The 72,089-nt window shown below is 46.3% G+C and overlaps 3 protein-coding genes and 1 non-coding gene across 4 annotated transcripts; 2 read left to right on the top strand and 2 right to left on the bottom strand.

Moving 5' to 3' along the window:
* Positions 1 to 8,385: 8,385 nt before the first annotated feature.
* LOC125538040 (beta-fructofuranosidase, insoluble isoenzyme 2) lies at positions 8,386 to 12,209 on the top strand. The gene is made up of 7 exons (XM_048701349.2): positions 8,386 to 8,666; positions 9,223 to 9,231; positions 9,563 to 10,425; positions 10,530 to 10,691; positions 11,207 to 11,463; positions 11,577 to 11,667; positions 11,773 to 12,209. Exons 1-7 carry the CDS (start codon positions 8,471 to 8,473, stop codon positions 11,959 to 11,961), a joined length of 1,767 nt encoding a protein of 588 aa, XP_048557306.1. The 5' UTR covers positions 8,386 to 8,470; the 3' UTR covers positions 11,962 to 12,209.
* A 7,184-nt stretch (positions 12,210 to 19,393) lies between these two features.
* On the bottom strand, positions 19,394 to 22,397 carry LOC125538041 (small ribosomal subunit protein uS11y). The gene is made up of 6 exons (XM_048701350.2): positions 22,242 to 22,397; positions 22,018 to 22,140; positions 21,880 to 21,925; positions 20,299 to 20,384; positions 20,071 to 20,200; positions 19,394 to 19,654 (listed from the first exon to the last, which is right to left on the bottom strand). Exons 1-6 carry the CDS (start codon positions 22,242 to 22,244, stop codon positions 19,587 to 19,589), a joined length of 456 nt encoding a protein of 151 aa, XP_048557307.1. The 5' UTR covers positions 22,245 to 22,397; the 3' UTR covers positions 19,394 to 19,586.
* A 7,949-nt stretch (positions 22,398 to 30,346) lies between these two features.
* Positions 30,347 to 30,426, top strand: TRNAL-UAG (transfer RNA leucine (anticodon UAG)). Its single transcript has one exon. It is a non-coding gene; the product is annotated as a tRNA-Leu (tRNA).
* A 28,641-nt stretch (positions 30,427 to 59,067) lies between these two features.
* On the bottom strand, positions 59,068 to 59,623 carry LOC147985599 (uncharacterized). Its single transcript, XM_087539906.1, has one exon. The coding sequence runs from the start codon at positions 59,615 to 59,617 to the stop codon at positions 59,072 to 59,074; it is 546 nt and encodes a 181-aa protein (XP_087396032.1). The 5' UTR covers positions 59,618 to 59,623; the 3' UTR covers positions 59,068 to 59,071.
* Between the last annotated feature and the right edge of the window lie 12,466 nt (positions 59,624 to 72,089).

Raw genomic sequence — 72,089 nt, forward strand, 5'->3', positions numbered from 1 at the left:
TTCGCAACATTTTACTTTCACACATGACGTACAAAGAAAAGACAAATATGTATTATTAAATGGCCCTCTTTTTTGTTTGGTACGCAATTTTTTTCTGTACAACTTACAAATTTCTTTTTTTTTTCAAAACAAACTTTTATGGATCCATAGTGAACACATACAAGTTTCCACATATGTTTTTTCCAAGTTTTCTAGAACTTCTAAATATTTTTATTTTATTTTTTCAAAATAAAGGGCAGCATTTCACGTTTAGAACCGAACAGATTTTTATCCCTCGCCCTACTCAAAGCGGTTTGACCGGCATGCGGAAAAACGTAAGGGGGGGGGGGTGCATGTACAATTGAAGAGTAACATTTTTCTAATATGAAGACTAAATAATACATATTTTGTACACCGTAAGGGGGCATGTACCAAAAAGAAAAATGGAATGCCGAGTAACATTTTTCTAATATGAAGACTTACAAAATAAGTGAGAAAAGAAGTAAATATTCTTTTTGCCTGAGTCCATTGAATTCAATCCGTAAAAGGATTGGATTTTGGGAAAGATTTTAAGAAAAGACAATATATGTACGGATCAAGGGGGGTATGTATAATTGAAGAAACTAAATCCTAGATAAGTTACTGCAACCATTGAATTGCAAGAAAGAACACATAGAATTATGAAACATCTTTAAAATTTGACATATTGTTGGGTTGCATGAGTGATCCTAGACTTCTAACGTAAATAGATTTCATTTTCTTATTTCATACAGTTTTCAGTCTAATTTCTGTCTTCACTCAATTTGGCGTGATTTTTAGAATAGTAATTTTGAATACTTCATTTTTCAGTTGATTTTTTATTTAATAAATGAGCCTCCATGTTATCCATGAAACCATTTTGAGTCAGGTGAGCGATCATATAGGTAAAGTTCAGAAGATGATCTCAACTTTGTCTGCTTTGAGTAGAGCCTAGAGGGGCCTAAATTAGATTAAGCCGCATTTTGCCATCAAGCTTGTAACTATTAATATCATTTTCTTGTTGGAGAACACAACTTGGCTTCATTACATGCAGTAACTTCTTCGAGGAAATAATGAAGCTGTATAGCAATAACTGTCCCTTTCGGCCAAAAATTTGTCCATGAGAATGAAACCGACACGGTTTTGTGTTCACTGTCAAAGGGTGCCGTAAAGAGCTCTCCGTATCTATCCCCCACTCATACAAGTCAAAGATTAACACTTGGCTCACTAAACCGAAACGACCCGAAGTCTCAGAAGGCATATTTTATACAGATCCTGTCATCTCCACACGAGGCAATATCTACTGTATATGCGAGCGATATGTGTGAATCCGCCACTGTCATTCGGTCAAAAATGAAATGATGGCTCGCTGTCGACTAGTAGCAGATTATAGCGGAGCGTCGACCACGATGCTTGTCGACCGATATTTGGAAGCTTGACACCGGGCGGGAACAGCGCTACCGACGTCTTGTGACCCCTCCACCCCCGGGGGTTTTACTGGCTTCGCCTCTGCCTTGTGTTGCCAGGATCTTCTTCATTAATTAACTTATTAATTAGTGGCATGGCACCCTTCCACGGTCGACTACACCCTCCATTGCTCATTGTACGGCCAGCTCCCTGACAAGTAGCCATCCGGCTCATCTTAGTCGCAGCTGACAGAGACACGCAACCGCCTGACATAAGAATGCCACATGAGAAAATCGGACTATAACAGACGCCGGCCCTACATCAACAGTGATTGACGTGCACACTGTTTTATTTGGGATAACGAAATGCATCAGGCCGACGCTAGCAGCGGCAGATCGCTTCTCCCACCATGCGCATTTGTCTATTTCCATTCTACTCCCTCCGTTATTAAATATTTTTCTTTCTCGACATTTCAATAAGTAACTATATATGAAGCAAAATGAGTGAATCTACACTTCAAAATATGTATGTATACATTCATATGTAGTAATCCATTTGAAACCTCTAAGAAGACAAATATTTAGAAACAAAGAAAGTACTCCCCTTGGGCGTCGCTAGATACATCTGTTTGAGCGTCAACCGATTCCGGACGCGAAATTCGTTCACGCGATCGAGTTTTTGAGCGAAACGATCTGAACATGCATGTAGCTAGAATATCGCTGTCTCGCTGTAATAGCTCACAGCCACAGGGTAGCCATAGACGATAGACCAAGCGTTACCTCCTTGAGTAGCCCGGGGAGTTGCATGCTACGGCTTTCGGTCGACCGGTGAGGAGAGGACGCGTCCAAGAAAGAAGCGCCGTCGCCGTCGTCGAACAAGAAGGCGCGGAGGGGGTCGATCGGCTTGCCGACCACGGGTAACGGCGAATGCCCAATCAATCAATCAATCAAGGGCGCGGCGGTAGCTGTTCACAGCATACGCAGTACTGCCAACCATCGTGAGGAGACCTCGCCGGCCGTACGTACAAGATGGCGATGCGAAAGTGACAAGAAAAACACACTCCGTACATACAAAGAGTGCATTCGTTTTCAGTGTCTACAAAGGAAGACCCATGCGTGTGCGTGCGTGCGTGCGTACGTACGCGGCGCGCGCACGCACACCGAAGGCATACACTGCCCTGCGTGTGTGTGCATACAAGTGCCAGCGATAAAAACCGATTTTCTTAAAAGCTTTCCCTATAAACCATTTTTACTTGCTCGCAACATTTACCGATCAATTGCAGACAAAGCTACAAATCCAAGGCTATGGATCCATTAGGATTAGGGTATGTCGGCACGCAGAGAGATTGCAGCTAGCCCCACAGCAACAGTGAATACGTACGCCGACAAATAAAACAGCAACTACATGCGCATAGCATATTTACCGTTTAACTCTGCGGAACACAACACGTTTGTTTATTTTAATTTTTGATTTTGAAGCGAAGGCCACGACCCCGTTTACGAACTTGGAGCATTCCTACATTTCCACTTCAAGAGATCTGTGTGCATGTAGCAGATCGCTGTACCTAATAGCTGGACTGAATCATCACAGAGGGAAGAGCCAAATTAAGAAAGGCAAAATATTCAGCTGCGACACGTGGAACAGTCCTCTGCTACAGAAAGTTATCTTGTGGCGAGCAAGCAAATATTCCAGCAATAATAGGCCTACAGCATGTTTGGTGTCCAATCAACGCGCCCTGGATAAGCATCGAACGCCGCAAGCACTGACACTGTGGTAGTTTACCATACTAGTACTAAAAATACTGCTGAGCGCGTTGTGAGAAGAAGCAATCACGTACTGACGCGGGAGTACTGAGCGCGTGCTACACGCGGCTGCCGTTGATCTTTTTGCTGCTTCGAAACCAACTCCTTTCAAACGCCCATCAATCGCCGGTCAGCAAAAAATCATATGGCTTCTCAAACCGGTCTCATACGTCAAAATTGAATGGCACCCTTTGTATCTGGTTTAAATATAGGGCGGATATAAAATGTCTTGGACGTGACCGGATGTTTCGGTCACATCGGATCCGGTCCACGCTGGCTCTCTCTACCCACATATATTCCTCCTCATTCGCTCCATGGATCAAAACCTAGCCACTCTATTCCACCCCACTCCGCCACCATGCTCCCGTCCGGTGCTCTCCGGTCTTCTCCGGTATGGCGGACAGCGGATCCGAATCGTACACCTCCAGATCCGTTGACCCCGAACTCATCCTACACGGCCCCGAAGACGAGATGACAGTTCGGTTTGCGCTCCGCTGCTCTTGGGAGGAGGCTGCTCGACGGCAGCGCCTGGACTCCTTCTGTCGGGAATCCATTAATGGCGCATGGCCCCGCCACAGGTGTGCCGCCATTGCCTCACCGAAGGCGGTGCGGTCCGTCTGGCGTCCGAACGTCAAGCCGGACATGCAACCCCTTCATTGGCGCGCCGAGGCGGAGATGAACGCATGGGTGTCGTCCAACGTAAATAGGGTACGGTGTGACTGCCGTGCTAGGCAGCAGGTGCGGGAGACGGTGGCAGCCCTCGCGGCGATGGACGTTGGCGAGGCGGAATCGCATTCTCCGGCGCCCCGTATGGTGCACAAATCCTGACGCCGCACCCGCATCATGGTGGACGTCGCTGGCTCCTCCCAGGACGAATCAATCATCGATCTCACGTCCACCGACACCGTGAAGATTCCGGGCTCGGTCGAGGAAGAGTATGGCATGAGAGATGGGGGTGCCTCGAATCCCGTCAGCCGGTGTGTGTGTCCCATGTCCTACTCTACCTCGTTGGCGCCCGAAGCAATACTTCGAGGGGTGTAGCGGGCTGCTGGACATGGACACAACGGAGTAGGACGAGCTTCTCTTATATTAGGTTTTACGTTGCATGCAATAATATGGCTTCGAGGTTTCTAACTGAGGTATCCGATCGTGGAAGAGATTATTGAGGACTGACCGGTCACTATCCGCGGACGCGTCCGTTGGCGTTTGAGGAGTCGGATTTTGTGTATCTGGCGCCTGGAACCAGGCCGCTCGGCGCTGCACCGCCGGATCGAAGATGAGGTGAAGACGGTCGAAGCTGTCCCACGTCTGTGTGCCGGCGCTGTGAAATCATGCGCGGCGGCGGCGCGCCTGCTCCTTGCGCCATTCCAGCATTGAAGGGTGAAAGGAGGAGCTCCGGCCTCCTCATCGTGGCCATGTTTGCATGGCGGTCCACCGCCACGGCCGGCCTCCCCCACCCCCTCCCCCCTAGGCCACTCGGACCGGCGCCCACCGACGACATCTTCGGCAGCTTCCAGCGGGAAACCGCATCGCAAATCGCAGCTGGAGTTCGTTCGATTTCTTGCCGGAGGAGAAGAATTGCGGTGGAGGCGGACGAGGGAAAAGGCGGACGGGAACCTTAGAACATCCCAAAGCCGGCATATATACTGGAATCACAGGCGGTTTACGGGCCTCCCGTAAAGGTTTTACAGGCTGGGTCGTTCTTACCGGACTTGATTGGGCCGTTTTTTTTACCGTTCCAAAAAGCCATCGGAAAAATGCCTCAATAAGATATTTGAGATGTGCTAGAGATGCTCTTATGTGGAAATGGAGCCGCTTCTTGCTAGCTAGCAGCACGGAGAATTACTTGCAGAGACTGTTTCTTCTCAGAACGTGGAAAATCTTAACTTTTCTTTTTCTGCATAGCACAACACGTTTATTTATTTTTATTTCTGATTTTGAAGCGAGGCCACAACCGCATTTACGAGCTAGGTGCAATGAGACAATTCCAATCCATGAGATCTATGTGCATGTAGCAGATTGTTGTAACCTTAAGACTACCCATAATGGGAATAATATAGATGGTAACATGACACTTATCTAGTTAAAATAGATGATGTGACATGTAACATAGCTAGTACTGTAACATCACACATATTAAAAAAAGATGAGTATACAACCTAATAAATAAAGTGATGCATAACACAATACATAATGTTACTATCCACTGTGGAGGTAGTAACATAGACTCGTAACATGTGCATGTTACTACTCTAAGTTACTCTCCATTATGACTAGTCTAATGGCTGGATTGAATCATCACAGGGAAGAGCTAAATTAAGAAATACAAATATTCAACTGAAACACGTGGAACATTCTCTGCTACAGAAAGTTATCTTGTCGCGAGCAAGCAGATATTCCTCCAATACTCCCGGCCGGGCACGGCCTACAGCAGGTTTGGTGCCCAATCACGCGTCCTAGTTAAGCATCGCCGCAAGCACCTCGCAGCTCGCACCGTGGCAGTTTATACCCTACTAAAGAAAATACCGTGGTAATCACGTTGTGAGAAGAACACATGCCGTTTCACCATGAGGCTTTGAAACATAGTCATCGCAAAATATAGGCTCATGCACATGGATACCACCATTTGGCGTCTTCATGAGTTGCTTTTTGATTGGTGAGATAAGAGAATTAACATGACAAATCCTAACAGAAGAGCTATTGCCTCCCTCATCATGTTAGTGTCTTCGACAATATGGAACGAGTGGAATGCTAAAATCTTCAGGCATAAGAGCACGCCGCCCTGGATCCTCCTCAAAATAGTTACCGATGAGGCTAGACTTTGGGTTACTGCCGGTGCTAAGAAACTAGAAAAAAATTATATGAAGCAAGTAATTGCCATATCGCGTGGAGTGGGATCCTGTAACTGACTGTTCATTTAATAAATGATGCAAATCTTTTCATGAAGAAGCAATCATGTAATGACGGGAAGGCCTGCTGTGAGAAGAAGCAATCACATAATGACGCGGGAGTAGTGAGCGCGTGTTACACGCGGCTCCCGTTGATCTTTTTTGCTGCTTCAAAACTTAGAGCACAGCCGGGAAAAATTTGATTTAAACGCATACCTCAAATCGGTCTCAAACGCTTGAGCTAACCGATAACCCTCATATTCAGCTCAAATACAGAACGGATAAAGGATGACCCCGATGTGACCGGATGCGTCTGTCACGTCGGATCCGGCCCACGCTGGCCCACCCAACTCATATATATCCGTTCTCATCTGCCTCCCGGGCCAAACTCTAGCCACTCCACTCTGCCACTCAAGCTCCCATCCGGCGATCTCCAGCATGGCGGACAATGGATCCCAGGGGCGGCGCCAGGGGTCTTCTTAGGTATTCGGTTGAATACCCAAGATTTTGACAAACCATTGAAATTTTATATAAACAAGCGATTTTTTTTGCAAAACAGTGATGATTTGGGCAAAATGAATACCCTCCTCCAAAATGAATACTCACCCTCTAGAACCTGGCGCCGCCACTGATGGATCCGAGTCCAACACCTTCAGATCCATTGACCCCAAACTAATCACACGCGGCCTCGAGGAGGAGATGACAGTCCGGCTTGCGCTCCGCCGCTCCCGGGAGGAGGCCGCCTGACGGCAGCGCTCAGACTCCTTCCGTTAGGGATCCACTGCGTCCGTCCAAATGGCTCATGGATCCGCTGCAATGTGTGTCGCCACTGCCACACTGGAGGTGATGTGTCCGTCTGGCATCCGAACACGATGGCGGGCGTGCAACCCATTCAGTGGTGCGTCGAGGCGGAGCTGAACGCATGGGCATCGTCTGACGGAAATATGACGCGGCATGCCCGTCGTGCGCGGCGGCAGACGCGGGAGACGGAGGCAGCCCTCATGGCGGTGGACGTTGGCATGGCGGAATCGCATTCTCCGGCGCACCGCCGTATTGCACCCCTATCTGGACGTTGCACCCGCGTCGTGGTGGACGTCGGCGGTTCCTCTCAGGACGGATCCATCATCGATCTCACGTTCACCGGCACTGTGAAGGTGCTTCGACAAGGAAGAGTAGAGCATTGGAGAAGGTGGTGCGTGTCCTATGTTCTACTCTACCTCGCAGGCGATCGAAGCAACACTTTGAGGAGCGTAGTTTTGGCCGTCGGACGTGGGCACGACGGAGTCAGACGAGCTCAGCTTAGATTAGGTTTTACTTGCTTTTAATAGTATGAATTCAAGATTTTAAATTGAGATATCCCATGGTGAAAGAGATTATTTGAGGGTCAGATTTGGTGTATCCGGCTGATGCTCTCGTGGATCTGGACCGACCTCCGACCGGCTGGCTACATGCCCGCCCCGTCCGCCCGTGCCTCGCGGTGACCCACCGGCGCGTGCCGCCGACACCACGACAGCGAGCGAGTTGCCACTTGGTACGGGTGCTGTGTACTCACCTGCAAGTGCATGTATGTATGCAAGTCGCGCGCGGGGGCAATCGATGGGGGTGAAACCTGTAGAGAGCAGCTGGAGCGCGCGAGCAGTGCCTCTGTACTACTTACCTCAGTAGCCAGTACTCCTAGCTGCAAGTGGCGCGTGAAGTAGATCAATCGCGGTGTATCCCACGGACTGTAGTAGTGATGGTGGAAAAACGTATCAGCGTCGCGTGTTCTCCACTCCCGGAATTCATCGATCGCTTGCTCCGGCCAGGAGCCTGCGGTTGAAATGTGCCTCGGATGACAAGCGGGCGATCGACCTCGTATGGTGGAGGTGAAAACTAGTGTAACTACTAATGACAAGTTTAGGCCATTGTTTTCTCAAAAGCAGCCAATAAAAACAACCAACTTGCACTTCTCCACTCGAGCAACCAGACCCAGCCGGCCATGTGGCAGCACCAACGTTTCCACAGATTTCTCACGCCCAAAGCGAGATTTCCCTCCATCACAGAAGCTACCTGAGAAAGTCCTAAATAAACATTTAAAAATAAACAAGGAAAATATAGGAGGAGTACTGGCACTTCCCTATCAGATGATGTCCAATTGTCTGGTTATATCATCCAATAATGCCCCAGGAAAAATCTCTCTTCATATCTGAATTCGTGGCCTTTTGTCTCACCCTGCAAACTTTAAACTTTCAGGCTTTTCAGCGCTCGAATAGCCCCAGCGCTACGGCCTCGCACTATAAATATGACCCCCCCTGGCCTCTGCTTCTGCACAGACATCGATCCTTCTCTACTTGTTCTTCTTCCCATCGCCGGCCTCTGTGCCCCAGTGTGAGAGCAATGGTAGTTCTCGGGGGAAGAGTTGCATGGGCATGCTCGGTGCTGCTGCTGTTGCAGCTCGCCGGGGCGTCGCATGTCGTCTACGAGACCCACCTCCTGGAGGCGGAGGCGGCGGCGGCCGACGTGCCGCCTTCGATTCTTGACCCCGAGCTGAGCACGGGGTACCACTTCCGGCCGATAAAGAACTGGATCAACGGTACATGCCCACTGACCCATCTCTCCTGCTCGAGCTAGAGCGAAGCTTAGAGCTAGCTAGGCAGACCTCCTTCTTTTGCATGGCTAAAGAAACCAACGGTGTGTAGTAGCACTAGCACGTCCTTGCTCTTCGGACAACTGAACTTCAAAACCATGCATGGCCGGCGGAGGGTGGGTGGTCAGTTTCTTGGGCCATACAAGAAACTTTCGTAATCGTGTCCATTTATGTTTTGTTACTAAATTTAGCTAGGTCATACGGTGCTCAGTTTGTGTAGTACCACTATACTGCTTTACAAGAAGCAAGAACATCCATGCTTTAGGACTAGCTCTCAGTGAACTGACTACGGTCACGGGGCTCCTCCGGTGTCCAGTGAGCTAGAGCTGCTTTAGCTAGCTTGCACTTGTGTGGCCTGAGCAGTATCCTACTCCTAATACCGTGGATTAGTTTAATAACGATGCATATATTTTATTTTATTTGCAAAGGTTTATAACTGGCTCTAACTTGAGGGTTTTTTTTTTATCATCATCATGTTGGTGGTTGCCGGATGCCACGCCAGATCCCAACGGTACGTCGTCCTTCTCCCGCGCTTGTTTTAATATCCTGTCACGCGTCTCTGTCGCGTCTTCAATTTGATGCTATCTGCTACAAGAATCCGTGTTCTGCAACTTGCAACCCCGTTGAACAGCAACGCCTTTTCGTCCTGATTATACGATACTAGCTAAACAACACATATACAGGCATGCATGCATGCATGCTGCATGGCTCGTGAACTCGCAGCCCCATACACAAACCATTAACGAATGAAAATAATTGGCTCGCCATTAACCTTCACTGAGATAATCTCTTCATGGGAATGTGAACTGGACTTGTGATTTGGTGAAATTTGGTGCATGCAGCGCCCATGTTCTACAAGGGGTGGTACCATTTCTTCTACCAGTACAACCCCAAGGGGGCGGTGTGGGGCAACATCGTGTGGGCGCACTCGGTGTCGCGCGACCTCATCAACTGGGTGGCGCTGGAGACGGCCATCCAGCCCAGCATCAAGTCCGACAAGTACGGCTGCTGGTCGGGCTCGGCCACCATCCTGCGCGACGGCACGCCGGCGATCATGTACACGGGCATCGACCGCGGCGACATCAACTACGAGGTACAGAACATCGCCTTCCCCAAGAACAAGTCGGACCCGCTGCTCCGCGAGTGGGTCAAGCCCAAGAGCAACCCGATCATCGTGCCGGAGGGCGGCATCAACGCCACCCAATTCCGGGACCCGACCACCGCGTGGTACGCCGACGGCCACTGGCGGCTGCTCATCGGCGCCCTCTCTGGCGCGTCCCGCGGCGTGGCGTACGTGTACCGGAGCCGCGACTTCATGCGGTGGACGCGGGTGAGGAAGCCGCTGCACTCGGCTCCCACGGGGATGTGGGAGTGCCCGGACCTGTACCCGGTCACGGTGGACGGCCGGCAGAACGGGCTCGACACCTCCGTCACGTCCAGCCCCAAGGTGAAGCACGTGCTGAAGAACAGCCTCGACCTGCGCCGCTACGACTACTACACCGTCGGCACCTACGACCGGAAGACGGAGCGGTACGTGCCGGACAACCCCGCCGGCGACGAGCACCACCTGCGGTACGACTACGGCAACTTCTACGCCTCCAAGACGTTCTACGACCCCGTCAAGCGCCGCCGCATCCTCTGGGGCTGGGCCAACGAGTCCGACACCGCCGTCGACGACGTCGCCAAGGGATGGGCCGGAATCCAGGTAGCTGCCTAATCATATCATATGCTGGTGTACGTAGTAACCAAAAAACTTTCATGTGCACCATGCATGCATGGTCTCAGTTATTATCCGTGTGATATTTTCAGGCGATTCCGAGGAAGGTTTGGCTGGACCCGAGTGGGAGGCAGCTGATGCAGTGGCCCGTGGAGGAGCTTGAGGCGCTGAGGGCGAAAAAGCCGGTGAGTCTCAAGGACCGGGTGGTGAAGCGGGGAGAGCACGTCGAGGTCACCGGGCTACGAAGCTCACAGGTGAGCGTGCGTGCCTTTCTGAGTTAGTTCGTGTGCAATCAAGGTGACATTTTCTAGTCTAGGACCAAAAGGCGATCGAGATCACTATGTACGTACTGCCTTGCCTTGAGTGGCGCCGGCCCTGCAGAATATATTGCCCAGCCAGTAGTATGTGTTATCCTGGACCGCGCTATCTTATCCGGCGCGCTTCTCATCCGAGTTGTGTCCAGTGTGCAGTGCCCACTCTCTTGTGCCTTTTCTACTCCGTAGATTTCACTACACCTGTCCTGCACTTTAACCTCAGCTCGGCGTCATGCGTTCTGTTCCGGTCCATTACAGCTTAGAAAACTAGACTCGTCGTCACGCGCACATTGGCATTGGCCTTGCACGCACACCTCCAATCTAGCTAGGCTCCAACTGAACTGGTGCAACCTAACAATAGATCGTTTTAATTTGACCAACATAATGTCTGTTCCCTTTTGTAAGCGTGTGGTGATGAGTTCATGGTTAATTACCGGACTAACTTGTTTCATCAGGCTGACGTCGAGGTGAGCTTTGAGGTGCCGAGCCTGGAGGGAGCGGAGGCGCTGGACCCGGCGCTAGCCAACGACGCCCAGAAGCTGTGCAGCGTGAGGGGTGCCGACGTGGAAGGCGGCGTGGGCCCCTTCGGTCTGTGGGTGCTCGCCTCGTCCAAGCTGGAGGAGAAGACGGCGGTCTTCTTCCGGGTGTTCAAGGCCGCGCGCAACATCAACAGCACCAAGCCGGTGGTCCTCATGTGCTCCGACCCCACCACGTAATGACATCTCCTGATCCTCATTTCTCCCTTAAATTCATTATTTCTCACGCATGTGACATGCACACATTAGCTAGCGTTGATTTAATGTTGGGCTTCTTTGCTCGGTGCAGGTCATCTTTGAACCCGAACCTCTACAAGCCGACGTTCGCAGGCTTTGTTGATACTGACATAGCGAAGGGCAAGATATCTCTGAGGAGCCTGGTACGATATTGGCTACCATATGTTCCTCATCTCGTACATACAATATATAAGTTAACAAATGGATCATTCGTACTGATTTTGTTTGCCCATACTTTCTCTGTCTAGATCGATCGGTCCGTCATCGAGAGCTTCGGGGCAGGAGGCAGGACCTGCATCCTCTCCCGGGTTTATCCAACGCTCGCCCTAGGCAAGAACGCTCACCTTCATGTTTTCAATAACGGCAAGGCGGACATCAAGGTGTCACAGCTCACGGCGTGGGAGATGAAGAAGCCAGCGCTCATGAACGGTGCTTAGAATTTAGGGTGGATATCTACACGCAGGCTTCCTATACATGTGCCTGAATTTGGCTCACGTTCTGTTAAATTGGTCTCTGGTGAAACATGATTGGTCTGTGAGGGTACGTATGTAGCTAGGTTTGTACGTAGTATAAGTGCACTACGAAGGGATCATTTTGCCCGTAGGAACAATAAAAGTTCTATGCATATTCTGTCGTGCGCATGGGTGGAAAGTATATATATTGTCGGGCGAGTTTTAGCTTCCAAGGTTGCACTCTCTCTATCTAGCCATTATATCACTAAAGGAAAGGTTCATTTTTGTGAATATGACCATCGCCGGGTTTACATCTGGTCTCTAAACCCTACAACCTGACAAGCTTCACCCATGACGTTTACATTATTTAATTCATTTTTTTCAAAAATCAGCCACTTAGAAGTGTAGATCACTCCTGTAAAAATTACATTACCTAAAATTAAAATCTTAATAACAATAAGCAAAATGAAACTACAATTTATTAAGTGAGATTAAGATTAGGATGTTCGACCTTGTTTTCTAAGGCTTTCAGACTCCCGAAGTGGGGGTATCATAGCAAGTAGTAGCATCAATGTATCATGCATGCTAAGTTGCTAACTTGGCAATTTGGTTGAGGTGCAATGCCATTAAATGAAGAGCATATTAAGCGATGTGTCACTGTGCGCCATGCAAAACAATAAATGTGTTCATCTAAATACTAACATAGATACTATGCACTGCAAAAGTAGTACTAGTGTGTGATATACTCCACCAGAAGTAGCCTTAGAAAAAGGACCCAAATGCAAAGACTTGACAGCAAAATAAGTAGACAATTAATAGCGATTAATTTTAGACATATTTTGTCCATGAGCCACTTTAAAGATACAACCAATGCCACTGCTATATGTCAGTTGGGCCAATTGGATTGGGGGTCGGGGCGGGGGCGGGGAGCCTCTCACGCCGATTAGACCTAAGTAATGACTTGGACCGCCTCATCATCGCAACCAAGGGGCTGCCAAAACCTTTCTTTCTGAGATTTGATAATACGTGCTATTGGATTGATACCAACCTACTACAAAAAGTGGTGTGCGTGCATTGAAGGACTATGGATGTCAACGAGGGAGTGATGGATGAATACAAGACTGCATGGTTTAGCAAATTCATTGGTTTTGGAGAATTGTGGTATTGTATTTCACTAAAATGTACTAGGCGAACGTATATGAAGAGACCAATTAGCAAGCAATATGGATATAGTGAAATGCTACTAGCTTCATGTAAACAAAGATATGCTACACCATCACTAAAATCATTTTCATACCCCCTTAAATATCGCAAAGAAAGATGAATGGGCGTAGCTCAGTTTGTTAGGTTACTTGTGCTCAAACAAACCCATCCGAGTTCGAGTTTTAGACTTGACATGGGTGCTCGTAGTTTCCTCCTGAATTTATTCCAAACTTTCCGACGGTGTTTGTTCAGTGAAATACGAACATCCCGTTGATTACATGGGGCCTCTGGTGACTTTGCCAATTTGAAGATTTGTCTGCTTAGTCTCTCATAAATGATCATATGGGTATGGTATGTGTGTAAGCACTCATAGGGATGAGTCTGTGTGCGTGTCTGTATGTTTCGCAAAAAATAATATCAAAAGAATACAACATGAACATGATAAACATTGTGCTGACAAAAAAGTCATCCTCCATATGTCAATCATTTGCCCTTCCAATTGCTAAGCGTTTGTCTCGAACTGGTCTTCTATCCCTTCCACTAACGCAAGCGCCTACTCCTCGTCCTCATCCGCGTCCTTCATGGTAATATTTGCCATGGCCATGGGGTCGCCATCGTCCTCATCTGCCTCCTCCATGGTGATCTCTATCATGGCCATAGGCTCGCCCTCCTCCTCCTCCGGAGAGCTCGTGGATTGGCCCTAATGCATGCCTGGCATCGGGCCTCCATGCCGCAGACCTTTGTGCGATTTAGTTGCAACGCCATGGCAAACAGTGAACGATGGACGAGGATCGAAGGGGTGAGAAGGGATGGTTGAACAGCGGCTCGGACGGTAGGAGAAGAGTTTGGAGGGGTAGGGTTTTGGGGTGTGGCGGGCCGGTTTAAATAGCTGGGGTAGGCGGAGCGGCAGATTGAATGTGAGTACCAGCCGGAGTAGGCTTCTCAGTTGTTATGCCAGTGTGAATGTCGGGTGGGTGGACGGCCGACTCTCAGCCGTCATGTCCGCTCTGACTGGCATGAATGCCGCGTGGAGAGAGGGTTCTAGAACGAGCGGGCGCGACGAGAAAGGATCTTTTGGGTGGGGCTGCCTTGTCGGAGTCCGACATGGTGGACATTCAAACTCTCCAAACCTTTTAGTTTGGTGTTGGTTTTGCGGGATTTTGGACGTCCGGACCGGTCCGAACAAGTTTGATGACCACTGTTGGATAACTAAAGTGTCTACACGATCCGATCAGGACATTTGCATAAGGTTTGGTGATCCGCGCTAAAGCAAAAGACTATATGTTCTACTCCCTCCAATGTGTACTGTTGCAAGATAAATGTAAACTTGTCGCAACTGATTGTAGGTGCTTTTGTTTCGGTACACTTTAAACTAAAACCATGATAAGAATTATGAAAAAGGGGAATATTTTTGAACGAAAATAGCTACTCCCTCCGATCTATATTACTTATCGTTGGTTTAGTACAAAGTTGCAAAGGGGTGTGCCAAAACAAAAGCTACATATTATTTCTTGAACGAAATAGTTATATATTATCGTCACACATGTCTGGACAAGACAATAAGTGGCAGCAGGCATCAAAGATGAAGCTCTCCGTCTGCCCGTGCTACGTAGCTGTCCAGCACTGTCCACTGAACTTGATCCTCTCCATTGTTCAGCAACGTGAGGTACAACTGAAGGAAACTGGCCATATTCCAGCAACGGCGAGCAGTTGAGAAGAGTCCGGAGACAGCGTCCGATCAGAGGCCACTCCGTGAGTGCAGTGCCAGCAAAACAGCGACGTTTGAGAATCATGTCGAATCACGAAAACCTATCCATTGATGTGCTCTACTCACGTTCACGCAAGAGGGCTTGTAAAAACGTAGACGACGTTCTAATCTAGGCTGGTCCCGTTGCTACCACTCTAGCTTGACGCCATGTATGGATACACTGCAGCGGACACGGCGCCCTCACCAATCATCTCTACGGCCAGCGGCGCACGCGCACGTTCTGGTACTCCACCTCCTCTTTCGCCTTCGGCCGGTAGCCGCCCCCGCACCGTACGTCCCGGCGGCAACGTGGAGCGGCCAGCCTCGATGCGTGCATGCGTGGATGATCAACGAATGACGGGCGGCAATGGCGTGGAGAAACAGTGCGCGGCCGTGAGAAGTGCTGCTTCCGTTGGGTCACATGCACGCGTTGCCGGCCGGGAAAGGTCCGTCCGCCCTGGAGCAATGGAGGATCGCATGCAGATGCAGGACGAGTGGACGGACGCACACCGGAGCCGAGCAAGTGACGGGCACGCATGAGTCACGGTCTATGAAGCGGCCACTGACGCCGACAGGGCTCCGGTGGCGGTGCGCGCGTGGCCCAGTGGCTCTCGCGATCGTCCCAGATCCGCCTTTCGGGAGGCCGATCGCGGAGACGAGCGGCTTGTGGCTTGCTGGCAACGGCGATAATGTGGGATTCCAGATCAAATCAAAGGTGACGCCAGTTGTGCCTGCCCAATGTGGCCTCTTGCAGTTGCAGCCCTCGACGATGTGACGTGGAAGGCAATGATATATTTCCGAGGGACGTGTATGGGGGTTCGGTAAGGTGATGGAGAGTTTCTTTCTTGGTGAGGTAGTAGGAGTAGTGGCGATCCGCGATGCGAGTACATGTGGGTGGATACTGGATAGAGCCGGAGATCGCCATGAGCTCCTGAGGCTGCACTTTTCCGTTGCCTGATTCAGATAGGCAGATATATATATGCCCACTGGTGGTACTCGAACCTGCCGGCCCTGCAGCTAGAGTGGCCAAGTGGCCATACATCGGCCGTGAGTGAGGTACTGAGGTGCCATCCATGTCCATCCTGGGTGGCTGGATTCCTGGCCATATGCCTTCGACGTCCCTGAGGCGAGAGTGACGCCTTGCGCAAAGTTACTTTCGGGCCTTGCAAGTTTGTTCTTACATTGGTCTTTGAACGTTTTAACAGTCTTTTTTCATGGACGTCGATGTTTTGGACCAAACGCCTCTATCAGCACACATCACGTCACGTCACCGCATACATACATAAATGATGAAGCTGATGATGTCAGCGGATATCGTTTGCGTTATCAGTTTTTAAAATGTTTTATCTCTTAATGAAAATTTTGATTGAAAAACTGTTTTTATCATTAAATCTGTTGCGACGAGATCTTCGAAACTAGATCTCATATCGATATGTTTCGACGACTTTTTTTTGTTAAAAATTGTCATTTTGTTTCACATAAATTGTCATGATATATTTAAACTATTTTTTCTCCTACGTTTAAAGTAATTTTGACATGTTATAAAGAAAGGAAATTAAGAAACTAAATTTGCCATGGTGTATTACTAAAATTTGCCATGATCCATGGATAATTTTGACATGGTTCATAACTAAAAAGAAATTCGTTCATCTATTACTTTAAAAATGCATGGTCAATGACTCAAATTTGCCATGAACCAAAACTAAAATTGCCATGATGAATTACATAAATTTATCATGATACATGCACTAAAATTTGCCATGGTTCATAAAAAAAATCATGGTCGAAATACTAAAATTGCCATGATCTATAAACTAAAATTGTTGTGATCTACAAACTAAATTTGCTATGATGAATTACTAAAGATTGCCATGATCCATTAATTAAATTTGCCATGGTTAATAACTAAAATTTGCCATGGTCAATTAATAAATTTACGGTGGAAGTAGTTGAAATACAATGGTACCTTTAAATCTAGAAGAAAAAATATAGATAAAACATATCATGGCAACTTTAGTATAAACACTATGGCAATTTTAGTATAACATCATGGCAAGTTTTGGCCAAAAAAGTCGTTGAAACATATCAATATGAGATCTAGTTTTGAAGATCTCGTCGAGACGGATTTAATGATGAAAACGATTTTTAATTGGATTCTTTATTGAAGAAATGAAATATTTTTTAGTCCAAAAACCAAAAACATTCCACTGATGTCTTTTGTTTGATGTGGCAAAATGGATGATAATGAAGGCGTTTGGACCATGTTATTTCGTGTCACGTGTGTGGCACTTATTATTTGGGTTTTTCATAGTCAAACAATCTGACATTACAGATTAAGTGTAAAGTTATGAGGTGTTAGGTCTTAGGTGGTCGCTTGGAGGGGGAGGAAGGATGGCTCCTTTTCTTCACAGTGATCATGCATCGTGGCTTTAGATCGTTTTTACTTTCATAGTTGTAACCAAAGACATTGTGGTTCTTTTTAATAGAAATATGAGGGGGGGCTCTCTTTTTAAAAAAAAGAGTGTAAAGTTGTGGTAGATTGAAAAAAAGAAGACAAGGAACATTGAAGGTCACAAAGTTACATAAACATGCTCTCATGCTCTGTCAATCGTTTCACGGTTTTGTTCTGAGCATCCTATAGTGAAATCATACAAAATCATAGCTGTACAAAAAAGGCTAATCTCAAATATAAGACAAAAGCCTCTATTTAAAAGTTTTTTTGGCTCCTAAACCGAAGTGAAAAAATTGAAGCATAAGCTCAAACAAACAGTGCCTAAATAGCCTCCTGAGTGATCCACCATAAAATGTGAAAATATTAGACCAATTAAAGTACTTTGATCGGGGACACATCCACTTAAAGCAGATAACCGAGTCGTTGCTTCAATGTCGAGATACCCAGGAAGAAGACTATATGATCACGGTATGAAAAATAATACTTATGAGAAACCAAAGCACCATTAGCTCTCTAACGTTGGCTACAAACATCATGTCAGAATGGGGATGGAGCCAAGAGAACACTTATTCCACACAAGAGAACCTCCACCGTCAAGACAATGTCGCTGAGGAGACACAAAGCTAACATAGAAAGACTTGAACCACTCTGAAAGCAAACATTTGAGTTGTCCCCACCTACTTAGGACACAGATTCTTGGATGAGCAAGAGAAAAATTCTTTAACAAGATATAGGTCAAGCAGAGATCCTAGCCAGACACGGACAATGTTAGATCAATAGTTCTATGGTGCCAACTCTATTGGGCCAGGTTCATTTGTTACAAACGAATTCAATTTTTAATCAATCTAGTGAAATTTTTGCCAAGTTCATCTAATGAAATTTTTGCCAAGTTCATTAGGTTCAACTGACCCCACAGATTGCTCCGTCCAACAGAGACGAATCAAATCTATTAAGTATACGGACTAAGCTAGAATGGGCACGATATGAACCCAAGGATATTTGCATCCACTTTTCAAAAAATGCATTTCAAGTACGTTTTAAAATCTCAAAAAAATCAAAAGAAAATTTCATGCATACATGTTCAAAAATGTATGTGCGCGCTGCAAAGTTTTATGAAAAAATGTTTTTTTTTTAATTTTGTCTCCCTGAAAAAGACAAATTTCAATGCTTCTAAATAGTGTTTCACGACATAATTTTTTGTCTTTTTTACACATGTCACGAAAAAAGCTGTGAAAGTTTATGCAAGCACATAGAACATGAACACATACCCATGTCATCTTTTCGGATATTTTTACCATTTAAAAATGTGTTTTCTAAAGTGGGTTCATATGTATCCGGATTCATCCATGCACTTCCCCACGAAGCTAGACCAATTGTCATCTCTATTGAGCTGGGTTCATTTGTTACAAATGAATAGTATTGTTTACAGATTTAGTGAAGAGATTGTTCAATTCATTGTACTCAACTAACTTTACTGCATATAAGGCACCTCCGTCCCCATTAGAGCAGAGAATAATATATTGAGTAAAATTTGTTTCAAACCTTTAACTTGAGGTGCTAGTCTAAGTTGAACCAGGACCCTACGAATGGAATTCAAACGATAGTTCAATAACTTTGTCAGAGTTCCCCTCATGCAAGTAACATCCCATAAGGCCATAATAGTCAGGCACGGGAACACGAAAAACTGCACGTTCAAAAGGACACCTGTGGAGCAGGGAGAAGCACAGCGGTCGTTTGTGAAGATAAATTAGGGTTGAAGAGAGCTAAGGATGTCACTGACGCGAGCGAGTGATTCTCGTGGGTATTGCATGGCCCATGGGAGCCAATTTCATGGATCAAAGTAGACTATCTTATGCGCCACCCATTTAGCAAAGCCACTCAACAAGCCCACAATCAAAATAGCAAGCAAACTGCAGGTTAGTTGACACAGAAGCTACAACAGTATGTAAGTTTTTTAGACACATGATTGAAACAAGCAACAACAAGACGCAAAAGTAAATCCATAGCAAACGAAGTGTAATAATAGATGGCAACCACTTGATTCAAAGCCGGGAAAGGGTCATTTTCTAAACATGCAACACAATATCTCTCAAAATCTATAAATCCACAAGATCTGACTTAACATCATAAACGGAGTAGTACAGAACAAGTTGCAAGACACAGGATATCGATAGCTTGGTATTGTTCCATTCTTGAACGAGCATGGAATTACAGCCTCCTTCCTCTTCTACCACCCTTCCGGCGGGTGCTGTCAGTTGGGACCGGGGTAACATCCTCTGCTCAACACAAAAAGAACATCATGGATTAATCCGCTGTATGACATCACAAACTAAACTGGAAAATAAAACATCCTCTGCTCAACACAAAAAAAACATCATGGATTAATCCGCTGTATGATATCATAAACTAAACTGGAAAATGTAAGGTTCAAATCACGGTAACTGGCATCCAAGGCAAAATTAATCAACATTGATCATAACATAAACATAGTATGCAGAAAGGACAAGCAAAACATCAGTCCATATCAAAACCAAGCCAGCCATGTGACCAGACGATTTCAAGAACTATTGACTGCCAGACAAAATAAGAAGACAAGCCTTGCAGATGCAATGTATGGCAGAATAGTTTTTTCCCGGAAGCAAATGAGATGAAATGCCACGGCACAGCATACACAAGGGCATCACAGGCTTACCAATGCGTCCAATCTTCATGCCAGAACGTGCAAGAGCTCTAAGCGCAGCTTGAGCACCAGGACCTGGAGTTTTTGTCTTGTTTCCACCAGTAGCACGGAGCTTAATGTGCAGAGCAGTAATTCCAAGCTCCTAAACAAGGGGGGAAGATCACCATATGTATCAGTGGAGATTCATCAAATTTGACTACCACCATACTTGAACATAACCACATCAATTTTTTTTAGTACCTTGCATCTTACAGCAACATCCTGAGATGCAAGCATAGCTGCATAAGGGGATGATTCATCACGATCAGCTTTGACCTTCATGCCACCTGTAAAATGCAATTATTTAGTACAATCACAAATTTATAAGACATAAAAAAGAAACTGATAGATGTTGAGCATCACAGAAGAACCGACAGCCAATCACTCTTTAGTGTCATGGCAGATATAAGTTTTAGCTAAAAAGGTATAAATAGCCAAGAAAAACCATTCAATCCTTAGTGAACTGAGTTCACTTCTTCAACCACCAAATAAGAGACTACACATAGAATATTTCTACTACTGATATGTTATATTCAAAAAGACATCTGAAATGTTCTGAAGATATTGTACAGCCAATATTTAAAATCTTCAAATGTAACTTAGAAGTAATCACAAACGAAAGCATGTTCTTCCAACATTTAGGCGTCTCCATTTTAATTGGCAAAGAGTTGCAAGGGTGTAGAGCTCAGCAGAAGCAAGACAGAGAGCATCTGCTTCATACCGACCATACATCACAAGAAACTGAATGGAAAGATGAAGACACCTGTTAATGAAATTGGAAGTTGAGTTCCAGAGAAAAACTCTCTAGATCCCCATATGAATCTTGCACAGCAATGACTCGACACGCTCCCACAGAACAAAAGGGAGGCGATCTTAAGGGCGGTGCTTACAAAAGGTCGATAGGATCAAAAATAAAACTCAATATGGAAGACAGCATGATCAAAAGAGGTGGTTCATAAGAAGTAAGCAAGACAAATATAGATCAACAATCTCGCTCAAGTTTTAACCTATGATAACCTCACATATGAACTAATAATTTTCACATAAATAGAAGACAGCATCCAGATCCCAAACTGAATAATCAAATAGTTAACGGATAAGGACATTTGGCTCATACCCTATTGAGTTTCTGCATGAATCAATTCCATTAAAGAAAAAGGTGGACATTAAGCCATACTGACAAACAAAATACCAATACTACCTACCAAACACGAATGTTGGTTCAGTGAAATGTTTTTCCAAAGAACCAACCATCATGCTGATTTTTTAGATACAACTACAGGAGTGCCAATATGCACTTGGTTCAGTGAAATATAGTCATATCAAGCATGTTCACTTCCAGAATTTAGGCAGCTCCATCTAATGTTACAAAGAGTTGCAGGAGTGAGGAACACAGCATGAGCAGTGCATAAAGCAGCTGCTGCCTGCTGGCTACATACACTACAAGAAACCCAATGAAATGATGGAAACAGCTCGAACTAAAACAGGAAGAGAGGAGGTTCCGGAGAAGAACTCTCCGGATCCTCGTTTTCAATCTTGCATGGCTATGACTCGACACGCTCCCACGGATGAAAAGGGAGGGGATCTTAAGGGCCATGCTTGCACACAAAACTTAAAAACATCCAAGTTCATAACAAATCATGAAACTTGACTATATACTGTTCCAAACGAACATATCTCTAACAGTACGAGACGATGCTTAACAGAAACAAATCACCAACATGTATACATCAGCCACCACGCCTTACTAGTAAAGGTAAATATAAGAAGAGATGTGATTACCGGTGATGCGGACGAGCGTCTCCCTCCCGGACAGATCCGTGACATGCTGCGACAGCGAAGCCAGATGTGGCAAGAGTTTCAGGTCCGCGGTGCAAACAAAAAAGCAGCAAGAAAGGCGGCGTGTCCTTGGGATCTTACGATGAAGGTGTCGTTGAAGGAGGCGAAGATGTGCGCGACGCCGAAGACGTGCTCCCCCTCGCGGACGGCGGGGCCGAGCGTCACGTTCTCCTCCTTGGGCTCGCGGGTCTTCTTCCTCCCTGACTGCACGAACAGACACAGCAACGGACGATGCCCAGATGGATAAGCACAAGAATCAAGTCTACAGCGAGTTGACGGGGAAGGAACGAGCGACGAGGCGTTACCATGGCGGCTGCGGCGGCAGCGGCGGCGGCGGCGAGAGGAGGAGGAGGCTAGGGTTTGGAGTGGACGAGAGATGAGCTGCGGTGGGGAAGTGCAGGAGTGGGCAAAGATAAAGCCTCCCGAGAGTGGGCCGCGCCCGGTTTTGGATGCGTGGGTCGCCTGGTTATACGGGCTGCATTTTGCGCCGAGCTCTCTGAACTATACTGGGCTTGCATGACTAAATATTGGGCTAAGGGTGCGTGTTTGTGTGTACCGCAACCCGGGTGTCCAGTTTTTTTTTAGGGTTAAAGCATTTAGATACATACTCGTACATTATAACTGAGCACTTTTCCTGCCCTCTCAGACCATTAGCGTTATCAGCCGTTGAATCCTTAGTTTGGCGCATTTGTGACCGTCAGATTTGCTCTCGGTCGCCCTAATCAGCCCCAGTTCGCTGTTAACGAGCGCCAACGGTTATGGGCCGCTGCTCTGGTGTCATTTTTTTTGTTCTATGATAAATCTTGGCCTAATGGGCCTTTACCAGCTCTTTTCCCAAAACAAAAACATTGTGTCGATCGACGGAGTCGCGTACCTCCCATCCCTTTTCGTGAGGCGACCGACTTGAGTGACGGCCGATGTCGAGCCAGAGCAAAGGATCCATGGAGATCGTGTTGGTTCAGGCAGGGCCTTGCCCGGATTCGGCTCGATTTACTCGATCCATTCGGTTGCACGGCGCGGCAGAATGGTCAACATGCATTCTCCCTTTGAAGTTCTATCGCCAATCCGATGACGGTTGATTGATTGAGAGTTTAATCAGCCATTACTACAAAATCGATGCGCGGGCTGCTAGTTACTGCAGGCCAGTTACAATTGGTGATTCGCAATTTTCATTCAATTTATGCACGCCCATATAATCCCAACCTTTCCGCTGCTCATTCCCCACACTTCCGTAAATCATTCTCTAAAAACTATGGGTGATTTTAGGTCTCCAGTTCTCCCTCCTTCCTACATCTCCTCTTCCCCCAATTTTTCCTCCATCGCGAATATGTTCTCTTTATGATGTTCATAGTGTCCACACAAAAATTGCAGGTTCTGTACATGGACAAGTTCTAGCAACATACTGCTGGGTTTCTTACCTTTTTCTAGTTGAATCCGTCGGTATCCAATGGCTAATGAACGGGTTAGTATCAATGTCCTCTTTTGCCTCGTTTAACTAAATTTATGCTTGAACTCAATATTTGTGTCTATGTACCTTTTAATCGTATGATATGATGATAGTCTCTATAGCTGTTTAAAATAATTATATCTTATCTAGCAGGTTATTTAGCAAGTGAAAAATGCTAAAAAGAAATATACAAGGCGTTGATGCGTCCACATCACACTATGGATAAAATGAAAATATTGTGGGTCACTCCGACGCTGTTGTCCATGCTGTCGCACTGGTTTTTTGCATGTGATGTTCCTCTCCTTGTTGTGCTAGGGGCCATTGTTCTTGTTGCATCCTACTTACCTAGGTCAGCACCTTTCCTGATTGACTTCTGGATCGATTTTGAAGCTGGGATGTCGAGTTTCTTGATTTTCTCATGACACTAATTTTCCAGTTAGGTGAGCATCTCACATTAATGACCAAGCTAATTTAGGCTAATCTAGGCTAAGAAATGAGTTCTCAAATGTGTTGCCAGCAGTAGTTTTTTATGAGTCTACCCAAGTGCCAGAGTAACTATCTCGCTTTTAGTTGTGATGCTGATTATTTACATTTCAGAGCTCATTTCTTATGACTTCTTGTGTGTATCATGATAGATTGTATACAACTGATCGTAACTCATTTTATTATTCAGAGACTTCCAACAAATTACCTATGCTAATAATTCTCTTTTCTTTTTCCTTCCTTTTCATTTGCCAATTACATAGGTTCATTAGAAATCCAACTGTCAATGAGAATGCCATGGACCTCATTTTTGGTTCAATAGATCGTTCAACTTCTTTTATTTAATTTGCATGTGGAAAACAACATATGCTAATTCTCCATTTATGTTTCAACATACACATGCGCACACGTTTGTACTAGTTAATTGTTCGCGAAACAATCTGCCGACATACTCACACGACACTTTAGTTTTGTTGTCTTATTATTTCCCTTTTACTCTGCTCTCTATTTTTCCATCTTGCTTCACTTTCAATCAATCGTCACAGCAATTGCTTATATCAATTTTTTATTCTCAAATGCACATCGCAACAAAGATGAGCTTCCAAAGTACATCATACACAGTATGTACCTTCCTGTGCCCGACGCACTGGACTGGAGGCAGAGCAGCGCCGTCACCATGGTCAAGCACCAGGGCAAGCGTGGTAAGCACCATGCTTGTGAATCTGTTGTTCTACACTTGACCTTGCAGCGCTCATCTATATTCCCTGTTCAAATTTTATTGTTTGTGTACTTGTTTGGTTTTATTGCTAAAGCTTAGATATTGACATGTGGTGCATAAGCACTTCAAAAGCATAGTGATCCATTAACTAGAACCCATGTTAGGGAGCAGAAGCTGACAAGTACGAGCTAACCACCCTTGCATAACTCGTTAGGTAACAATGGTGGTAGATAAATTGGTTTGCACTTGGCAATTAGCAACTTGTTTGCCTATCATACTTGGCAAAGATCATCGTGCCCACTTGGAAAAGTGGTTGAAAAAATGTCTCTGTTTAGTTTTTTGCAGGCCCAATTTCCAGTTTTACTACCTACATTTCTCCAAATTATACTGGCTGTAATCACTTCTCTTCCTAATAGTACACCCACAAAGTTTTTTATCCTTGGTACTAAAACTTTGATATTGAGATGTTGTCACACAACTACATAAAAGCATAGTCGTACTTAGATATGTATGACCAAGGCATTTTTTACGACAAATAACTCCAATAAATAGAATCCATGCAAGCGAGCAGAAGCTGATACAAACAAGCTAATCTCCCCATTACATAACTTGTTAGGAAGTAGAGGCATTTAGCAACATGTTTGCCTGCAGTACTAAAAAATCAAGCCCGGGTAGAGAAGATGTTGAAAAAATGTCTCTGATTAGTTTTTCGCAGGCCCAGTTTGCAGTTTTACTGACTACATTCCTTCAAGCTATGCTGGTTTTTAGTCCTTCAGCTCTTCCCAATAGTAGACCCATGAACTTTGTTATCCTTCAAATGTGAAATATATCAAGGAAGTGCCTGCTCTAGTACTGACTGCTTGGAAAATTAGATAAATAAGTTAGAGCTAGAGAGTTATGCTCTAATTCCTTGTGTGATTCGTAGGTGATATTGCTTTTTAAGGCGTCCCACACGAGAGAATTCTTCTAACCATTTTGTTAGCTTTTGCGGTTTGGCCATGGAAATAGACAAGTGCTGCTTTATTATGTAGACCAGTTATGTATTACGCCTTAAATAAGAATCTTATAAAAAAATTATTATGCTCGCGTCAATCTATAATTCTAGGTTTGGGATTATTTTAGGTTGCCGATGGCTATACTGGAAATGTGCAGTTTAGAGATGCTATATAAGAATTGTGTGAGCACTCATGTTTTACAAATTAGGATCACAACAGCAGAAGAAGTGAAGGTGCAAGTATCTGTTTTCATGAAGTCACTCCTTTATACTTGTATTGTTTCGTTTTACGCAAGTGCCTTGATATAAGATGCTTAAAGTATTTTTCGGTTTTACCTCGTTCCTTATTACTAACCCACAACCGTACTATCGGTTAATGTGGTCTGGACTGTCATTCAGGTGCTTGTTGGAGCTTCTCAGCTACACGTGCCATGGGAGTTATAAACAAGATCACGACGGGCTCTCTTCTCAGCCTTCCTGAGTAGAAACTAATCGGTTGTGACAGATCCCACAATGCTGGTTGTGGCAGGTAGGTGAAGGAAATATGCCCTAGAGGTAATAATAAAGTTGTTATTTTATATTTCCTTATTCATGATAAATGTTTATTATTCATGCTAGAATTGTATTGATCGGAAACCTAAATACATGTGTGAATACATAGACAAACACTGTGTCCCTAGTGAGCCTCTACTTGACTAGCTCGTTGATCAAAGATGGTTAAGGTTTTCTAACCATGGACATGAGTTGTCATTTGATAGCGGGATCACATCATTAGGAGAATGATGTGATGGACAAGACCCATCCATTAGCTTAGCATAATGATCGTTCAGTTTTATTATTATTGCTTTCTTCATGTCAAATACATATTCCTTCGACTATGAGATTATGCAACTCCCGGATACCGGAAGAATGCCTTATGTGCTATCAAACGTCAAAACGTAACTGGGTGAGTATAAAGATGCTCTACAAGTATCTCCGAAGGTGTTTGTTGACTTGGCATAGATCGAGATTAGGATTTGTCACTCTGAGTATCGGAGAGGTATCTCTAGGCCCTCTCGGTAAAGCACATCATAAGAAGCCTTGCAAGCAAAGTAACTAATGTGTTACTTGCAGGATGATGCATTATAGAACGAGTAAAGAGACTTGTCGGTAACGAGATTGAACTAGGTATGTAGATACCGACGATCGAATCTCGGGCAAGTAACATACCAATGGACAAAGTGAATTACGTATGTTGTCATAACGGTTCGACCGATAAAATCTTCGTAGAATATGTAGGAGTCAATATGGGCATCCAGGTTTCGATGTTGGTTATTGACCGAAGAGGTGTCTCGGTCATGTCTACATAGTTCTCGAACCCGTAGGGTCCGCACGCTTAACGTTCGATGACGATATAGTATTATATGAGTTATGTGATTTGGTGACCGAATGTTGTTCAGAGTCCCAGATGAGATCACGGACATGACGAGGAGTCTCGAAATGATCGAGAGGTGAAGATTGACATATAGGACGATAGTATTCGGACACCGAAAGTGTTCCGGAGAGTATCAGGCACATATAGAGCCATTGGAAGGGGTTCCGGACACCTGCGGCAAAGATATGGGCTTAATTGGCCAAGCGAGGGACATACCAGCCCACAAAGGGATGGTGTGCCCCTCCACCAGGTCGGCCAGCCCTAGGGAAAGAAAAGAGGGAAGGGCAAGTCTCTCCTTCCTTCCCCTCCTCAAGGGAGAAAGGAAAAGGGGGGGGGGGGCCACCTCCCCCTTCCTTCCCGTCGCGCCTATACAAGGAAAGGGGGCAAACCAGGGCAGGAGCCCAAGTGGGATTCAGCCCACTTGGGGCGCCCCTTGGCCTCTCCCCTCTCCCTCCCACCTATATATACGAGGAGGGGGCGCCTAGCACACACAACGCCAATTGTTAGCCGTGTGCGATGCCCCCTCCACAGTTTACACCCCATACTCTCACGGTGCTTAGGCGAAGCCCTGCGCGGACCACTTCACCATCACCGTCACCACGCGCGTCGTGCTGATGGAACTCATATACTTCATCGACATCTTGCTGGATCAAGAAGACGAGGGACGTCATCGAGCTAAACGTGTGCAGAACTCGAAGGTGACGTACGTTCGGTGCTTGATCGGTCGGAGCTAGAAGAAGTTCGACTACATCAACCGCGTTGTCAAACGCTTCTGCTTTTGGTCTACGAGGGTATGTAAACACACTCTACCCTCGTTGTTATGCATTTCCATGTATAGATCATTGCGTGTGCGTAGATTTTTTTTTGTTTTCCATGCAACGTTTCCCAACGGTAGCCTCATGAACTATGCTTATAAGTTTGTGATTAATAATGGTGGGAGTGACACGAAGGATGACTACATGTTTGGTGAATCAGATGGAACATGCTACAAAAACAAAGTAAAATGGAGGTGTAGTTGTGTAGAACAAAAACAAAAACTACCTTGAGCATGTTTTAGGCTCATGATCTGTCATATTCATGCAATTTGTCTCCTTGTTTCATAGCTGAAAAAGCATGTGGTAACAATTGATGGCTATTGAAGCGACGTCCTGCCGGTGTATATCAGGAACGCCTGCATCAACAATGACGCATGCACCAACGATGACACCTTCAAGGTGATGTGGAAGTAAGGCCAGGGCATGGGGATCCTGGTGGTCAAGTGCGCCAAGGAGACCGACGCGTTTTACTCGCTCATGACCCAAGCAGTGATTTTCCATTGCCTCTAGATATATTATCGACTGTCGCTAGCCTCTGGTTTTAGACGTGAACTTGCATGTATCAGTACTTCATATTGCTATATTTTGAGTCTAACAAAATAACATTACGTAGTGCAATTGCAAAACAGTAAAACGGAACCACCTACAAGCCACCACAGCGTTTTAACATCTTCAGCCGTCGGATCAACAATAGTAACGGACAGATCGCTCAATGTTCACCGAGCGTTGCTTGCCGTTTTCACCTCGTCACAATCCGTTCCCAACACGCAGTCAGGGTCGCTGCTCCGGAAGGTGAGCTAGCGATCACCTCATTTGTCGGGCCGATCAGCCGCAAAAAGGTTCCCTACAGGCCCAGCCCATCACCTCGTTTGTGGTTTTCCTATTAATTTGGGCCTAGGCCGCCTAGGTGTTCCTTAATAAGTGTAAAAATACCATCAGCCTGTACAAGTGATGACGAGACACGAGATAAAGAAAGTTCTTTTTTGGGTGCAGACAAAAAAAGATAGAAAGAAAGTTAGGTACTCCATCCGTCTCTAAATATAAGTCTTTCTAGAGATTTCATTATGAACTATATACAAATGTATATAAACGTAGCTAAGAGTGTAGGTTCACTCATTTTGCTCCGTATGTAGTCTCTTATTGAATCTTTAAAAATATTTATATGTAGGAACAGAGGCAATATTTTTTTAACACGAAAGTTAGGTATTAATGCTTGCAATTGTCTCTATATTTCTCTTCTCGATAGTTGTCTCTAAAACTGAATCTTTTGGCAAGGAATTATTCAAACAAGTTTGGTTGTGCGCCATCTACCTATATTAACGTACATCAACTCATAAACCTAAACACGTCTGCTAATAGCTATTGATTCTGTATTCCCAAGTACATGAGCCGTTCCTTCTAAACATGAATAAGGGTGCAAAAAACAAACTAAGCATATCTGTTATTGCTCTATTCACAGTTTAATTACATAAACTTGCGTGTATGTAAGAACTTGTGATTACATGCATTTCATGGCCTCCCATTCAAAACTATGTATATGCACTCTAAACATATTGGTGGCACTATCTTTCAAACATTCATATGTATGGTCCGCAATGTGTGTTTTCTACCCTAAATTATTCATTCTCTTTGACTACCAACACTTCTTCATGACTCTGTAATCCAACCTTTAAAATTGGTGGGCACGGCAACGCGCGCCTTAAAGTTCTAGTTAAGAAAGTGGAAGGGACGCATCCTACCTAGCACCGTCCCAACTTCCTCTCAGACGGCGCACCAGGATGCACCCCAACCACTAGTACCGATCATAAGCCGCATCAACGTTGAGTTTTACATAGCCACTGATTGGGCGTGTCCAGCCAGCTCTTTTCACCTTTGCATTTGGAGAAGAGACGACAACGAAATTTGACAGAAGCGCTCAAATCGCTAGTATAATCTGTGTCGGTTGCTGTTTCTGCTCATCGTGTACAAGTTTTCTTCTCTCTCGTCACATGTACCATGGTGCAACTGCCATAATATGTGGTCTGTTTTTCTGTGCCCAAGAAGCCAGGTTTCATTTGAAGGGAGGCATAACAGACATTCCAACACAGATTCGCTAGCATGGTATGTCCATTGTCTGGACTTGCTACACTGTATACGTCACCAATAAGTTTTTTTTATAATCTAAACAAAGAAAGAAAATATGATAGCCTTTTCATTCGTTGACAAGCGTGGCTAGTAGTTGTAATGCACTGTTCACCTGCTCCCTATCTTTGGCGCATGTTCGTTTCTGTCACTAAACCAAAAGAGGTTTCAGATGTACCAGTTCTTGATTATGCCGGATTAAATCCATGCATTACTACATAACTAATAAGATGGGCGCATGGTTGTCTAAGATTCAAGAGACTCAAGATTCAATTGGTGCTCCATGGGATCTGAATTTCCTTGTACAACCAGATTCTGCTGTCAGAAGTAGCACGTGCCTCCTAAATGGATGTCATCTAAGTACCTCTGAACAATTCAAGTCGAATATATAAATTAATAATAGGGCGATCACAGTAAAGACAGTTTGGCCGAGTGGTCTAAGGCGCCAGATTTAGGCTCTGGTCCGAAAGGGCGTGGGTTCAAATCCCACAGCTGTCAATTTTGTTGTTTTCGTTTTCGTTTGAGTGTACAAATTTGTTTCTAAACATCCTGGTATTGTCGTGTGCCTTTTGTTTTCCCCCAATGCGAAAAAGGGGAACCAATTTAATAATTCCTAATTTATATATTTTTATTCTAATTTGCTTTGTAATATTATAAATTACAATTAAACGGAATGGGGTTTGACTAGTACGTCACCTGTTCACGCCGTCCTCGGGCACTGACCGGGCACCCTCAAATATCCACAGTTGTAGCCGGACATCTTATACTAGATTTTTAAATCCATACAAAGACATGCAAACTAAAATAAACCTACGTACTACGTCGATCACCTTGCTACCCGTCGTCGGAGATGTCGGCTATCTCTATGCTCGAATCCGACAGCATAGGCGGCAGCTGCAACTTCGGCTCCTCGGGCTGCTCCACTCCAGCCTCCTCCAATTTAATAATTCCTAATTTATATATTTTTATTTTTTTCTTTGTAATATTATATATTACAATTAAAAGCAATGGGGTTTGACTAGTACGCCACATGTTCACGCCACTTGTCGTGGCTCTAAGCCTGACAATAGAATAGGGGGTAGGAATGTAGAGGCAAGATCCTAACTATGGAGGAGTTGTACACGCAAGTTTTATGAGTTCAGGCCCTTCTCGGAGGAAATAACAGCCCTACGTCTCGGAGCCCGGAGGCGGTCGACTGGATATATGCGTGTGAATTACAAAAGGTGCGAACCCTTGTCCCAGAGGAGGGGGGTTGCTTATATAGAGTGCGCCAGGACCCCAGCTCCCCTCCGTTACACATGATTCAATGTTCATAAAGGAGAAGCGTTACTGGTAACGTCGGGAGTAAAGTGCTATAAATGATTATTAAAGCTATGACTTAAATCCCGACCGTTGCGGAGTGAGTGGCCTCACATCTTCAAAGCTGTCGAGTGGAACATAACTTCATGGTCGAGTGGATGATGATCTCTCTCTGACTGCTTCTGGTTCTTTTGGAGATGTCCTTGGGGAGGGTATCTTTGGACAGATCCATGACCCTACCCTAGGTGCATAGCTTCGTCATTAACCCCCGAATGGATCAGGGTTTGAGTAGGAAAGGAGTCGAGAACGCTTCCGACTCATTCTTTGTGCTATGAGTATAACCTGTTCTGGAGCCATGAACTGAGGAGACAACGTCAACTTCTTCAGTCGCCTTGGTCCATTCTTGGTTTTTGTCAAGTGAATTTTCACAGTAGAATTCCGAATGATAATGTAGAGGACGTTTTCAGTTTGACAAGTTGCTCTACTCTTCGCGGATTTCGCGGGATTTGAATTTCGGGAAGCGCGCCAGACGGGCGGGGCCGTGGTAATCGGGACGGATTAAGCAAGTCTCATCGATCTCCGTGCCACCTTTTTTGCCATGTACTGCGCGCGCGACTGTTGCGGGATTTGTTTAGATCGTCTGGGCCTACTAGTCAGTCACTCGGGGAACGACCTTATAAAAGGCACCGGACCGGGCCTCTGCCTCGTGCGCTCCCATTCTCTCCTCTTTTTCCTTCGACCTCTCCGCCATGCCCGCTCCTGCTCTCGTCGCCGAACCCTCGCTCGAACTCGATCCGCCGCCATGGGAAAAGAGAAGACGGTGGCGCTGGAGCGCGCGAAGAAGGCGACCACGAAGGCGAAGGGCAAGCGGACTAGCCGGGGCGGATCCTCGTCGAGATCTGGCCTGCCGCCGGGCTGGATCCAGGGCGACTCGATCCGCTCGACGATCAGCCAGGATGACCTCGACGACCTGGTGGAGGGGGGACTGATCCCCCACAAATCGGCGCGGCTCCCGGGGAACGAGACCGAGCCGCAGCCAAGGGAGGGTGAGTGCGTCCTCCTCGCCACCCACGTTGATCGCGGGTTTTCTCTGCCTTGCCATCCTTTCTTTCGGAGCTTTTTGAACTTCTTTGGGGATCAGCTCCACCACTTCACTCCAAACACCATAGTATATCTGGCTGCTTTTGTGTCAATGTGTGAAAATTTCTTGGGCTGTTGACCGCACTGGGGTCTTTTCAAACACATCTTTACCTGCCGCTCCCAATCGGTCAAAAAGGCCAATCCGAGTGATGAGAGGACGCACGTGATCCAGATGTGCGGGGGCTGGGGATTCAGATGAGGAACAAGAGCACCTTCCCAGCAATGATCCTTCCCGACTCGGTCCGGGGCGGGCAGTCAACTTGGTTTTACTGTAAGGACCAGCCGACCCCGGGTCAGTCGACTGGACTTCCTCCCTTTTTTCTGGCTCGAGTGGAGAAGCCCTCCTCCCTGAAGGTGGTCCCAGAAGAGAAGGCGCAGGTTAAGGTGCTGGTCGAGCGGGTCGTCCAACTCGTCCACGACGGGGTGACTGGGATGGACCTGCTGGAGGTCTTTCTCGTTCGACGCATCCAACCGCTTCAGGCTCGTGATCATCCGATGTGGATGTACTCTGGACTCGAGGACTCCACTCGGATCCACCCGGAGGACGTCAGCGAGGACATCTTGGAGAAGTGGTTGATGGGAATCACCAGCAACAAAGACAACCCCCGGGGGTCTAGGAGGGTGATTCCATTCGACCACTCGCGCCAGCCGAAACATGTATGATTCTGTTTTATCAAGTATCTTTCCGATTCACTGTGTGACACCTTGTTGATGGTCGACTGATTCTCTTTTGATCGTTGTCTTTTCAGGCCCTCATTGACATGTACTCGATGCCCAATGGAGTGCAGGAGCAAGACATCGAGGAAGGAGCGAGCGGGGGCGAGAGCGGCGAGTGGCGCTCGGATGCCGAGGAGGACGAGGAGAGCGACGAATCGACTGAAGATGAAGAGGTCGACTCGCCTCCTCGCAGGAAGAGGAGATCCAAACACGCTCATGACCCGGCGAGCACTCCGGACCTGGTGACCGCGCTGACTGGGCAGTCTTCGAAGCGTCCCAGGACATCTTCCCCAACGCCGATTGAGAAGGCTCCGAAGCAGCCTAAGGTTGTGCCGCCTCCAGCGCCAAAAGCACCGAAAGCCACCTTCTCCAAACTGCCAAAAGCTCTGCCCAGGATCAAAGTGACCATCCCTACCATCTCCGGGTAATCATCTGACTTGTTTTTTTTGTCGACTCGAGTAATGGAACGTAACCGACTGGGTGCGGATCTTTGCAGTGCTGCTACATCAGGAACCTCTTCTCTTCAGTACCGAGACGAGGAGATGGAAGATGCGGTCACCTCCAACCCAGGTAAAAACCCTTATGATCTTGCTCTTGACTACTCGGTTGATTGAATTCTAGCGGTTTACTTTAGAGTCGACTGATCTTCTCCGCAGCTCCGCACAACGTCATCGATCTCCCAGATGACGATGAAGATGTGTCTCTTAGGTCCAGGAAGAATAAAAAGGTGACGGCTGGTAAGGCGTCTCAGCGGGGACCAACGACAACACCAACCGTCTATCAATCTGAAGACGCGGGCGGGGCCTCTGTAACCTTTGTTGTACCCTTGTTGAGTGAGCGCCCCGCCCCGTCGACTGTACCGGTGATTCCTTCAGTCATCCCATCTCACGCCTCGGAGGTCCAAGCTGCTGCACCTGGGTCGTCTGCTCTCTTCTTCACCAGCTACCCCGTTTCAGACAACCAGTCGGAAGCGGCTGCAGAAGCCACCCGATAGGCTGATGTGATGATGGAGCGGATGAAGACGGTGCATGAGAGTAGCCAGGCTGCCTACGACGCCAACGCTGCTCTCCGGGCCAATGTCCAGGTAAGTAGACTTTTTGACTGCCCTTGTTCTATCAGGATATGCTACCCGAATTTTCTTCTTCTATACAATCTCCTGTTGTTTGTGTCGAATTAGTGCACCCACTGGGTGTTTTGTTGTCTTTGGTAGTTGCGTTTTTCCACTCGGTCTGGGCGAGTAGGATCTGAACCGGTGGGGGCACGCTAAGTGCACCCACTGGGTGTAGTCCTCAAGACCGCAGTCGACTGCTGGCAGTCGACTGGGGTCTGAGTTCTACTTTCCTTTCTTTTCTTCCACTCAACTCAGGCGGACCGGTCGAGTAGGATCTGAACCGGTGGGGGCACACTAAGTGCACCCACAGGGTGTAGTCCCCGAGACCGCAGTCGACTGCTGGCAGTCGACTGTGGTCTGAATGGTGTTTTTTATACTCGATCCAGGCGGACCGATCGAGTGGGGTCTGAATCAGCGGGGGCATGCCAAGTGCACCCGCTGGGTGTAGCCCCCGAGACCGCAGCCGAATGTGTGCAGTCGGCTGGGGTCTAAGCGAACTTCTTTAAGTTTTATCCACTCGGAAGTGAACAACCTTTGATCTTGTTGATTGACACGTCTTTTGCCTTCTGTAGAAGTCTTGTACTCTCATTTCCAAGTTTGCTGAACTTGAGGAGAAGCAGAGGCAACTCAACCTCGACTTGGAGTTGGCCCAACAGAATCTGAAGAAAGCTCAGGACGAAGCTGCTGGTATGGAAGGTAACTGCCTGTCGACTGTTTTTTTAAAACATTTCTTCGAGCTCTCGTCTGATCCGGTTGCTTCTTTTGCAGAGAAAATGAAGTTGGCTCTGGAGAAGAAGGACTCGGACCTCGCCGCTGCACAGAAGGAAGCCCAAGATAAAAACTGCTCTCGCAGACCAGAAGCTGGCTTCAGTCAAAACACTGGAAGGGGAGGTGACCAAGCTGAAGTCCTGTCTCAACGAGTCTAACCGAGAGGTGACTCGTCTGAAGAAGGACAAAATTACCCTGAACGAAAAGCTGGAGTCTGCGGTCCACAGGAGGAATGACACGGAGGCTTATTTGAGAACTCTCACCAAGAAGCTTTATCTTATACTAGAAGGTATTTCTTTTAAACCGACTGTGTTGATGCTTGCGAACGGACCCTATCCGGTCGACTCACTAATTTTTGGCTGCAGAATTCTGCCAAGACTTTGACGAGGAAACTGGAAAGGTCGAGACGGGTCTGGACCCTATCGCTTCTCCAGTTTGCGACGAGACTGCAATGAACATGCTCCGACTGGAGTCTCGTGTCGCCAGCGTCACAAGCTACCTCGCGCGCCTGAAGGGGGCAGTCTCACGAGTCGACTCATTGCTCTGGCCAAGGGCGACGCTTCAAAATGATCTGGAATCCCTGATGGCTCGACTCAATGAGATCCCTGACCGAGTGCAGGAATGGAAGAAGTCTTCCGCCCGGTGTGGTGCTGACGTGGCGCTGTCCTTGGTGCGAGTCCACTGCAAGGAAGCTCATGAAGACAAGCTGGCGGTGATCAAGGCCGCTAACACCAAAAAGCATGACTTCCAGTCCTTCATGGAGACTTTCATTGCTGCTGCCACTCGGATCGCGGATGGGATCGATCTGGACGAGTTCGTCGAGCCTGCCAGCCCTCCTCCTGCCGAGTGAACACACTTATGAGACTTGAATCTGCTTTAAATTTGCCTCGGAATGCCGAGTGGTTGCTGTAACCGTTAAACTCCTTCGGGCTTGATGCTCGACTACTTTTGGTTTGCTGCTTGGAACTTTATGATTTATCCGAATTTGGTTTATTTCCAAATATGCTTGCGTTTTGCCTTCAAGTAGACTTTGTTCTCTGCTCGGAATAGTCTTTGCGCTGGAGACGCAGCTCTGAGATGGCGACTCCAGTCGACATGCACCTCGACATCCTTGCGAATAGGAATGGAGCGCATGTTGTACTTGTGCCATAGCTCCGAAGGAGAGGGTTGTAGTCGACCTGCACCTCGTCATCCTTGCAGATAGGGACGGAGCGTACGTTGTACTTGTGTCGTATCTCCGAAGGAGAAGGTTGCAGTCGACCTGCACCTCGTCGTCCTTGCGGATAGGGGTATGTTTCGAACTTAGGCGAGTACCGGACTGCAGCTAAGCCCCCGAGTGGGAGGATTGCTCTTCACTCGGTAGGATTTTTTCAAACTTAGGCGAGTACTGGACTGCAGCTAAGCCCCTGAGTGGGAGGATTGCTCTTCACTCGGTAGGATTTTTTCAAACTTAGGTGAGTACTGGACTGCAGCTAAGCCCCCGAGTGGGAGGATTGCTCTCCACTCGGTAGGATTTTTCAAACTTAGGCGAGTGCCGGACTGCAGCTAAGTCTCCGAGTGAGAGAACTTAGGCGAGTACTGGACTGCAGCTAAGCCTCCGAGTGGGAGGATTGCTCTCCACTCGGTAGGATTTTTCAAACTTAGGCGAGTGCCGGACTGCAGCTAAGTCTCCGAGTGAGAGAACTTAGGCGAGTACTGGACTGCAGCTAAGCCTCCGAGTGGGAGGATTGCTCTCCACTCGGTAGGATTTTTTCAAACTTAGGCGAGTGCCGGACTACAGCCAAGCCCTCGAGTGGGAGGATTGCTCTCCACTCGGTAGGATTTTTCAAACTTAGGCGAGTGCCGGACTGCAGCTAAGTCTCCGAGTGAGAGAACTTAGGCGAGTACTGGACTGCAGCTAAGCCTTCGAGTGGGAGGATTGCTCTCCACTCGGTAGGATTTTTTCAAACTTGGGCGAGTGCCGGACTGCAGCTAAGCCCTCGAGTGGGAGGATTGCTCTCCACTCGGTAGGATTTTTTCAAACTTAGGTGAGTGGCGGACCGCAGCTAAGTCTCCGAGTGAGAGAACTTAGGCGAGTACTGGACTGCATCTAAGCCCCCGAGTGGGAGGATTGCTCTCCACTCGATGGGATTTTTTCAAACTTAGGCGAGTGCCGGACTGCAGCTAAGTCTCCGAGTGAGAGAACTTAGGAGAGTACTGGACTGCAGCTAAGCCCCCGAGTGGGAGGATTGCTCTCCACTCGGTAGGATTTTTTCAAACTTAGGGGAGTGCCGGACTGTAGCTAAGTCTCTGAGTGAGAGAACTTAGGCGAGTACTGGACTGCAGCGAAGCCCCCGAGTGGGAGGATTGCTTTCCACTCGGTAGGATTTTTTCAAACTTAGGCGAGTGCCGGACTGCAGCTAAGTCTCCGAGTGAGAGAACTTAGGCGAGTACTGGACTACAGCTAAGCCCCCGAGTGGGAGGATTGCTCTCCACTCGGTAGGATTTTTTCAAACTTAGGCGAGTGCCGGACTGCAGCTAAGTCTCTGAGTGAGAGGACTTAGGCGAGTACTGGACTGCAGCTAAGACCCCGAGTGGAAGGATTGCTCACCACTCGGTAGGGTTTTCTTTCGAACTTAGGCGAAACAGATTCGCGGCTAAGCCCACCCACTGGGGGATTTCAGAGGTAAATAAGAACAACAACTATCGTACGAGAGGACTGTAAAGCTCTTGTCTTTGGTAAACAAATTACAAAGGTGTTTCTTATTACATTTTATTCGAACGAGTGCTTAAGTATAAAAGGGGCGGAGCAGCTCCGCATTCCAGGCTCATGGCTCGTCCTTCTGATGCTCAACACTGTAAAGATGGTATGCTCCATTATGGAGAACTTTGGTGACGATAAAGGGGCCTTCCCAAGCCGGGGCGAGCTTGTGTGGTTTCTGTTGATCCACTTGAAGAACCAGGTCCCCTTCTTGGAAGGCTCGACCTCTCACATTTCTGGCGTGGAACCGACGCAAGTCTTGCTGATAGACGGTCGACCGGATCAAGGCCATTTCTCTTTCCTCCTCCAGGAGATCGACTGAATCTTGCCAGGCCTACTCTGCTTCTTCTTCGGAGAAAAGCTCGACTCGGGGTGCGTCGTGAAGCAGGTCACTTGGTAGAACAGCTTCGGCTCCATAGACCAAAAAGAAAGGAGTTCGTCTAGTCGACCGGTTGGGAGTTGTCCTCAAACCCCACAGAACTGACGGAAGTTCATCGACCCAAGTGCCTGCTGCGTGTTTGAGATCACGCATCAGTCGGGGTTTCAATCCTTTGAGAATTAGGCCATTGGCTCTTTCTGCTTGTCCATTTGACCGCGGGTGAGCGACTGAAGCATAGTCGACTCGTGTGCCTTGAGAAGCGCAGAAAGCTCTAAACTCATCGGAATCGAAATTTGATCCGTTGTCAGTGATGATGCTGTGGGGGACTCCATATCGGAACGTCAATTCTCTGATAAAACTGACAGCGGTGCTGGCTTCAAGATTCTTGATAGGTTTAGCTTCGATCCATTTGGTAAACTTGTCGACTGCAATGAGCACATGAGTGAAGCTGCTCCTACCAGTTCTCAGTGGTGCAACCATATCCAGTCCCCAAACAGCAAAGGGACAGACGAGGGGAATGGTCTTCAGGGCTGACGCTGGCTTGTGAGACATGTCAGAGTAAAATTGGCAGCCTTCGCATCTATCGACTATATCTTTCGCCATTTCATTTGCTCGTGGCCAATAGAATCCGGCTCGGTATGCTTTAGCCACGATGGCCCGAGAGGACGCATGGTGACCACAGGTCCCCAAGTGGTTGTCATTGAGGATCATTCGACCTTCTTCTGGCGTTATGCATTTCTGATCGACTCTAGTCACGCTTTCCCTGAACAACTGTCCACTTATCATAGTAAAGGCCTTGGATCGACGGACGATCTGCCGAGCCTCTTCTTCGTCTTCTGGGAGTTCTTTTCTGAGGATGTACGTAATGTACGGCACTGTCCAGTCGGGTGTGATGACCAAAACCTCCATGATCAGGTCGACTACTGCTGGGACCTCGACTTCAGTCGGATCTGTGGTGCTCTTAGGTTGCGGGGGCTCTTCAGTAAAAGGATCTTCTTGCACGGTCGGTGTGTGAATATGTTCTAAAAACACATTGCTGGGAATGGCTTCTCTCTTGGAACCTATCTTTGCCAAGTCATTGGCTGCTTGATTTTTCAGTCGGGGTATGTGATGGAGCTCTAACCCCTCAAACTTCTTTTCCAACTTCCTCACCGCGTTGCAGTAACCAGTCATGGCTGGGCTTCTGACGTCCCACTTGTTGGAAATATGCCCTAGAGGCAATAATAAATTGATTATTATTATATTTCCTTGTTCATGATAATCGTTTATTATCCATGCTAGAATTGTATTGATAGGAAATTCAGATACATAGACAACACCATGTCCCTAGTAAGCCTCTAGTTGACTAGCTCGTTGATCAATAGATGGTTACGGTTTCCTGACCATGGACATTGGATGTCGTTGATGATGGGATCACATCATTAGGAGAATGATGTGATGGACAAGACCCGATCCTAAGCCTAGCACATAGATCGTGTAGTTCGTTTGCTAAAGCTTTTCTAATGTCAAGTATCATTTCCTTAGACCATGAGATTGTGCAACTCCCGGATACCCTAGGAATACTTTGGGTGTGCCAAACGTCACAACGTAACTGGGTGGCTATAAAGGTGCACTACGGGTATCTCCGAAAGTGTCTGTTGGGTTGGCACAAATCGAGACTGGGTTTTGTCACTCCGTGTAAACGGAGAGGTATCTCTGGGCCCACTCGGTAGGACATCATCATAATGTGCACAATGTGACCAAGGAGTTGATCATGGGATGATGTGTTACGGAACGAGTAAAAGAGACTTGCCGATAACGAGATTGAACAAGGTATCGGGATACCGACGATCGAATCTCGGGCAAGTACAATACCGCTAGACAAAGGGAATTGAATACGGGATTGATCGAATCCTCGACATCGTGGTTCATCCGATGAGATCATCGTGGAACATGTGGGAACCAACATGGGTATCCAGATCCCGCTGTTGGTTATTGACCGGAGAACGTCTCGGTCATGTCTACATGGTTCCCGAACCCGTAGGGTCTACACACTTAAGGTTCGATGACGCTAGGGTTATAAAGGAAGTTTGTATGTGGTCACCGAATGTTGTTCGGAGTCCCGGATGAGATCCCGGACGTCACGAGGAGTTCCGGAATGGTCCGGAGGTAAAGATTTATATATGGGAAGTCCTGTTTTGGTCACCGGAAAAGTTTCGGGTTTTATCGGTAACGTACCAGGACCACCGAGAGGGTCCCGGGGGTCCACCAAGTGGGGCCACCAGCCCCAGAAGGTTGCGTGGGCCAAGAGTGGGAAGGTACCAGCCCCTGAGTGGGCTGGTGCGCCTTCCACAAGGCCCAAGGCACAGCTAGGAGGAGAAGGGGGAAACCCTAGGCGCAGATGGGCCTAAGGCCCACCCTAGGGCGCGCCCCTCTCCCCCTCTTGGCCGCCCCCCTCCATCCCATCTAGGGCTGCCGCCCCCCTAGGGGTGGGAACCCTAGAGGGGCCACACCCTCCTCCCCTCCTCCTATAAATAGTGGGGGTTTTGGGCTGCCCAACACACGATTTGATCTCTCCCTGGCGCAGCCCTACCCCTCTCCCTCCTCGTCTCCTGCGGTGCTTGGCGAAGCCCTGCTGGAATACCACGCTCCTCCACCACCATCACGCCGTTGTGCTGCTGCTGGATGGAGTCTTCCTCAACCTCTCCCTCTCTCCTTGCTGGATCGAGGCATGGGAGACGTCACCGGGCTGTACGTGTGTTGAACACGGAGGTGCCGTCCATTCGGCACTAGGATCATCGGTGATTTGGATCACGACGGGTACGACTCCATCAACCCCGTTCTCTTGAATGCTTCCGCGTAATGATCTACAAGGGTATGTAGATGCACTCTCCTTCCCCTCGTTGCTAGTTTCTCCATAGATCGATCTTGGTGACACGTAGGAAAATTTTGAATTTCTGCTATGTTACCCAACAGTGGCATCATGAGCTTGGTCTATGCGTAGTTACTATGCACGAGTAGAACACAAAGTAGTTGTGGGCGTCGATATTGTCAATTATCTTGCCGTTACTAGTCTTATCTTGATTCAGCGGCATCGTGGGATGAAGCGGCCCGGACCAACCTTACACGTACGCTTATGTGAGACCGGTTCCACCGACTGACATGCACTAGTTGCATAAGGTGGCTGGCGGGTGTCTGTCTCTCCCACTTTAGTCGGATCGGATTCGATGAACAGGGTCCTTATGAAGGGTAAATGGAAATTGGCAATTCACGTTGTGGTTTTGGCGTAGGTAAGAAACGTTGTTGCTAGAAACCTATAGCAGCCACGTAAAACATGCAACAACTATTAGAGGACGTCTAACTTGTTTTTGCAGGGTATGCTATGTGATGTGATATGGCCAAGAAGAATGTGATGAATGATATGTGATGTATGAGATTGATCATGTTCTTGTAATAGGAATCACGACTTGCATGTCGATGAGTATGACAACCGGCAGGAGCCATATGAGTTGTCTTTATTTATTGTATGACCTGCGTGTCATTGAACAACGCCATGTAATTACTTTACTTTGTTGCTAACCGGTAGCCATAGTAGTAGAAGTAATAGTTGGCGAGCAACTTCATGGAGACACTATGATGGAGATCATGATGATGGAGATCATGGTGTCATGCCGGTGACAAGATGATCATGGAGCCCCAAGATGGAGATCAAAGGAGCTATATGATATTGGCCATATCATGTCACTATTATTTGATTGCATGTGATGTTTATCATGTTTATGCATCTTGTTTACTTAGAACGACGGTAGTAAATAAGATGATCCCTCATAATAATTTCAAGAAAGTGTTCCCCCTAACTGTGCACCGTTGCGACAGTTCGTTGTTTCGAAGCACCACGTGATGATCGGGTGTGATAGATTCTAACATTCACATACAACGGGTGTAAGACAGATTTACACACGCGAAACACTTAGGTTGACTTGACGAGCCTAGCATGTACAGACATGGCCTCGGAACACAAGAGACCGAAAGGTCGAGCATGAGTCGTATGGTAGATACGATCAACATGAAGATGTTCACCGATGTTGACTAGTCCGTCTCACGTGATGATCGGACACGACCTAGTTGACTCGGATCATGTAATCACTTAGATGACTAGAGGGATGTCTATCTGAGTGGGAGTTCATAAGATGAACTTAATTATCCTGAACATAGTCAAAAGGTCTTCGCAAATTATGTCGTAGCTCGCGCTTCAGTTCTACTGTTTAGATATGTTCCTAGAGAAAATTTAGTTGAAAGTTGATAGTAGCAATTATGCGGACTAGGTCCGTAAACCGAGGATTGTCCTCATTGCTTCATAGAAGGCTTATGTCCTTAATGCACCACTCAGTGTGCTGAACCTCGAACGTCGTATGTGGATGTTGCGAACATCTGACATACACATTTTGATAACTATGTGATAGTTCAGTTAAACGGTTTAGAGTTGAGGCACCGAAGACGTTTTGAAATGTCGCGAAACATATGAGATGTTTCGAGGGCTGAAATTGGGATTTCAGGCTCGTGCCCACGTCAAGAGGTATAAGACCTCTGACGATTTTCTTAGCCTGCAAACTAAGGGAGAAAAGCTTAATTGTTGAGCTTGTGCTCAGATTGTCTGAGTACAACAATCATTTGAATCGAGTGGGAGTTGATCTTCCAGATGAGATAGTGATGTTTCTCCGAAGTCATTACCACCAAGCTGCTAGAGCTTCGTGATGAACTATGATATATCGGGGACATATATGATGATCCTTGAGATATTCGCGATGTTTGACACCACAAAAGTAGAAATCAAGAAGGAGCATCAATTGTTGATGGTTGGTGAAACCACTAGTTTCAAGAAGGGCAAGGGCAAGAAGGGATACTTCATGAAACGGCAAATCAGCTGCTGCTCTAGTGAAGAAACCCAAAGTTGAACCCAAACCCGAGACTAAGTGCTTCTGTAATAAGGGGAACAGCCACTGGAGCAGAATTACCCTAGATACTTGGTAGATGAGAAGGCTGGCAAGGTCGGTAGAAGTATACTGGATATACATTATGTTAATGTGTACTTTACTAGTACTCCTAGTAGCACCAGGGTATTAGATACCGGTTCGGTTGCTAAGTGTTAGTAACTCAAAATAAAAGCTACGGAATAAACGGAGACTAGCTAAAGGTGAGATGACGATATGTGTTGGAAGTATTTCCAAGGTTGATCAAATATCGTATGCTCCCTCTACCATCAAGATTGGTGTTTGCGTTGAGCATAGACATGATTGGATTATGTCTATCGCAATACGGTTATTCATTTAAGGAGAATAATGGTTACTCTGTTTATTTGAATAATACCTTCAATGGTCTTGCACCTAAAATGAATGGTTTATTGAATCTCGATCGTAGTGATACACATGTTCATGCCAAAAGATAGTAATGATAGTACCACCTACTTGTGGCACTGCCACGTAAGTCATATCGGTATAAAACGCATGAAGAAGCTCCATGTTGATGGATCTTTGGGCTCACTCGTTTTTTAAAGGTTTGAGACATGCGAACCATGTCTATTGGTGTATATGCATGAAGAAACTCCATGCAAATGGACCGTTTGGACTCACTTGATTTTGAATCACTTGAGACATGCAAATCATACCACATGGGCAAGATGACTGAAAGCCTCGTTTTCAGTAAAATGGAACTAGAAAGCAACTTGTTGAAGTAATACATTTTGATGTGTGCAGTCCAATGAGTGCTGAGGCATGTAGTGGATATCGTCATGTTCTTACTTCACAGATGATTTGAGTAGATGTTGAGTATATTTACTTGATGAATCACGAGTCTGAATTATTGAAAGGTTCAAGTAATTTCAGGGTGAAGTTGAAAGATCGTCGTGACAAGAGGATAAAAGATCTATGATATGATCATAGAGATGAATATCTGAATTACGAGTTTGGCACAGAATTAAGACATTGTGGAAATTGTTTCACAACTAATATAGCCTAGAACACCATAGTGTGATGGTGTGTCCAAACATCATAACTGCACCCTATTGGATATGATGCATACCATGATGTCTCTTATCGAATTACCACGATAGTTTATGGGTTAGGCATTAGAGACAACCACATTTACTTTAAATAGGGCACCTCGTAATTCCGATGAGATGACACCGTATGAACTATGGTTTAGAGAAACCTAAGCTGTCATTTCTTAAAAGTTTGGGGCTGCGACACTTATGTGAAAAAGTTTCAGGCTGATAAGCTCGAACCCAAAGCGGATAAATGCATCTTCATAGGACACCCAAAACAGTTGGGTATACCTCCTGTCTCAGATCCGAAAGCAATAAGGGATTGTTTCTAGAATCGGGTCCTTTCTTGAGGAAAAGTTTCTCTCGAAGGAATTGAGTGGGAGGATGGTGGAGACTTGATGAGGTTATTGAACCGTCACTTCAACTAGTGTATAGCAGGGCACAAAGAGTTGTTCCTGTGGCACCTACACCAATTGAAGTGGAAGCTTATGATATTGATCATGAGACTTCGGATCAAGTCACTCCCAAACCTCGTAGGATGACAAGGATGCGTACTACTTCAGAGTGGTACGTAATCCTGTCTTGGAAGTCATGTTTCTAGACAACAATGAACCTACGAGCTATGGAGAAGCGATGGTGGGCCCGGATTCTGATAAATGGCTCGAGTCCATAAAATCCGAGAGAGGATCCATGTATGAAAACAAAGTGAAGACTTTGGCAGAACGGCTCGATGGTCGTAAGGCTATTGAGTACAGATGGATTTTAAAAGGAAGACGGACAATGATGGTAAGTATCACCATTAAGAAAGCTCAACTTGTCGTTAAGATTTTTTTCCGACAAGTTCAAGGAGTTGACTATGATGAGACTTTCTCACTCGTAGCGATGCTAAGAGTCTGTTGGAATTATATTAGCGATTACTGCATTATTTATGAAATCTTGCAGATAGGATGTCAAAACATTGTTTCCTCGACGATTTTCTTGAGGAAAGGTTGTATGTGATACAACCGGAAGGTTTTGTCAATCCTGAAAGATGCTGATAAGTATGCAAAGCTCCAGCAATCCTTCTGAGGACTGGAGTAAGCATCTTGGAGTTGGAATGTATGCTTTGATGAGATGATCAAAGATTTTGGGTGTATACAAAGTTTATGAGAAACTTGTATTTCCAAAGAAGTGAGTGGGAGCACTATAGAATTTCCGATGAGTATGTGTTGTTAACATGTTGTTGATCGAAAATGATGTAGAATTTCTAGAAAGCATGCAGAGTTATTTGAAAAGTGTTTTCAATGGAAAGCCTGGATTAAGCTACTTGAACGTTGAGCATCAAGATCTATAAGGATAGATCAAAACGCTTAATGGTACTTTCAAATGAGCACATACCTTGACATGATCTTGAAGGTGTTCAAGATGGATTAGTCAAAGAAGGAGTTCTTGCCTGAGTTGTAAGGTATGAAGTTAAGACTTAAAGCTCGACCACGACAGAAGAAAGAGAAAGGACGAATGTCGTCCCCTATGCTTTTGTCATAGGCTCTATACGGTATTCCATGCTGAGTACCGCACCTGATGTGTGCCTTGCCACATGTCTGGCAAGAGGGTACAAAGGTGATCAAGGAGTGGATCACCAGATAGCGGTCAAAATTGTCCTTGGAGTAATAAGGACATGTTTCTCGATTATGGAGGTGATAAAGAGTTCGGCATAAAGGGTTACATCGATGCAAGCTTTAACACCTATCCGAATGACTCTGAGTAGCAAACCGGATACGTATAGTGGAGCAACCATTTGGAATAGCTCCAAGTGGAGCGTGGAAGCAGCATTTATAATATGACCTAGAGATTTGCGAAGTACATACGGATCTGAATGTTGCAGACCCGTTGACTAAAACCTCTCTCACAAGCAAAACATGATCAAACCCAGAACTCATTGAGTCTTAATCACATGATGATGTGAACTAGTTTAGTGACACTAGTAAACTCTTTGGATGTTGGTCACATGGCGATGTGACCTGTGAGTGTTAATCACATGGCGATGTGAACTAGATTATTGACTCTAGTGCAAGTGGGAGACTGTTGGAAATATGCCCTAGAGGCAATAATAAATTGATTATTATTATATTTCCTTGTTCATGATAATCGTTTATTATCCATGCTAGAATTGTATTGATAGGAAACTCAGATACATGTGTGGATACATAGACAACACCATGTCCCTAGTAAGCCTCTAGTTGACTAGCTCGTTGATCAATAGATGGTTACGGTTTCCTGACCATGGACATTGGATGTCGTTGATGACGGGATCACATCATTAGGAGAATGATGTGATGGACAAGAACCGATCCTAAGCCTAGCACATAGATCGTGTAGTTCGTTTGCTAAAGCTTTTCTAATGTCAAGTATCATTCCTTAGACCATGAGATTGTGCAACTCCCGGATACCCTAGGAATACTTTGGGTGTGCCAAACGTCACAACGTAACTGGGTGGCTGTAAAGGTGCACTACGGGTATCTCCGAAAGTGTCTGTTGGGTTGGCACAAATCGAGACTGGGATTTGTCACTCCGTGTAAACGGAGAGGTATCTCTGGGCCCACTCGGTAGGACATCATCATAATGTGCACAATGTGACCAAGGAGTTGATCATGGGATGATGTGTTACAGAACGAGTAAAAGAGACTTGCCGATAACGAGATTGAACAAGGTATCGGGATACCGACGATCGAATCTCGGGCAAGTACAATACCGCTAGACAAAGGGAATTGAATACGGGATTGATCGAATCCTCGACATCGTGGTTCATCCGATGAGATCATCGTGGAACATGTGGGAACCAACATGGGTATCCAGATCCCGCTGTTGGTTATTGACCGGAGAACGTCTCGGTCATGTCTACATGGTTCCCGAACCCGTAGGGTCTACACACTTAAGGTTCGATGACGCTAGGGTTATAAAGGAAGTTTGTATGTGGTCACCGAATGTTGTTCGGAGTCCCGGATGAGATCCCGGACGTCACGAGGAGTTCCGGAATGGTCCGGAGGTAAAGATTTATATATGGGAAGTCCTGTTTTGGTCACCGGAAAAGTTTCGGGTTTTATCGGTAACGTACCAGGACCACCGAGAGGGTCCCGGGGGTCCACCAAGTGGGGCCACCAGCCCCAGAAGGTTGCGTGGGCCAAGAGTGGGAAGGTACCAGCCCCTGAGTGGGCTGGTGCGCCTTCCACAAGGCCCAAGGCGCAGCTAGGAGGAGAAGGGGGAAACCCTAGGCGCAGATGGGCCTAAGGCCCACCCTAGGGCGCGCCCCTCTCCCCCTCTTGGCCGCCCCCCTCCATCCCATCTAGGGCTGCCACCCCCTAGGGGTGGGAACCCTAGAGGGGGCGCACCCTCCTCCCCTCCTCCTATAAATAGTGGGGGTTTTGGGCTGCCCAACACACGATTTGATCTCTCCCTGGTGCAGCCCTACCCCTCTCCCTCCTCGTCTCCTGCGGTGCTTGGCGAAGCCCTGCTGGAATACCACACTCCTCCACCACCACCACGCCGTTGTGCTGCTGCTGGATGGAGTCTTCCTCAACCTCTCCCTCTCTCCTTGCTGGATCAAGGCATGGGAGACGTCACCGGGCTGTACGTGTGTTGAACACGGAGGTGCCGTCCGTTCGGCACTAGGATCATCGGTGATTTGGATCACGACGGGTACGACTCCATCAACCCTGTTCTCTTGAACGCTTCCGCGTAATGATCTACAAGGGTATGTAGATGCACTCTCCTTCCCCTCGTTGCTAGTTTCTCCATAGATCGATCTTGGTGACACGTAGGAAAATTTTGAATTTCTGCTACGTTACCCAACACCACTCCTTCATCACTTGATTGACTACCAAATCTGAGTCGCCGTAGACCATAAGGCGACGGACGCCGAGTGAGATGGCCATACGCAACCCATACAGGAGTGCTTCATATTCAGCTTCATTATTGGAGGAATCAAAGTGAATCTGGAGGACATATCTGAGTTTGTCTCCTCGAGGGGATACCAGAACCACCCCAGCACCGGAACCATTCAGCATTTTGGATCCATCAAAGAACATGGTCCAGTGCTCCGAGTGAACTTGAGTCGGCAGTTGTTGTTCAGTCCACCCGGCGAGGAAATCTGCTATTGCTTGGGACTTGATAGCTTTCTTTGCCTCGAACTTGATATCTAAGGGAAGGAGTTCAATTGCCCATTTTGCCACTCGACCGGTTGCATCTCTGTTGTGCAGAATCTCTGACAATGGAGCGTTGCTGACGACTATAACAGAGTGATCAGAGAAATAGTGTGCAACCTTCTTCGTGGTCATGTAAATTCCATAAACGAGCTTCTGATAGTGCGGATATCTCTGCTTTGACGGAGTCAGAACTTCAGAAATATAATAAACTGGGCGCTGAAGTTTGTAGGTTTTTCCCTCTTCTTCCCGCTCGACCGTAAGTAATGTACTGACGACTTGTCCAGTGGCTGCTATATAAAGCAGTAAAGGCTCTTTGCTGATTGGGGCGGCAAGCACCGGCTGGGTGGAAAGCAGGGCTTTTAGCTCTGCAAATGCTGCATCAGCTTCAGGAGTCCACTCGAACTTATCTGATTTCTTCATCAGTCGGTAAAGAGGCAGTGCCTTTTCACCAAGGCGAGAAATGAATCGACTTAGGGCGGCCAAGAAACCAGTAAGCTTCTGGACATCATGCACACGCACATGGCGTTTCATTCGGAGTATAGCACCCACTTTCTCTGGGTTAGCATCGATACCTCGTTTGAAAATGAGAAAATCGAGTAATTTTCCGCCTGAAACTCCAAACGTGCACTTCGATGGATTAATCTTAATATCATACCTTCTGAGGTTGGCAAAGGTTTCAGAAAGGTCAGTTAGTAGGTCGGAACCTTTATGTGACTTGACCACAATGTCATCCATGTATGCTTCCACATTCTGACTGATCTGAGTGAGCAGGCACTTCTGAATCATCCGCATGAATGTGGCTCCAGCATTCTTCAAACTGAATGGCATTGTGACATAACAGAAGCACCCAAACGGGGTGATGAAAGCTGTCTTTATCTCGTTGGGTCCGTACAGACGGATCTGGTAGTACCCGGAGTAGGCGTCCAAAAAGGACAGACGCTCACACCCCGCAGTCGAGTCGACTATCTGGTCGATGCGAGGGAGAGGAAAGTGATCTTCCGGGCATGCTCGGTTGATATGCTTGAAGTCGATGCACATGCGAAGTGAGTCGTCCTTCTTTGGGACCATGACAACATTAGCTAACCACTCGGAGTGGTAAATCTCTCGGATAAACTCAGCTGCCAAAAGCCGAGCCACCTCTTCATCGATTGCCTTTCTCTTCTGTACGACGGACCGTCGAAAATGTTCTTTCACTGGTTTTACTTTTGGGTCGACTCGCAAAACAATGCTCAGCCAGTCCCCTGGGAACACCCGGCATGTCCGAAGGTTTCCATGCAAAGATGTCCCAGTTCTCATGGAGGAACTGGATGAGCGCTTCTTCCTATTTGGAGTCGAGTGTGGTTGAAATGTGAGTCGGAGCAGCATTGGGGTCTGTCGGGTGAATGTGAATCGACTTCGTTTCACCAGACGACTGGAGTGCTGAATCTGTGGCTGGCTTCTTGGCTCGCAACAAATCACTCGGAGCTGCATTTTTCTGGTATTCTTGCAATTCTGCCACGGCCATCTGTGTATTGGCGATCTTTGAACCCTTCTGGAAGCACTCTTCCGCCTTCTTCTGATTACCAGTGATGGTGATCACCCCTTTGGGGCCAGGCATCTTCAATTTGAGGTACACGTAACATGGTCGAGCCATAAAACGTGCATAAGCTGGCCTGCCTAGAATGGCATGATAGGCACTCTGGAAATCCACAACTTCAAATGTCAACTTTTCTTTGCGATAATTCTTGGAATCACCGAAAACCACGTCGAGGGCAATCTGGCCAAGTGATGCAGCCTTCTTTCCTGGAATGACCCCATGGAAACTTATATTGCTTTCACTGAGTCTGGACGTCGGAATGCCCATTCCCTTCAACGTCTCTGCATACAGTATGTTCAGGCCACTGCCACCATCCATCAGGATCTTTGTCAGTCGAGTGCCTTCGACCACCGGGTCGACCACCAGTGCTTGCCTCCCAGGGGTGGCTATGTGCGCTGGATGATCAGACTGGTCGAATGTAATGGCAGTCTGCGACCACTTCAGATAATTGGGTGTCACCGGAGCGACCATGTTCACTTCTCTGTTGATGACTTTCAATCGACTTTTGCTCTCAACGTCAGCAAAAATCACCAGAGTGGAATTCACGCGGGGATAACCATCATCATCTTCTTCCTCATCCTCAGCCGTGTCTGCTTCCTTCTCCTTTTCCTTGGGTTGTTTCTCTCGGAATTGCTGGATTAGGAGTCGACACTGCCAAGTGGTGTGCTTCGGATAAATGAAATTACCCTCTTCATCTTTTTTGGTGTGGATGTGGCACGGCAGATCCAGCACGTCATTTCCATCTTGATCTTTTACTTTCTTGGGGTTCCACGACCCTTTGGGCTTCCCCTTGAACTTTCCTTGAACCACAGCTAAGGCTTCACCAGGAGCAGCTGGCTCGGCCTTGCGCTTCTGTTTCCGACCGGAGTTTCCTCCTTCGGCTTCATGGGCGACTGCTTTGTGCTTGCCACTCCGGAGTCGTTCTTCTTCCTCACCATTGGCATACTTGGTGGCAATCTCCATCATCCGAGTCAGAGTCATATTTCCTGTCCGACCGAATTTCAGATTCAACTCCCGATACCTGACACCTTCCTTAAAGGCACAAATTGCCTGGTGATCAGACACATCCTCCATCGCGTGGTGCAGGGTGATCCATCTCTAGATATAATCCCTCAAAGTTTCATTTGGTTTCTGAACACAACACTGTAATTCTGTCAAACCTGCCGGCCGTTTGCAAGTGCCTTCGAATGTTCTGACAAACACTCGGGTGAGATCTTCCCAAGTATAAATACTGCTAGGTGCCAACTGATTCAGCCATGCTCTAGCCGAGCCCTCCAACATCAGAGGAAGGTGTTTCATGGCCACTTCATCATTTCCGCCACCAATCTGGACAACCACTCGGTAGTCTTCAAGCCAGGTGTCAGGCTTGGACTCACCAGTGAACTTACTGACTCCAGTCGCCAACCTGAAGTTGGGGGTAATCACTGCAGCCCTGATGGCTCTGCTGAAGCACTCTGGACCTGAGACATGCACCCTGTTGCTGGTTTGCGGATCCCTGTCATGGCCCTCTCGGTGAGCTCTGTTTCTATCGACCAAGCCTTGAACGAGAATAGATCTCGCATCAAAGCCTGGCTCTCTGGGGTCGACTGGAATCCCTCGCCGAGGCACGTACGACCCATTCCTTGGGGGAGGCGTGGGCACTCGGCGACGATCATCGCGATCGATTCGGTGATCATACTACTCACGGTTCCTGTACTGATCTTGTCGATCTCCACGTCCCTCGCGCCTCAGGGGCGATCTTGGGCTGTGGGCCGACTGAACTGTGTCTGCAACCACGGATCTGCTATGGATCCTATTCCGCGACTGAGATACGGCTTTATTCTGTTCTCCCGCCGCCCGGAGCAAAGCTCGGATCTGCACCAAACCTCGGCCAGCTTCTGATTGGGAAGGTTGGATCGACTCCGCTATCCGGGCAGCAGCTGCTAGATTCTGGATCGGGGTTCGATATACCTGAGTCGGAGGTGGAAAAAGCTGGCGTCGACTGGATTCGGGAGCACGTTGCTGAGCGCGATCATCGAGTGCACGCTGGAGGTTCTCCAGTCGAGCGCGCTCAGCCAAGTTGGCCAAGCGCGCCTGCTCCAAGGCCTGGGCCTCAGGGGTTTCTCCAACTATAGGAGTATGCAGTGCATCCATGTTCCGGTGGCGAAGTTCCTCCCTCTGCTGCGAAGAGAGGGGTTCGGGGCAGTCCTCTTCATGACCGTGTGACGGATTGCCGTCCCCATCACCTCCGTCTTCACGTGTGAAGCCAGGAGGACCGCGTGGTCCATTGACCATCAAAACTTCTGCCGCTGGGTCGCTGCTGTCGCACTCGGATGCAGTCTCTATGGAGCCAGTCGATAGGTAGAACAAGCCATAGAGAGTTTCGTCGGGCTCGATTGCCGCGACTTGAGGGGTGGCCGACTGGCGGGCCACCGCATGCCTCACCCACCGCTGAAGCCTCGACCGACCGGAACGTTTGCTCCGGCGGGCCGCAGGAAGGGGGAAAGCTGCTGGAGCCGACTGATACTGGGTCGACGGCTGCTGCAGGAGGACGCCGCGGACGCACGCTCGAAAGTGTGTCGCCCCGCGGACAGGGAGTGCGTCGACGTCGAGTGGAGCCTCCTGAAGCCAAGCGGAGTCATCGGCGATAAACACGAGCGCGCCGAGACGGATCTCGCGGCCCTCAGCTAAACCTCCGCCTGAGACCATGATGAAGGGGATCGGAAAACTTGCAACTTCTCCAAAAAAAATCGCTAAGACACTTGCCCCAAGGTGGGCGCCAACTGTCGTGGCTCGAAGCCTGACAGTAGAATAGGGGGGTAGGAATGTAGAGGCAAGATCCTAGCTATGGAGGAGTTGTACACGCGAGTTTTACGAGTTCAGGCCCTTCTCGGAGGAAGTAACAGCCCTACGTCTTGGAGCCCGGAGGCGGTCGACTAGATATATGCGTGTGAATTACAAAAGGTGCGAACCCTTGTCCCAGAGGAGGGGGGTGGCTTATATAGAGTGCGCCAGGACCCCAGCTCCCCTTCGTTACACAGGGTTCAATGTTCATAAAGGAGAAGCATTACTGGTAACGTCCGGAGTAAAGTGCTATAAATGATTATTAAAGCTATGACTTAAATCCCGACCGTTGCGGAGTGAGTGGCCTCACATCTTCTAGTGGTCGAGTGGTTGTTCGCATGGCCGAGTGTCTTCAAAGCTGTCGAGTGGAACATAACTTTATGGTCGAGTGGATGATGATCTCTCTCTGACTGCTTCTGGTTCTTTTGGAGATGTCCTTGGGGAGGGTATCTTTGGACAGATCCATGACCCTACCCTAGGTGCATAGCTTCGTCACCGCCCGCGGGCACTGACCGGACACCCTCAAATATCCACAGTTGTAGCCGGACATCTCATACTAGATTCTCAAATCCATACAAAGACATGCAAACTAAAATAAACCTACTTACTACGCCGATCACCTTGCTACTCGTCATCGGAGATGTCGACTATCTCTATGCCCAAATCCGGCAGCATGGGCGACGGCTGCAACTTCGGCTCCTCCGGCTGCTCCGCTCCAGCCTCCTCCGCCTCTATCTCCGTGTCGAGTTCAGCGAAGAGCGCGTCGGACTCCGCCTGCTCCCGCCGAGGAACACTCGGTTGGCCTCCCCACATAGGACTCATCCTGAATGGACTCCACGATGGCCTGCTACTCCGCCATCTCCTCTGACTGGGCGACGACAAACTCCGCTTCCGCCTGCTCCATGTTGAAGCCCGGTAGCTGCTGCTCTGGCTCCCGTTGCTCCTTCTCCTCCAGCTCCATCAGAGCCATCTTCCCCTCCTCCTTTTTCCCTGGCTTCTCCTCCTCCTTCTCCGGCTCCGGCGAGTCCGAAGGCAGCCCGACAGCGATGCGGGCGGCGCGCGCGGCTTGCCTCGCCCGAATCTCCTGCTGAATCTCGTAGCGGCGCTCGGCATTAGCATGACGTAGTAGGTGATCTTGCTATGGACCATGGCGAAGTGCCAGAGCGTGGGCGGAGCGTCAGATCGTGGGCAGAGCGCCGGAACAGGAGAGAGAGGGGGTGGATGGGCTCAGACTGACGGCACAGAGAGGGGGAAGGGGGTGGGTTAGGATTGCGGGACGCCGGCCGGCTTAAATAGCCGAATTTGGTCTTGGGCGGCGAGCCGGAGCGGTGCCACACGACGTTCAAACCATGACGATGGACGCGGCGTCCGTCGGGTCGCTGGGTTTTCGGACGTTTCCGTGTGGGATCTCGCCATCAAACCGACGTGGCGGACGCCCCTATATTCGCCCCATATTTGGGCTGGATATGAGGGGTGTCGGTCAGCTAGGGAGCCTGTCTAGGTCAATAAACATGACCGGACAATGACCCGGTGATCCGCCCAGGCATATAAAACGGGTTTGAGAGATCTAGTTGTAGATGCTCTTTAGAGCATCGAAGCATGTCTAACTAGCACGTTTGAAGGGTCGCCATGACGCTTGCATCACATAGTCATGGACATCAAGCTATAGTTGTTGTGGACATAAAATCAGAAATAATCGGTACTACTAGCTAGCAAGCTATCATGCCTGTCTATCCTATATGCGTTTATCCTGCAGGCTAAACTTGGCCAATTGCTCATAGTCCAGGTAGAAATAGGTCTCACAAAAAGAAAAAAGAAGAACTTGAGAGAAGAGATATTTTGTTGGACAGAAGAGGGTTTCTTCGGAGGTTCAAGTCCCACATCTCTCATTTTTCTTCTTTCGTTTTCATTTTGTTTAAGTGTATAAGTTGTTTGTAAAGATCCTGGTATTGTTGTGTAATTGCTTTTTGTTTTCTCCCAATGCAAAAGGGTTAACCAATTTAATAACTCCCAATCGATATATTTTTATTTTGCTTTATAATATTATATTACAACTAAACGCAATGGAGTTTGACTAGTACGTCTGAAGGTGCTTTGCTCACAATATTCACGCTTAGAGCATCGAAGCATGTCTAACTAGCATGTCTTAAGGGTCGCCACGACGCTTGCATCACACTGTCATGGACATCGAGCTATAGTTGTTGTACACAAAATCAGAAATAATCGGCACTAGCTAGCAAGCTATCGTGTCTATCTGTCCTATATACGTTTATTATGCAGGCTAAACTTGGCCAGGGTAGAAATAGGTCTCACAAAAAGAAAAGGAAGAACTTGAGAGAGCAGATATTTCTTTTTTTTTCGAAAAGGGGGACTCCCCGGCCTCTGCATCAGAACGATGCATACGGCCATATTTATAAATAAAATATGTTCAACAAGGTCTTAAAGTCGTGAAACAAAATAAAGGCTAGCTCACGGAGAGCCTCAACGCCAAAAATAAAAAGGCCATAAAGCCACAACCGGCTGGCATAATAAAGATAGGAAAACTAATCGCCTATCCTATTACATGACCGCCATCCAAACCGGTTGAAGATATTCCGCGCTACCATCTCCCACCGGACAGATCCAGTAACCAAACGTTCCCTGGCCTCTGTCGGAGTGAGTAAGAACCACATACGGATCAACGCCGTAGCACGGAATAAAACCTGTAAAAAAATGAATAGTTGTTGTTCTGTTAAAAGCCAAATCATTTCTGCAATTCCAAATTGCCCATAACAACGCACAAACTCCTACACGAATGTGTCTAGCTGTATCGGACTCTATCCCATCAAGCCACGTTCCAAATAACGAACCGACTGAACTCGGAGGAGTAATATTAAAGGCAATTTGCATGGTGCGCCACAAAATTCTCGCCAACGGGCACTCAAAGAAGAGATGTTTAATGGTCTCGTCCCGATCACAGAAACTACACCTAGTAGATCCTGTCCAATTGCGCTTAACCAAGTTGTCATTTTGTTAAAATGACTTGTTTATGTACAAACCACATAAACATTTTAATTTTCAAAGGAACTTTTACTTTCCAAACATGTTTGGAACTAGGAATGACACTGGAGTTAATAACATCGATGTACATCGACTTAACCGCAAATTGTCCAGACCTAGTAAGTTTCCAACACAACTGATCAGGCTGATGAGCTAACTGAACCTCCATCAGTCTACTCACCAGATGAGGCCATGTTTCCCATCTATCACCAACAAGCACCCTCCGAAACTGGATATTAAGGGGAATGGACTGCATAATTGTTGCAACTAGCGCATCACATCGCTGAACAATACGATACAGGGTCGGGTACTGGAGTGCCAATGGTGTATCACCAAGCCAAGTATCCTCCCAGAAACGGGTATCGTTGCCATCACCGACGATAAACTTTGTTCTAGTAAATAAGGTTGCCTTAACTCTCATAAGCCCCTTCCAAAACGGCGAATCAGTTGGTCTCACTGTCACCTGTGACAAAGTCTTGGAATGCAGATACTTGTTACGGAGAATCTGCGCCCAAGTTGCGTCAGTCTCAACTGATAGCTTATACAGCCACTTACTAAGCAGGCATCTGTTCTTGACCTCAAGGTTCTCAATACCCAGACCCCCTTGGTCCTTTGGTCTACAAATAATATCCCACTTGGCGAGTCGATACTTTCTCTTTAGTTCATCACTTTGCCAAAAAAATCTTGATCGGTAGAAGTCCAGCCTTTTCCTAACCCCAACTGGAACTTCAAAGAAAGATAGTAGGAACATCGGCATACTCGTGAGCACCGAATTAATAAGAATCAACCGGCCTCCATAAGACATAAGTTTGCCCTTCCAGCAACTATGTTTCTTCTCGAACCGATCTTCGATGCATTTCCACTCTCTGTTTGTTAGCTTACGATGGTGAATGGGTATACCTAGGTAAGTAAAAGGTAAAGCCCCCAATTCACATCCAAACAATTGCCTATAAGCCTCTTGTTCCTCCTTGGTTCTACCAAAGCAGAACAACTCGCTTTTATGAAAGTTGAAATCCGGTCAATTGTTCAAATAAGCATAACACCAGCTTCATATTTCTCGCTTTTGCCAAGTCACACTCCATAAAGATGATTGTATCATCAGCGTACTGTAGAATGGACACACCCCCATCAACTAGGTTAGGCACCAAGCCACCCACCTGACCGGCCTCCTTTGCCCTTCCTATGAGAATTGCCAACATGTCAACCACAATGTTGAACAAAATAGGGGACATTGGATCACCTTGCCTCAGGCCTTTGTGTGTCTGGAAACAATGACCTATATCGTCATTCACTTTAATTCCAACACTCCCTTTTTGCGTAAAGGATTCTACCCGGCGTTGCCAAACTTCATCAAAACCCTTCATGCGTAAGGCCTGTTGAAGGAAGGGCCATTTGACTTTGTCGTACGCTTTCTCGAAATCCACTTTGAAAACAACCCCATCCAACTTTTTCGTGTGGATTTCATGGAGCATTTCATGAAGGACCACAATCCCTTCAAGGATGTTCCTGTCCGGCATGAAAGCAGTTTGGGTAGGCTGCACCGCAGCATGCGCGATCTGTGTGAGCCTATTAGTCCCGACCTTGGTGAAAATTTTGAAACTAACATTAAGAAGACAGATGGGCCTGAATTGCTCAATTCTCACAGCCTCTGTTTTCTTAGGAATAAGGGTTATCGTTCCAAAATTGAGCTGAAAAAGCTGAAGCTACCCAGAGAAGAGATCATTGAACAAAGACAACAGATCCCCTTTAATGATATGCCAACACTTTTTATAAAACTCCGCTAGAAATCCATCGGGGCCCGGCACCTTGTTATTTTTCATTTGCGAAATGGCCTCAAACACCTCTTTCTCAGAGAAAGGAGCCGCAAGAATATCATTCTCCACCGCTGTGAGTTGAGGAACATCCTCAATCCTGGACTCATCCAGAGACACACAGTTCTCTTCTGGATGGCCAAACAGCTGCTTGTAATACTTTGTAATGTACAATTTTAGGTTTTCATGTCCTAAAATTGTTCCTTCATCTTGCTCAAGCTGAAAGATCCTCTTCTTTCTATGTTTACCATTAGCGATCATGTGAAAGAATTGAGTGCTCGCATCCCCCTGGACTACTCGCCGGACCTTGGCCCGCAACGCCCACTTCAACTCCTCTTCTCTAAGAAGTTCTTTTAGCCTCATCTCCGCATCAAGCTTGGCATGAAGCTCCGCGGCCGACAGCACCGTGGTTTCTGCTTTTACATCTAGGGACTGAATAAGGGAAAGGCGCCTTTCCTTTTCGACCTTATAAATCCCGCTAAGATGCTTAGCCCACCCACGCAGGAAACTCCTCAAATGCCTAATCTTATTCTGCCAGCGCTGAAGCGCAGTCTTCCCTCCTGAATCCTTAGCCCACTCTTTGGCCACGAGATCAAGGAAGCCTTCTCGTTCAAACCAAGCCAGCTTAAAGGAAAACGCATTTTTGTTTCCCAGGTGGGCGGCCTCACCAGAGTCCACAAATAACGGCGTGTGGTCAGAAATTCCATGGGATAAAGCCTGGACCGTTACTAGCGGGAACTTCTGTTCCAATCGACACTAGCCAACACTCGATCCAACTTCTCATACGTCGGATTTGGCAGCGCGATAGCCCAGGTGAATTTTCTACCCGAGAGCTCAATTTCTCTCAGGTCCAGACTTTCAATGATAGTATTGAACATGAACGACCATCTGCCGTCAAAGTTATCATTGTTCTTATCCTCACGCCTTCTAATTATATTGAAATCACCCCACCAGGATAGGAAGCTACTCGGAGCCGCAAATCTGAACGAGATCAGCCAAGAACTCGGACTTGAGTTCGGGCTGTGCGGCACCATATACCGCAACCAGAGCCCAATTAAACCCATCTTCCTTCGAACGCACCTGAAACTTGACTGCAAAGTCACCCATAACCACACTTCGAACCTCTAGCGCTTCGCATCTAACGCCGAGTAAGATTCCACCCGATCTCCCTCTCGGTGGTAGGCAATGCCAATCAAAATCAATACCTCCTGACAAAGTATTTAGAAATTGTGGCGCAAAATTATCTCTACCAGTCTCCGATAGAGCAATAAAATCTAAACGATGCTCGACAGACGCCTCAGCAAGAAATCTTCTTTTAGCCAAGTCCTTTAGACCTCTGCTATTCCAAATCCTTGGACAGAAGAAGACCTCTCAGAGGTGCCTATAAGGGTAAGATGGGTGTGCGTGCGTTCACAGAGTTGGGTGTATACTTGTGTATTTGAGAAACTTTTACTGTAACTGCATTGTGACCAAAACATGTCCAGACACAATTGATTAATTATTGATAGCTACAGGCATCGACAAGCGAGCCGATAATGAATTACTTGGGGACAAGCAGATCCATGAGATCGGCAGTGACATCACAATGCTCTGTCATCTGCCGATCTATGCCGGTCACGGGGGACTTCTTTTTGATCCTCTTGAATGCGTTCTCACATGCATCACCGACACCTTTCGCGAGTGACACAACCTTTGAGGCACCGACATAGTCCGCATACTCGAAGGCAACATGAGCTTGTAGGTTGAGGTCGTTGTCTGCGCCAAGGTAAGCATTGTGGCAAACAAGTAGCGCATCCCCCTCTAGTGTGCCCTCTTTTTCCTCGGCCAACTCAGCGATGACCCTGTCGTTGTTGTAGACGGTGGAGATTGCGATCTCCAGTGCGATGCTGGTGAGGTCATGCTCGGTGGTGGCATAGGCACTCTTTGGATCAGCGCTCAGCATAGCCAAGCAGACTACAACGTTATTTGTCTTCTTACATGTGCGGAAAATAAAGTCGGCGTCAACATGGGCTGTGGGTAGGGTGTCAAAGGACATGGCGGCAAGAACAATGAGAGCCATAGCTGTGGATGTTGTGGCGCTGGTCATTGTTGTTTGCACTTTGCACCTAGCTAGACGTTTTTGCGTTGGTGTAGTACACGACGACTCTTCTTTTATACTCCACTAGTAAATGGATACGTGCAATGCACGTTGATATCATATAGGATATTAATCAAGAGTTACTCCCTCTCTCTCAGTTTACGAGGCGTGCGCGTATCCCTAGGTTGCCAATTTGACCACCTAATACAAGTCATATATTACAAAAAATATACCAATATAAACTTCAGATGTTCTATTTTTAAACGGTATAATTTTTGTGTTATATAGTTTATATTAGAGTGATAAAATTGACAACCTAGGTATACGCGCAAGACTTGTAAACTGAAACGGAGGGAGTACAAAAAGGTAAGATATTAATTGCATGATGACATTAGGGAGGATAATACTTTTTAGAAAGGTAGACATTAATTGCACATTAATTATGTGATTAGTGCTGACATTAATATTTGATATGAAATTTAAGCCCGCTAAACATGTTAAGCGCTCATCATTGGAGCAATTTAGGTCTTTGAATGCACATGGTTTGATGACCTAGATTACTTGGACTCCTTTGAGTCTTTTTATACATGTATAGATATAGATGTAAGACATCACATTAGTTGGACCCCTTTGAGTCTTTTATACAGGTATAGATATAGATGTAAGACATCACGCAAGAGAAAATCTGCCTTACCTATGCTCTATATATCTCTTACTATATTGTGTAATAGAAAATGTAATAAAAATGAAAGGTCAAAGTAGTAAAGTAGTACTCGTTTGGCCACCGACAAAAAAACCGAGAGCAAGGTAGCCTAGTAAATGCACCCATTCTTTAAAAAAAGCAGTAGGTGCACAACACCATTAATTTGGGCATTAATCTCCATAGTTATTTGCTCATACATCCCTTCCGCATGTCACTTATTGTAAGTGTGGAGGTAGTGGTTGATAAGGCATTCTTATCTTAAGTATGCCATGTAATCTAGAGAAATAAAAATTAAAATCATGTATAATGGGTTATCTCTTAGCCTTACTAAATGACCTATTGCGTCAATTGGCGTAGAGACCAACTCCAACCTGCAAGTTAAGCGAACTATATGATAATAGATAAGCCACAAGTATAGGGGATCGTTAGTAGCCTTCTTTGATAAATAAAAGTGTCGAACCCAACAGGAAGCTAAAGCTAGAACAAATATTCCCTCAAGTTCTATTGACCACCGATACAACTCTACGCACGCTTAACGTTTGCTTTACTTAGAACAAGAATAAAACTAGAAGTACTTTGTAAGTGTGGATATGTTTGTAAGATAATAATGAACGTAAAAATAAAAGTTAGGTGTTGTTTTAATAAAAGTACAATTTAATAAAGCGAGTGTGGAAAAATGGTGATAGAATTTGCGGAATTGTCCCTAGGCAATCAATAACTAGACCGGTAATCATTCTTGCAATTTTATATGAGGGAGAGGCATGAGCTAACATACTTTCTCTACTTCGATCATATGCACTTATGATTGGAACTCTAGCAAATATCCGCAACTACTAAAGATCATTAAGGTAAAACCCAACCGTGGCATTAAGTATCAAGTCTTCTTTACTCCCATACGCCATAACTCCCAAACTCGAGTCTGTGCTTTTGTCACTCACGCCACCCACTACAAGAGAACCATGAACATATTGCAACACCCTACAACGGGGACCCCTCACATTTGCACGAGATGGATGGCATCGTAGGACAACACCATAATAAAATATACACTCATACCAACCAAGATTATGATTAACCCATAGGACAAAATAGATCTACTCAAACATCGTAGGATGGCAACATAGTATTGGATAATAATATGAAGCATAAAACACCATGTTCAAGTAGAGGGTACAACGGGTTGCGGGAGAGTGGACCACTGAATATAGATGGGGGGAGGTGATTGAGTTGTTAGCAAAGATGACAGAGTTGTTGGAGTAGATCGCCGTCACACGATATTGCCCCAACGGTGTTTCGGCGCCACCGGGAGAGAGGGGGAAAGAGCCCCTCCTTCTTCTTCCTTGCCCCCCCTAGATGGGAGGAGAGTTCCCCCTCTGGTCCATGGCCTCCATGGCAGCGGATGGGCGGGAGCCCCGCCGAGATTGGATCTCCCTCTCTATTCTCTTTTGTTTCGCGTTCCTGTTTTGTGGCCGAAAACCATTTCTTATATTCCCGGAGATCCATAACTCCGATTGCGCTGAGATTTCAACACATTTTTTTTCTGGATATAAGCTTCCTTGCGCACGAAGTAGAGATCCAATCGACTTACGAGGAGGGCACAACCCATCATCATGCGCCTGGGCTGCCTGACACGCCCAGGTGTCTTATGGTGGCTGTGGGCCCCCATTGCGTTGATTCCAACTCTCAAAAATCACATATATTCCAAAATAATTCTCCATAAATTTTTATCGTATTTGGACTTCGTTTGATATGGATATTCCGCGAAACAAAAAACATGCAATAAACAGGAACTGACACTAGGCATTAGATCAATAGGTTAGTCCAATAAATCAAATGAAATGTCACTGGTACATCGAGGTGCTATACAAATGGTTTTTAACCCCTTTCCGCGACGACATATGGAACCGTCGCTAAATGAGTGTGGGCGATAGGGGTCCTTCCCACACGACCGAGAAACCGTCGGGGATATATCCTCCTAGCACACACGCTCGACAAAATGAGGTCGTGTGCGACCAGCGAGTGGTCAAATACAGTTATACGTATAGTAATGCTAAAAAAATACAATTATACATGCGAAATCGTTTCCGATTGTAAGTACATCCCACACAGTCAGTCGCCGCTAAACGTTTCCGTTCGTATGAACATCCCACACAGTCGCTTCAAGAAAAACGTTTCCCTTCGCATGTACAACACACATAGTTTTTCCCCATTAAATCGTTTGTGATAGAGTTGCCATTGCACACGATATTAAAAAAATTATTGTTTGCGTTATTGAATGCATCACACACAGTGTGTAGAAGAAACTGTGCGGCAAAGGCTGTCCATCACACATAATTTTTATGTGGTAAACATTTGCGCAAGGTGGCCTAACGCAAACAATTTTAAGAGAATGTTGTGTGTGATTATTCATTGATCCAACACGGTTTATTCCTGGAAACTGTGTGCGTTGCCTGAGGTCATCGCCCACGGTGTTTTCTGAATAACCGTTTGCAATAGAAAAACCCAATTAGCAGGCTAATTGCCCTATTATTAATATTCCATTTATTAATCTAATTGATATTCATATTAAGCACATAATATATTTCGTTTCCATATTAAGGAAGCAGGATTTCATAATTGAAATACATTAAAGTACAACATGATATAGCTTCAGCACTCAGCTACCCCATTACACAACTACACCAGCACCAAGTTTGACATGCAACATCTAGAACCTTTTGAAATTAGCATCATAGACGGTACATAGAAAGATGCATCTCATCTGGAAAACTGCTGAAGCAGAAGGCGAATATTGAGCCTTCATTCATGTTGAAGGTCTTTGCAACTTTAGGCCAGTGCCTATGGATGATTAATCGTCCATCATTCATCCTCTTCAGAAACACTTCAATATTGAACCGTGGGTGTTGTATGAAAAGCTTCCCCGCTTCTTGGCCATAGTGGTGCTTTGAGAGGTAATCATTGGTGAACTGCTTTGGAAAGGACTGAAAATAAGGATGTGCATAAATATCTTCTCTATATTAGAAATGGGGCAAATGAATAAAAAAAGCAATGTATAATAGTTAGTACCATCTTGTAGTTAACTGATGTCTTCTTCATTGTGCAGACAAAGATCTTGTTGTTTTTTGTCGCTAATTTCTTTATCCTAACAATCTTTTTGAGTTTCTTGATTTGATTAATATTCATGGACAAGTCATTTCCCCATATGCAAAAAGGGTCGAACTGTGGGTCAAAACCTCCGATAGCAGGACCTACATGTGCAAGACCAAATTGTTAAAAACCTAAATATTAGAATGGTTCCTGTAATTGCACAATAATGTGCTATTAGACAACGGACCATGCACGTGCTAATCTCGATTGTAAACCTCAGTGCTTTCCATTGTTTCCCTGCAACACATATAAGGTAGTTAGTCATGAGGTTAAGTAAGGGTTCGCATGCTATCAGTAAAATATGTTGATGAAAAATAAGCACATTGCAGATTCATCAGTTTAATTTAAGCCACATGGAAAACCCATTTATCCAAACCAAGCATGACTAAGAATTAGAAAATATAGCACTTGTATATGTTTCTCATATATTAAGTGCAGCCAAATTTGACTTATTCCTCACATGCACAACAATACAAAATTCTACCCACGACAATTGGACATCGCATTGCAGAATTGAAACAAGTAGTTAACTAAATACCACAACAAATGAACCAAACATTAACTGAGCACCACATTGCACAATATAACATACTCCTAATAGAAGATTAGACAGTTAACCAAACCAAGGATGCTTAACAACTCAGAAATATAGCAATTGTATTTGTTTCTCATGTATTTAGTACAGCCAAATTCGATTTATTTCTCACATGGTATACAATAACAGAATGCACCCACAACAATTGAACATCGCATCGGAGAATTGAACCAAGCAGTTAACTAAACACCATAACAAATGAACCAAACGTTAACTGAGCACCACATTGCACAATATAACATACTCCTAATAAAAGATCAGACAGTTAACCAAACCAAGCATGCTTAACAACTTGGAAATATAGCAACTGTATTTGTTTCTCATGTATTTAGTACAACCAAATTCGATTTATTTCTCACATGGTATACAATAACAGAATGCACCCACAACACTTGAACATCGCTTTGTAGAATGGAACCAAACAATTAACTAAACACCACAACAAATGAACCAAACGTTAACTGAGAACCACATTGTACAATGTATAACATAGTAGAAGATCAGACAGTTAACCAAACCAAGCATGCTTGACAACTTGGAAATATAGCAATTGTATTTGTTTCTCATGTATTTTGTAAAGAAAAAATCGATTTATTTCTCACATGGAAGATAATACAAAATTGCACCCTGAAGAATTGAACACCACATTTGCAGAATTGAACCAAAGAGTTAACTGAACACGACAACTAATTAATCAATAGTTAATAAGTGATCACCACATTGCACGACATATAGAACATATACACTAGGGCAACATATTGCATGGCAAAAGTAGACATCACAATTCACTAGAATTTGTTAAGGAAAGGCAATAGCTAGCAAACTAAACATGAGTCCTTATAGTGAGCTAATAAGACAAGCTACTCCTCATTGTCGGAGATATCGATGACGATTGGCTCCTTGGACATGGAAGAGGGCGTGGCCTCCGCATCGTGGGTGCCCTCGTCTTAGTGGTGAGTTGCCTGAGCCACTCCGGGCACCAACCTGCTGGCTCTCGAGATGAGGTAAGCACATGCACGCTGACAAAACACCTCGTAGTCTTTGTCGAAGGCACCAAGGGTGGCCTCGAGAAAACACCACAAACTGTCGTTTAAAGCAGCCAACCGCGTCGTGGCGTCGACACGTGAGGCATCGACAGTGGCCTCGACGGCGAGGTGCTCCTCCAAGATCTAGGGATCGGCACGAATGGCAGCCATCGTGACCTCATCCGTGCGTGCGGCTGCGATTTGCTTCTCCGCTGCGAAATGCTACTTGAGATGTTGGCTATACTGTGTGCACCATGGCTTAGGGTGGCGCTTATTCGGTGGAGGGGTCGGTGATTTCGGTGGAAGGTGTCGCGCCGGTAGTGGGGGCATGTGGGATGTGAAAGGAGGAGGAGGATGGGGGTCGGGTGTGGATTACCTGCATGGATAGGCGAGGCCGAGCAACGTGAAGGAGGGTCGCCGACGAGGAGGTGGCGCTGCAAGCAAGGAGTGAAGGTTTCAACTTGGAAAGGAAGGTGGAAACAGGGGAAATGTAGCTTTTGGTGAGGGGGGCGGGGAGGTAGATAGTTCCACGGAAGCCGAAAATTTTGAATCACTTTAGCGAAAAAACTGACGCGCAAAGTGTCATCAGACGGTGCTCCAGGATATTTTGTACTACATCTCACACGGTTGGTGATAATAAATTGTGTGGGATCTACATGATTTTTCATCTTGATTTGAATTACATAATAGGGTCACGGCGGCAATGGACAATGTTTGAATTGCTAGAACTTTTATCTACAGTGAACATGCAACTATATGTGTGTCGTAAAAGAATTGGAATTATTCAAGGTTCGTTTGGACATTTTATACATTAAATTGGTTTTCTAGCCATTTCAGGTGCACAATTCAAAATTAAACTACATGCACATGCTCCGGTGCAACACCATGGGTTGTAAAATCATATATGTGTCCATGGGTTTATGCTTATGCCCCATGCAAGAAATGGGGATGAATTTCAGAGATCGTTTGGACATTTTTATACATTAACTGAGTTTTCTATGCATTCATGTGCATAATTCAAATTTGAACTACATGCACATGCTCCAGTGCATATAAATTGGTTCAAAATTGGAATGTGTGTCCTTGATTACATGCTTAAGTCCCATGCAAGAAATGAGAATGAATGTCAAACACCTTGCCACCACCGCTCGACCGCTAACATTGAGATACATGGTTTTAAAATTCTAGTAAATCGAAAACGCGTCTGAAATTTATGAAACTTGACATGCTAGCATGGAACTGCATCAACATGCAATGGTAAAAATATTGTCCCATTTGGGGCAGGTTGGGGTATATAAGTTTGTCACAAACCAGAGCTTCTCACAACAAGCCTCATGGTTACGGCAGGGAACGTTTCACCTTTCTGGACGAAACGATATCCGTTGCCTCTTCTTGATTTCAATTTTTTTTCTAGTGTCAACTTGGAACCACATGAGTGTTGTTTTAATTTTAGGAATTTTTCGGGGCTCGTTTGGACATGTTATACATTAACTAAGTTTTCTATGCATTTATGTACATAATTCAAATTTGAACTACAGACACATGCTCTAATGCATATAAACTGGTTGAAAATTCAAATATGTGTCCTTGGTTGCATGCTTAGGTCCCATGCAAGAAATTGGAATGAATGTCAAACACCCTGCCACCGTCACTCGGCCGTAAACATTGAGATACCTGGATTTTAAATTCTAATAAATCCAAAACTTGTCTGAAATTCACAAGACTTGGCATGCTATCATGGAGCGGCATCAACACGCCGTGGTAAAAAATTTGTCCCATTTGGGCAGGTTTGGGTATAAGCTTCTCACAAACAAGAGCTTCTCACAACAAGCGTGATGGTTTCGGTAGGGAACGTTTCACCTTTGGGGACGAAGCGACATCCGCTGCTTCTTCTTGATTTCAATTTTTTCTCTAGTGTCAACATAGAACAACAAGAGTGTTTTGTTATTTTTTGGGGTTCGTTTGGACATTTTTATATATTAACTGGGTTTTCTAGGCATTTTAAGTGCATAATTCAAATTTGGACTACATGCACATGCTCCAGTGCATACAAATTGGTTGAAAAATCAAATTTGTGTCCTTGGGTGCATGCTTAGGTCCCATGCAAGAAATGAGAATAAATTTCAAACACCAGGGCACTGTTGTTGCCGGCAAAACGTTGAGATACTTTGTTTTAAAATTCTAGTAAATTCAAAACTCATTGAAATTCATGAAACTTGGCACGCTATCATGGAGCGGCATCAACATGCCGTGGTAAAAAAATTGTCCCATTTGGGGCAGGTTTGGGTATAAGCTTCTCACAAACCAGAGCTTGTCACAGCAAGCCTCATGGTTTCGATAGGGAATGTGCCACCTTTGGGGAAGAAACGATATTCATTGCCTCTTATTGCTTTCAAAAAAATTCTAGTGTCAACATAGAACAACAGGAGTTCTGTGTTAAATTTTGGAATTTTTCGAGGTTCGTTTGGACATTTTTATATATTAACTGGGTTTTCTAGGCATTTTATGTGCATAATTCAAATCTGAACTACATACACATGCTCCAGTGCATATAAATTGGTTGAAAAATCAAATCTGTGTCCTTGGGTGTATGCTTAGGTCCCATGCAAGAAATGAGAATGAATTTCAAACACCCTGCCACCGTCACTCGGCCGCAAACATTGAGATACCCGGTTTTAAATTCTAGTAAATCCAAAACTCGTCTGAAATTTATGAAACTTGGCATGCTATAATGGAGCGGCATCAACATGTCATGGTAAATTTTTTGTCCCATTTGGGCAGGTTTGGGCATAAGCTTCTCACAAACCAGAGCTTCTCACAACAAGTCTGATGGTTTCGATAGGGAACGTGCCACCTTTGGGGACAAAACGATATCTGTTGCCTCTTATTGCTTTTAATTTTTTTCTAGTGTCAACATAGAACAACATGGGTGTTGTGTTAAATTTTGGAATTTTTGGGGGTTTGTTTGGACATTTTTATACATTAACGAGGTTTTCTAGGCATTTTATGTGCATAATTCAAATTTGAACTACATGCACATGCTCCAGTTCATATAAATTGGTTGAAAAATCAAATCCGTGTCCTTGGGTGCATGCTTAGGTCCCATGCAATAAATGGGAATGAATTTCAGACACCATGGTACTGTTGATTGCCGGCAAAACGCTAAGATACTTTGTTTTTAAATTCTAGTAAATCCAAAACTCGTCTGAGATTCATGAAATTGGCATGCTATCATGAAATGTCACCTGCCATGCTGTGGTATTTTTCATGTCCATTTTGAGAGAAGGCGCACTCGAATAACAGCCAACAAAGGCATTTTGAAAAAATAGCTGCCACTTTAATATCTCAAACATTTATATAATTCAAATCATGTGTGTTCTGTTAACCATTCACGTGACGCCACATGTCTTGGTTTTAATGGCTATAGGAGGTGCCGTGCGGATAGCTGCTTGACTGAACGGGAGGCATGCGAGCGGAGTCCGGTGTGCAGGTTGACTGAGAGGCATGCAAGCTGTCCTCCAATGCGCAGGCTCATCGGGAAGCATGCGAGCTGTACGCTACGCAGGCTCACTAGGAAGCGGGCCCTTTGACTTCCATGGTCGCTCGCCTTCCTCTCCATTAATTACGCCCGAGCCGCTGTTTAATACGGGCGGCCTTACTGTTCGCCTCCCATTCCCCTCCCTCCCGCAAACCTCCACCAACGCCATGGCGTAGAATGATCATCTGCCACTAGTCTTCAAGTTTGGTGAAGTCGACTCCGAGTCGGAGGAGATAGAAAATAAGGAGGAATGGGGCCTCATGGACATGGCCTTGAACGAGTTGGCCGCGGCGGTTGTTGCCCCCACTCCCGTCCCAGCTCCCATCCCCGCGCCCGCGCCAGCGACCATCCCTGTAGCATTGACGGGCTGGTCACTGAGCACTATTGCAGAGCTGGAAGCCGCTGGTGTCAGTGAGGTCTCCACGGACCTGTGCGAGCTTGTGTACATGCCAGCGCCATCGCCCGTGCCCGTGCGCGCCCTCCACCCACCGCGCCGCAGGTCCCCGTGCGTTTGGCTGCACCCGTCGTGCCCGTGCCTGTGCGCGCCCCTCCACCCACTGCGGCGCCAGTCCCCATGCGTTTGGATGCACCCGCCGTGCCCGTTCCGATGCACGCGCCCCCCTCAGCGGCATGGGACGCCACCATCAACCGCTACCTCTCAGCGGTGCCAGTTGCCGTCCTCCCACGCCCCGCCCGTCGATCGTGCGACGACATGATGTTTGATTTACAAGTGAAGAACATTCTGTGCTGCCTTGAAGACTTCAACAACGGCGTCCCGAAGGACAACAACGACGGTGCGACACGCCACCTCCCCGCCGCCGGAAATAGTTTTTTTGGGGGTTTAATATTGTATCTCAAATTCTCGATCATAGGAATATAAAAATCGCAGTGTGACTGAATGAAAGATATGGTTTGAACGAACTTGCATTTCTCTCTCTTTATGTATAGACTTATCAAATGATTTTCTTTTGAAAATAATGTCAGTGGTTTTAAATATAAAACACTCATCGAAAACATTTTAGTTAGAACACCCGTATGCAAACCGACAGCTTCCCCTAGAAAGCCAAGGGAAAATGTGCCGAGCAGGATTTGTGCAGCTCTTGATCGCAAACGTTTTAGTCAAAACACCGTATGCAAACCGACAGCTTCCCCATGAAGCCAAGAGAAAATGTGCCAAGCAGGATTTGTGCATCCTTCAACGCAAACGGTTGTTTTGGATGGCCCATGTGCAACCACGTACAAACAATTTGGTAAGATTTGCATTTGTCATATTGGGTATGTTGCCATTTGTCAAACTGGAAAGATTGAGATTTGTTGATATAGTAACATTGCCATTTGTCAATCTTGTGGCACTGCGATTTGTCAAAATATGGAGCTAAAAATCACTAGCACTATCTATTTTTTGCAACTAAAATCACTAGTACTGTTCATATGGACACCAATACGAAGTGGCATTGTACCTTTTTGTCAAATTTGAGACCAGTTTTGATGTAATCTTTATCTAATTACAGACGGGAGATTATTAATAATTGGGAACCAATATCCCAAACGGATTATTTATTCGAACCGTGAGCGTTAGACCAACAATGGATACGTGTCATGCTTCGGTTAAGCAATAAAGCAGCAGCATTAATCATCCAAATAGAAAAACAACACGTGCTACCACGCGACTCGTGTGCCGTGCGAGTAGGCGTGAGTTGACGGGACGCATATGCAAATGTACCATTCATTACATACAATAAGTCATCAACACACAACGACAACAAGGATACATGTTGGATTATAGATTATTTCCAACAAAACATTCTAGTAAATACTAAAGTTTTTCTCACACGACAAATAACAAAGCGATGAAATGAAATTCAGCTCAACCAATCCTCGGCGTTGGAAATGCTTGCTTTGAACCATAACTAATTCTCTGGGAAGGGCCAACTATTGTCAATCTCGAGGCCAACGCAGGACTGATCATCCAGGCTGAAGTGGCCTATATCAGGACACATATTGTGATAGCCAGGGTAGGGAACCATAGCAATGTCCGAGGTATAAACACAATTGCTCCTCATAAATGGTAGTAACGTTGTGTCAACAGCAGCTGGATCGCCTTTCACCATCATTGGGTAGTTTTGTCCAAGGAAGAGCGAGTTTTCTACAAGACTACCAATACTGAACCAGTGAGAAGGTGTTGGCGCTAGCACACTAGTATCCATCCCAATTACCCTGCAACGGATGTTGGAATAGGTCCGGACAGTGCGACCATGGGAGACAACACCTGCTTCGTTAGTAACATCAGTAGTGCCCTGTATACATACAAGAAGAGGTGATCCATCGAAATAAGTTACCAGGTGCCACTGAGTATATAGGTCTTGCTCGTCCTCATGCTCGTGATCATCACCATCGTCATCTCCCCCTTGGTTATAAACTTTTTCAAGTATAGGTGGTGGAATGTTCATAGGACCTTGGAAACACAATAGGGTCAATTGGTAAAGGGAAACTAGCCAACCTGCATGCATGTGGATGAAACAATTATAATTACGGTTGAAGACAAACGTACCGAAACCATAAGGATTCCATGCAAAAACAGTGCCACGAGTGGTGGAAACAAACACAAGACCCTCGCATTAAATTGCATCACAGTACTCATACATGTACAAAAATCGATCTTTGAGCAATATCCATCAAGGCGTGGATGTAAGGATGGCAACAAGCTTGTCGAAGATAGCAACAACCTCACAGTTCTTGTAATCCCAAGAGCGGTTGGGACCTCGACAAATTGCTATCTTCCGTAGACGACAGTCACCATGATCGTATTTGAACGTACGTAGATCATTTGTGTGCTCAACCTTAGGGCAGCCTGTGATTTTTGGAAGTGGAACCCGGTGACGAGTGTACGCATTCACAAGTTCCCATTCGCAATTATACCCAATATAAACAACCCAATCTCCATTTGCGCTTGCCCAAGCCTTACCCTCAAGCGATGGCATCTTAACATCACACGTATCATTATCAAGCAGCATCAACTTGCATAAGGCAACGCTTCCGTCGTCCCCACGCCGGCAACCAGCATCACGGCGAAGAAGATAGGGGAGGTCAAAGCACTCCTGAACCCTTGGGTTCTTTGCAATGATGTTATTTGTTGAGTCGAGAATGGACTTGAACGAACCTGCCGTGCTAGCCGAGGTGATGACGTCGAACCGATCGATGATTTCCTCCACCATGCCATCTTTCAGATAGGGGCAAGAATAACGGGTTCGTTTCCGGCCTGTTCCCTCCATGGAGAAGACGATCGAACAATGGAAGAAGGAAGGGTGAAGGCAAATGGAGGGAGGAAGAGCGTGCGATGGTAGTTCCAAATTGAGAGGGAAAGGCGAAGAGGCGGTGGACGGTTGCCACGGTATAAGAAGAGGCTAGTGGGGAGCGAACGGTTGCCACAGAGGTCACACACTGACGACAAGGCCGAGTGAACCGCATGCCGT

The sequence above is a fragment of the Triticum urartu genome, chromosome 2A (assembly GCF_056163025.1).
Source record: "Triticum urartu cultivar PI428250 chromosome 2A, HENAU_Tu73, whole genome shotgun sequence".
Classification (NCBI taxonomy): domain Eukaryota; kingdom Viridiplantae; phylum Streptophyta; class Magnoliopsida; order Poales; family Poaceae; genus Triticum; species Triticum urartu.

What these genes read in the sequence shown, in the direction of transcription:
- LOC125538040 (XM_048701349.2), top strand. Translation starts at nt 8,471, where the DNA reads ATGGTAGTTCTCGGGGGAAGAGTTGCATGGGCATGCTCGGTGCTGCTG. An exon ending in ATGTGCTCCGACCCCACCAC is followed by an intron (nt 11,464 to 11,576) that starts GTAATGACATCT and finishes TGCTCGGTGCAG; the next exon opens with GTCATCTTTGAACCCGAACC. An exon ending in AGATATCTCTGAGGAGCCTG is followed by an intron (nt 11,668 to 11,772) that starts GTACGATATTGG and finishes TTCTCTGTCTAG; the next exon opens with ATCGATCGGTCCGTCATCGA.
- LOC147985599 (XM_087539906.1), bottom strand. Translation starts at nt 59,617, where the DNA reads ATGACCAGCGCCACAACATCCACAGCTATGGCTCTCATTGTTCTTGCC.
- LOC125538041 (XM_048701350.2), bottom strand. An exon ending in ATGTTGCTGTAAGATGCAAG is followed by an intron (nt 20,201 to 20,298) that starts GTACTAAAAAAA and finishes CCCCTTGTTTAG; the next exon opens with GAGCTTGGAATTACTGCTCT. An exon ending in CATGAAGATTGGACGCATTG is followed by an intron (nt 19,655 to 20,070) that starts GTAAGCCTGTGA and finishes TGTGTTGAGCAG; the next exon opens with AGGATGTTACCCCGGTCCCA.